Here is a 72089-nt window from a genome sequence, read left to right on the forward strand (position 1 = left end):
TTCAATTAAAGGTGTTAAAGTTACATGTTATGCTGCCAGTAACACAACCGGGAGATGTGACTTTGATATAAAAATCCACTAAAAATAGTACAGTTTATGTGTAAACCATTTCTTACAGGGGAAATTCGAAAAAGGAAGATGTGCTGTTGCTTCAGTAAAAACAAAACCAAAACAACAATACACTGCTGTGAATAGTTTAGCTGAGAAAGCCTGTCCCTTTTAGCCTGTTCCAGGGATCAGTTACTAAATCAATGCTCAGAGGCAGTCCTACCCAGTCTAGTCCAGTCTAGGAGGCATTTTATGCAAACACCTATTAACTTATTTGGCTGAAGCTGAAGCTGAAGCTGCAATACTTTGGCCACCTGATGCAAAGAACTGACTCATTGGAAAAGACCCTGATGCTGGGAAAGACTGAGGCAGGAGGAGAAGGAGACGACAGAGGATGAGATGGTTGGATGGCATCACCTACTTGATGGACATGAGTTTGAGCAAGCTCCAGGAGTTGGTGATGGACAGGAAAGCCTGGTGTGCAGCAGTCCACGGGGTCTCCAAGAGTCAGACACGAATGAGCGACTGAGCTGAACTGAATGGTTATCAGTTACATGTCCTGTTTATCTTGAGGGTCCTGCTAGTATATCCACAGCTGACATGTAGCAACATGACCTGGCATCTTTCCAGTTTCTCTGGGTCTGTCTTCATCAAACTTCCTCAATCTTAAGCTTTGCTTTCTCTGAAACTGAAGGCTCAGATTTCGCTTTAGCATCTGCATGGGTGGAAGCACCGTATGGGTCCCTGGATGTTGGTCATTAGGAACAGTGAGAGGCAGAAGCAGTGAGTGGATAATAAAACTGTTTTGCCAATACTTCCCCTGAATAGTTAACAAACCAAAAATTCACCTGAACTCTTCCCAGAATGAAATTTATCTTTTAGTGCTTATTTCAAATAAGACTTCAATGACTCTTCATATAGGGCCTTCCGTCTCTGAGCTTTTACTTGTTTTTTTTTTTTATTTTTTTTTCATTTATTTTTATTAGTTGGAGGCTAATTACTTTACAGTATTGTAGTGGTTTTTGAGCTTTTACTTGTAAACAGTGATTCTGTTCCCTGCCACATGGCGAACAACCTGGAGTATTGTATTCTGTGGTTATCTTAGCAATAGCTGACATAAAATGAACAATTTAAACAATAAGAAAATCAGGTCCAGCATTGAAGAGTGATTATTATTTTTTAACAGACTTTCAATTTTAGAGTGATATCATAATTAGAGAAAAGTGAAGATAGTAGAGATAGTTCCCATAAACTCCACAATCATGTCTCCTCTTATTAGCGTCTTATGTTTTGATGGTACGTTTGTCATAATGAACTGAAATCAATGTTTTTAAACTCTATAGTTAATTCATATTTCCTTTGTTTTTACTGATCATCTCTTTTCTGTTTCAGAAATGTACTGGATCTTCCAAAAGTCTATATTAAATTTAGTTGTCACGTCTGCTTAGGCTCCTCTTGGCTTTCACAGGGACATTCCCCTGTTTAACTAAGGGGAATGTCCCCTTCCTTAGAGAATTTGGTTTAGAAAACATGCAACTGTAAACATTTCTCTGCACCTTGAAAATGTAATATAAGTTTTCTCCTAGCTTTTTACCACTTTTATAACCCTGTGAAATTTTTCTCAAGGAGCTGGGAGCCATTGCTGAAATATAAACATGGAAGGAGTTAGTGTCCCTACCTCCCAGTCTCTGTAGTAGGCTGGAACCTGACTTGAACTTCATAAGTGCCAACTAGCAAATACAGATGACCCACTAATAGAGAAAAATACTTGCAAACTCTAAAAAGTCAGTACACTTGACATACCTCATTGACAACTTTTCTCCCCTCACATCTTCCAGTAACTTTTCAACTAGTTCATCCCAGCTCTTAAAAACTCTCTTGCCTTTTTTTCCCCGCCATGGAGTTGAGTTCAGTATTTCGACCCTATTGCAATAGTCTAAACAAAGTCTTCTTCCTTGTGTGTTTAGCTTTGGTGCAGTTTTTGCTTTGATGACAAAAATTTTCCCTTAAAAAAATTTTTTTTTGATGACCTTGGCACTTTTAAGAAGTTGCAGTCAGGTATCTTGCAGAATGTTTCTCAGTTAGGATTTATCTGATGTTCTTCTCATGATCAGATTAGAGTTGTGGGTTTTGGGGAGCAGAGCATAAAGTGCCATTTTTTATCACATCATATCAAGGATACATAATATCAATATGTTTTATCACTACTGATATTGACCTTGATCACTTGGCCAAGGTTGCTTTTATCAGGTCCCCCTCTTCTGACTTTCTGTACTATATTTATCATGTGTAGCACATGATGAAGTTATGCTTTTGAAGGTGGAGGGTTTATATATATGGTGTGAAATACTTTTGCAGAAAAGATTTTGTTTCTTCTCCACTTTTTGCCTTGTTCAATCATTTATGTCAATATCAATGCATGGGTATTTTTTTAACTTCAAGTTATAACTCAATGCTACTTTATTTTGTTGCTTTGCTATTAGGAGTGCTTTCAGTTGACCATCTTTATTATTTATTTGTTTATTCATTCTCTCTTTTATTTTAGTACTGCTTTACTTTCTGGCACTACAAGATGCCCCAGACTCATCTTGTAAACCTTCTGCCTCAGTCCTGGATTCAGCCATTTTTTCGAGGAGTCTTGGTTCCTTTCATTGGAGAATGATACTAGAAATCAGTAGCTGGGCGCTACATGTGCTAGTTGTTATTGGGATATCCTTACTTTCAGGATTTCTCAGCTCATAGAGCAAGAAAAACATGTGTCAATAACATTTCTATCTTTAATCTGTACCTACATTAAGACAAAACAAATCCATGATAAGCAAAATCAATCTTCCCTCATAGCTAAGTCAGTAAAGAATCTGCTTGCAATGCAGGAGGCCCAGGTTCGATCCCTGGGTGGGGAAAATCCCCTGGGGAAGGAAACGGCAACCCACTCCAGTATTCTTGCCTGGAGAATCCCAGGGACAGAGGAGCCTGGCAGGCTCCAGCCCATGCGGTCGCAAAAGTCAGACACAACTTAGCAACTAAACCACCACCAACCTAAATCAGTTCATATCGAGTCTGCAGCTCTCATCCATTAACACATGGATTATTCTAACTTCTTCCCATGGCTTGTTTATAAACTTCCACTCCAACATCGAGAAACCTGGCTCCCACCATCTGTCTCCCTCTTACTTAATTTTTCAGTTCCATTATAGTTGTAGTGATAGCAGAATTGTTAACCTGTGGGAAACAATTTTTGATGGGAAATAACTTTATCAACAGGAGCATAGTGCTTATGAACAGTTCTTTTGCCTTTAGTTTTACACCATCCATTCATTTCCAAAGTTATTTGGGTCAGCTCTGCTCACCCCTCCCCATTTCAGTGAGTTTTTCCACACATCTGTAATACAGTTAGATTCATTTAAAAAAATATTTTTTACTTGAAGAATAATTGCTTTATAGAATTTTATTGTTTTCTGTCAAACAACAAACAGGGGCTCTGTATCAGTCTAAAGGCATGGGATGGGGAGGAAAATGGGAGGGAGGTTCAAAAGGGAGGGGATATATGCATACCTATGTCAGCAAATTTGGAAAACTCAGCAATGGCCACAGGACTGGAAAAGGTCAGTTTTCATTCCAATCCCAAAGAAAGGCAATCCCAAAGAATGCTCAAACTACCGCACAATTGCACTCATCTCACACGCTAGTAAAGTAATGCTCAAAATTCTCCAAGCCAGGCTTCAGCAATATGTGAACCATGAACTTCCAGATGTTCAAGCTGGTTTTAGAAAAGGCAGAGGAACCAGAGATCAAATTGCCAACATTCACTGGATCATTGAAAAAGCAAGAGGGTTCCAGAAAAACATTTATTTCTGCTTTTTTGACTATGCCAAAGCCTTTGACTGTGTGGATCACAGTAAGCTGTGGAAAATTCTTCAATAGATGGGAATACCAGACCACCTGACCTGCCTATTGAGAAACCTGTATGCAGGTCAGGAAGCAACAGTTAGAACTGGACATGGAACAACAGACGGGTTCCAAATAGGAAAAGGAGTACGTCAAGGCTGTATGTTGTCACCCTGCTTATTTAACTTATATGCAGAGTACATCATGAGAAATGCTGTGCTGGATGAAGCACAAGCTGGAATCAAGATTGCCAGGAGAAATACCAATAACCTCAGATATGCAGATGACACCACCCTCATGGCAGAGAGTGAAGAGGAACTAAAAAGCCTCTTGATGAAAGTGAAAGAGGAGAGTGAAAAAGTTGGCTTAAAGCTTAACATTCAGAAAACTAAGATCATGGCATCTGGTCCCATCACTTCATGGGAAATAGATGGGGAGACAGTGGAAACCGTGTCAGACTTTGTTTTTCTGGGCTCCAAAATCACTGCAGATGGTGACTGCAGCCATGAAATTAAAAGATGCTTACTCCTTGGGAGGAAAGTTATGACCAACTAGACAGCATATTAAAAAGCAGAGACATTACTTTGCCAACAAAGGTCTGTCTGGTCAAGGCTATGGTTTTTTCCAGGGGTCATGTATAGATGTGAGAGTTGGACTGTGAAGAAAGCTGAGTGCCGAAAAATTAATGCTTTTGAACTGTGGTGTTGGAGAAGACTCTTCAGAGTCCCTTGGACTGCAAGGAGATCCAACCAGTCCATCCTAAAGGAGATCAGTCCTGGGTATTCATTGGAAGGACTGATGCTGAAGCTGAAACTCCAGTACTTTGGCCACCTCATGCAAAGTGTTGACTCATTGGAAAAGACCCTGATGCTGGGAGGGATTGGGGGCAGGAGGAGGAGGGGGCGACAGAGGATGAGATGGCTGAATGGCATCACCGACTTGATGGGAATGAGTTTGAATAAACTCCGGGAGTTGGTGATGGACAGGGAGGCCTGGTGTGCTGCGATTCATGGGGTCGCAAAGAGTTGGACACAACTGAACAACTGAACTGAACTGAAAATGAAGTCTGTCACTGTTTCTGCTGCTTTCCCATCTATTTGCCATGAAGTGATGGGACCAGATGCCTTAGTTTTCTGAATGTTGAGTTTTAAGCCAACTTTTTCACTCTCCTCATTCACTTTCATCTAGAGGCTTTTTAGTTCTTCTCTTTCTGCCATAAGGGTGGTGTCATCTGTATATCTGAGGTTATTGATATTTCTCCTGGCAATCTTGATTCCAACTTGTGATTCCTCCAGCCCAGCATTTCTCATGATGTACTCTGCATATAAGTTAAATAAGCAGGGTGACAACATACAGCCTTGACATACTCCTTTTCCTATTTGGAACCCGTCTGTTGTTCCATGTCCAGTTCTAACTGTTGCTTCCTGACCTGCATACAGGTTTCTCAAGAGGCAGGTCAGGTGGTCTGGTATTCCCATCTATTGAAGAATTTTCCACAGCTTACTGTGATCCACACAGTCAAAGGCTTTGGCATAGTCAATAAAGCAGAAATAGATGTTTTTCTGGAACCCTCTTGCTTTTTCAATGATCCAGTGAATGTTTGCAATTTGATCTCTGGTTCCTCTGCCTTTTCTAAATCCAGCTTGAACATCTGGAAGTTCATGGTTCACATATTGTTGAAGCCCAGCTTGGAGAATTTTGAGCATTACTTTACTAGCATGTGAGATAAGTGCAATTGTGTGGTAGTTTGAGGATTCTTCCTGAAGAACTAACATGTCTTTCAGGGCAAGTCTGCTGGTGATGAATTCTCTCAGTTTTTGTTTGATTATATGTCTTTGTTTCTCCTTCACTTCTGAAGGATAATTCTAGGTTGTTGTTTTTTTTAATCTTATTTTGAAAGTTAAATAGTTCATTTCACTCTCTCCTTATTTGCATGGTTTCTGAAGTGAAGTCCCTTGTAATTTCTATTCTTGTTCCTCTTTAGGTAAGTTATTTTTGTCTTCTAGTTTCTTTCAAGATGTTTTTATTCATTGTTAATTTTTCTTTGAACTATGAATTTGATGTCCCTAGGTGTGATACTTTTGGGTATTTATCCGGCTTGTTTTTCTTTGAGATTCCTGAATCTTGGTTTGGTTTCTCTTATTAATTTTGAAATGCTCTTGGCAATTAGTGCATCAAATATTTCTTCTGCTTTGTTCTCTCTTGTCTGGCATTTCAGTTCTCCATATATTACACCTTTTCAAATTATCTCTGGGTTCTTGGATATCTTGTTCTATTTATTTCATTATTTTTCTTTGCATTTCATTTAAGGAAGTTTCTATTAGTGTATATTTAAGTTGACTGATTCTTTCTGTGCCAAATCCACTGATAACTCAATTGAAGCCATTTTTTCATTTCTGTTATAGTATTGTTGATGTCTAGCCTTTATATTAATTTTTTTTTCTGAGAGCTTTCATCTCACTTCCTATATATTCACTCACTTCTGTATGTTTTCTACCTTTTCCACCGGTGTCTTTACCAGATTAATTACAGTTGTTCTAAATTCCCTGTCTAATAATTTTAAGATGTATATCATGTCTGAGTTTTTAACATGTTTATCATGTCTGAGTTACATTCTGATGATGATTGATTTGTCTCTTCACACTATTATTTTCTTGCTTTTTGGCATGCTTTGTAATTTTTTGTTGTGAGCTATATATCTTGTACTGGGAAGAGGGTCTTGTATAAATAGTTCTTTAGTGTGAGGATTTATGTTAACCTTTTAGAAGTTCAGCTACTTCTAGTGTTTCCTGTAGCTATAGAGGCCAAAGACTTCAAATTCCTTTAGTGACCTTGTTTTTCTCTCCCCTTTTGGGCTTCCCTAAGTACTCCTACCCAGAGAGAGTCTAGATCTTGCAACCCTTCCAGATACACTGTTACTATACTTGAGCTTTGTTGGTGTAGTGGCAAGTAGTGACCAGTGCAGAGAGAAGGCATTTTGTAATTTTCTGATTAAATCTTAATCCTTATATGGTCCTCTGACCTTTACAATTGGATCTCCAGTGTTACAGTTTTTCTCTTTGACCCTACACTCTCCACTGGATGCAGTGTTCCCAATCTATCTCCTTAAGGCAGTTAACTCTGTTGAGTCCGAGAAGGGGAGAACCCTTATGTGAGACAGGAAAACTAGAGCAGGATGGAGTGGGGAGAAAGTCCTTCCCTCAGACTCTCTACAAAATTCTTTGTCCTAGGAGAATGAACTTTTATTATGGAAAACACTCTGGATGTATTTCATAATGATTGTTTTTCCCTCCCTCCTGCTATAATTATGGTTTCTTTCTTGGATCTTCACATAAGGAACTGGTGGTGTTCTTGGAGTAAAAATCACCGAGAGTGTAGGGGCCTGCACTGAGAGTGTGGTACTCGGGAACTCAGTCTCAAGCCATTTATTAAAATTACCATTGACCTGTTTCTACCAGCTTATGCCTCCTGCAGTTTTGACATCATCTAAACATATCTCAGGTATGCATCTCTAGATGCACTGTTTCTCCAGATTTTGGTATGGCAGTAGGCCTGGCAGCCTCAGTTTTTTGATGGGTCTAAGAAAAGTTGATTTTTAGTTTGAACAGTTTTTTCTTGTTGTAATGATGGGAGTGACTTCTTCCAAGCTCTTTACCTGGTAGAGATAAAACTGGAAGTCCAAGGATTATTTTTTATGTAAATGTCTTGACCAATAAAATTCCAAACAAGACAGGTAATTTTCTACAATCACTCTGAGGAGCAGAATCAAAGAAAAACATCCTAACAGGGCAACAGGAAATATCTTGGAACAGTTGTTGTCAGTTGCTAAGTAGTCTCTGACTCTTTGCAGCCCTGTGCACACCAGGCTTCCCTGTCCTTCACCATCTCCTGCAGTTTGCTCAAACTCATGTCCATTGAGTTGATTATGACATCCAACCATGTTATCATCTGTCGTCCCTTTTTCCTCTTGCCTTCAGTCTTTCCCCAGCATCAGGGTCTTTTCCAGTGAGTCAGTTCTTTGCATCAGGTGGTCAAAGTATTGGAGTTTCATCATCAGTCTTTCCAACGAATATTCGGGGTTGATTTCATTTAGGATTGGCTGGTTTGATCTCCTTGCTGTCCAAGGGACTCTTAAGGGTCTTCTCTAGCACCACAGTTCAAAAACATCAATTCCTCAGGGCTCAGGCTTAAATCACTTATGAAAGGTGATGTAAAAACATCATAGCACAAGCAGGTACAGAACTGAGCATGAGGTCAAGTGTTATACTTTCTTGACCCCATTTTACTTCCTTTCTCTCCTTTTACTTTTAATGAAAACAAAATATGGCTGTATTTCTCACTAGGGAAGTTAGAAGTGGGAGCTCTTGGCTAAAAGATTCTCTAGTAGCTGTGGTAAATTTGACACATATAGCACCATTTCTTCTACCACATTATCTTTGTTTGTATTCTAATCCCAAATGACCCAGTGCTGCTCAACTATTCCAGAAAAGCACAATAGTGAAATCGTGAGCAAGGCCTTTATGTACTGGAATTTGATTGACATGACTGTGTGAGAATGGAGCTTAAACTTTAAAATAGGTTTTCAGTGATACACTCTTTGTGTCCTGCAAAGTCTCCAGGAACTGGTGTCCATGCTTAAGCATCCATTCTGGGAATTAAGTGTGAAAAGTGGAGAACAAGAACCAAGCAGATTCTCTCAAGGGCAAGGCAGTGCGTGTTAGTAATGCCATCCGGCTGCAGAGTCAGAAATGGGTAAGCAAGCCTGTGTGCTAAGTTGCTTCGGTCATGTCTGACTCCATGCAGCCCTATGGACTGTAGCCTGCCAGGCTCCTCTGTCCATGGGGTTCTCTAGGCAAGAATACTGGAGTGGGTTGCCATGCCCTCCTCCAGGGGATCTTCCAGACCCAGGGATCTCACCCGCGTCTCATGTCTCCTGCATTGGCAGGCTGGTTCTTTACCCCAGTGCCACCTGGGAAGCCCCATGGGTAAGCTGTGTTGTGCTAAGTCACTTCAGCCATGTCTGACTCTTTGTGTCCATATGGACCATGGGCTGCCAGGCTCCTCTGTCCTTGGGGTTCTGCAGGCAAGAATACTGGAGTGGGTTGTTATGCCCTCTTCCAGGGGATCGTCCCAACCCAGGGATCAAACCCGCATCTCCTATGCCTCTTGCCTTGGTGGGTGAGCACCACCTTGAAAAGAGACACACCAGGGTGCTTGCAGCCCTGTCACACCTGGTTTCCTGAGTTACCCAGGGCTCTCTAGTTAGGGAGGCTCAGCTTGCAGGTCTCAAGAGTGAGATGAGGAAGAGTGGATTCGACTCTGATGCTGCCCCAGCAGTGCGGGACAGCACGCAGCAGAGCGCTGGCAGCATGCAGCCCTGGAGCCTGTGGCAGGAGAGCCACTTATTTGACAAGGTTCACGAATCCAAAGTGATGTGCAGGACGTCTCCTGTCTCAGCAGCCACCAGCCCCAGTGTGGAGTGTCAGCAGAAAGAAAGGCAAATGAATTTCTTTATTTTCTATTGTTCTCTTGGAAGGCCATAATAACCAAAGTCGATTGTTCTGTTGTATTAATTATCCTAAATTATAAGTAAAGAATATTGTTAGTTGTATTAAAAATCTGTTCCCAAGTGGCAGGTAGGTGAAACAGGAGTGTGACAAATGACATCTTTGAACAAAGAAGGTTTGGAGAGAAAAGGCCTTGAGTCATACATTTTACAAAAATAGGTTTGAAAAAAAATGTTCATTTCAAGGCAGGTTCAATTATTAAAGAAGGAAGAAATATATATATGAAGAAAATAGTTTACTGAGAACAAAGTGGCATAAGCTAAAAATTATAGGCTGCTTTTCTATTGGATTTGAGAAAAATCCATGATACGGTGACTGAAATAAAAATATAGGAGGATGCTGGTGCTAAATAATTTAAAGAATAGAGGAGATATACATTTAGAAAATGGACTCTTGACCATCATTTGCTTTTCTTCCCCTCTAGTTCTTTGTACAAGATGACTCTGAAGGATACACTGCCCTTACAAAGACAATTACTGAATTACTACTGAGGGATAGGCACTGCGGAAAAGTTTTGTGAGTTAGTATAAAATGTTCACTTTGCCATAAACATGATCCTATTTAGATGTCATGGTTGCCAAAATTTGCAAATCAAAAAGCAGTTCAGGATTTAAATCTACTGCCAGGTGAGCCCCAGAGTTGTCCTGTGTAATAGGAAGGAAAAAGGGGTGGGAGGAGCCCTCATTTGTAGTTGTTACTGATTTCTGTGGTGTTAAATATTCCCACCTCGGCTCATTTTAAACTGCTAGTGTGAAATTGACTATCCATCAAAGTTCCTATAAATTTATAATCAGTGATTGCAAATTTATACAGGGTTGCTGCAGCACTCCACTGGCTCAGACATTGCTTTGAGCTGTTACGGCTAAGACATGCATTTTGGAGAGATTGGAAATTATGTTGAATATTAAAGGCTTCCCTAGTGGCTCAGCGGTAAAGAATCTGCCTGCAATGCGGGAGACCTGGATTCGATCCCAGGATCAGGAAGATCCCCTGGAGAAGGGAATGGCAAGCCACTCCAGTATTCTTGCCTGGAGAATTCCATGGACAGAGGAGCCTGACAGGTTGCAGTCCATGGGGTCGCAAAGAGTCAGACGTGACTGAGCGACTAACACACACACACACAGACACACACACAGACACACACACAGTGTGAAGCTAAGTTTTGGACTGGGGAGCAGTGAAGGCTTTTAATTCAGGCAGGAAGTTGATCATGAGCCCAGACCAGAACGGGCAGTGCCCCTGAATGAATAGAACAGAATGAGTGCCCTGGAAAAGGGGATCTGATGAAAGGATGTAGAGGTAGAAAGAAGACATTAAAATCCAAATACTGTCCTACATGATAAAAGGAAAATGTAGTGTTTTTGCTTGAAGTAATAGAAAACTCTTGAAGGTTTCTGTCGTTTAAGATGATATTAGGTAGTGAATTGCGGAGATTAGGCTAGAAGAGAGGGGACTGAAGGCATTAAAGAGCTGAAGCATGGAGCAGTTTTTGCCCCAGCACATTGTCAATGCCCCAGGAAGCACTTCTGAGAGAGAGATTTGCATGCAGGCCTTTTATTGGGGCAAGCTCTCAGAATTAATACCTGTTAAGGGAATGAAGGTGACGGCTTCGGCACAGGGAACTGTTGGACTGCAACACAGTCACAGCAAGGACCTCAGTTGGGAACTGAGGGGAACTCTAGCTGTGATGAGCCTTCAGAGATTTCTTGAATTGGGGTGAGGATGGTGGGTCTATTTATTGTGACAGCAACAGGTTATTAGACATGAGCTGCTCTCAGCACAAGATGTGACCTTAGGAGGCATCTTTCTTTAGCAAAGGACAAGTCCCAGAGAGGCACTGGCTGAAATGTGTAGGCAGCCAACCCTCCAGGCAACTGTGAGAATGAATGTTGCATTCTTGGAATGGGGAATCTGGGTGGCACATCAACGTACCACATCCCTTTTCTTAAATGCAGGGAAATTAATGAGACGCTATTAATAGTCTAGGGTGGCAGTGGAATTGGTAAGGAAGTGGTACCTGTGAGATGCAGTTCAAGGGGACACTTTGCATTGCAAAATCATTTTTCACTTTTATAAGTTCTAATTTATCCAGTCTCTTGTTGCTTACTCATTTTGTTGTTTTGGTTTTATTAAAGTTTCCTTTAAAATGTTTAGTTTTAAATATTATGCACATTAAATGGTATTTCAAATATCTAAGATACTTAGTACGTAAAATCGTTGTTTGTCGTTTCTCTAGAATCTCACTAATGATGGCTGGTCCCCTTGTGCGTTTGGTGATATTTGATGAGGAGGCCATGTTTATTTGATCACAATCAGGGGGAATCCTGGGGACCAAAACTGAGATACCGCTCTCCAGAGAGGATTTGCAATTGCTCCCAAAGCAGCCAGTTGCCCTAGCAACCTAAAGTCCCTTCCAGCATCCCTAGCTCAGGCCAGGTGTCTCAGAGTCAGCCATGCTTCTGCTTAGGTTTACTCTTAGGGCAGTGGTGCTTTCTGCTTTGTCCAATAGTCACTGCTCTCTGCTCCCCACTCCTCTCCCCTGGTTTCAGTTTATTGAGTTTTCGTTTTATTCTTTTTAGGGGGTGAAGACAGAGGCTTCTATCATTTTGGGAGAGTTCTCTGGTGCACTAAATAATGAGTTTTTATGGAGGAGGTACTTACTCTGTAGTTGGGAGAGTACACTGAAATATTTAGGTAATCGTTGGAGGCCAAAGTGACTGGAGACACGACATAGGAAGATGAAGACATGAAACAGGAGTTTCAAATTTCTGGATTATAAAACTGGAATAATGGATAGAAGTATGGAAGTCAGGAGAGAAAGTCTTATTTTCCTGATGGTTTGGGAAGAAGACAGTGTGTTCTAATATATGTCACTATATTCTGGGCGTAATATATAAAAGTTTAAATACTTGAGTGTAAATCAATATTAAATTTTTATACAAAAATATTTCAAATAAAAGCTAGCACAGCTTTCAGAGCTATTTAGTGACCTATAAGTAGTGCAAATATATTCAATTTTAGATTTCCCTTACTATTTGGTGTCAGAGGACCCTATATGGGTCATGTGACAGAAATCTGTGATATGTCAAGGAATTGTATGTTAAAAGTGTGATCAGCTGTGAATGATAGTATGCTAAGTTGCTTCAGTCTTTAGACCCTATGGACTGTAGCCTGCCAGGCTTCTCTGTCCATAGGATTCTCCAGGCAAGAATACTGGAGTGAGTTGCCATTTCCTTCTCCAGGGATCTTCCCAACCCAGGGATTGAACCTGTGTCTCTTATGTCTCCTGCACTGACAGGCAGGTTCTTTACCACTATTGCTACCTGGGAAGCCCGTGAATGATAGTAGCTTAAATTAATAGTCAACAGTAGCTATTTACATAAAAGATACTTTATCAATATAACTTCAAATAAGGCATATATCAGAAATATATTGCATCTTATACTAGGATATCCTCAAATAAACTGTTTTGACTGAATTTATATGAGGTAAAGTTTAATTTATAGACTAATTTTTTGCTTGATTAATACTGCACTATTGATTTTAGGAACTTTATTATATGTTATACTACATTATAGGACAAATTCTCCTACTCCCCCTTTGCTTTCATTTTTCAGATTCTTTTCTCTTGCTTATTTTTTTAATTATACAAAAACTTTAGAATCAGTCTGTTCATTTTGTTTTTAAAATCTTATATTTTTTGTTGTCATTGTGCTGAAGCTATGAATTAACCTAGTGATTTATGTCTTTACTATATTTGTCTATTTGAGGATATGTTTGACTTATTTATTGCTTACCCATTAGTTTTTGTCCTTAAGAATTGTTTACATTTTTGTACAGTAGGTCTTTTATGTTTCTTGCCCGTAAAATGTTGAATTATTGTGATGAGAGTGGGCATCGTGCTTTATTCCTGATTTGTAGAAAATGCATCTGAGGATCACCAGTGTGACTGAGCCAGAATGCAAGGCCTAAGTTCTTTCTGTTATGACATACTAACTGTCAACAAAGCTTTATTCTTAGGTGAAAATGTACATTTACATAATTTTATAAAACATGTATGTATAAAATATGTAATGAAATAATAATGCATGTGTGCACGCTAAGTCACTTCAGTCATGTCCAACTGTGTGCAACCCTATGGACTATAGCCCATCAGGCTCCTCTGTCCATGGGATTCTCCAGGCAAGAATACTGGAGTGGGTTGCCATGCCCTCCTCCAGGGGATCTTTCCACCCAGGGATCGGACCCATGTCTCTTATGTCCCCTTTGACAGGCAGGTTCTTTACCATTAGTGCCACCCGGGAAGCCCATAAAATATATAATGAAATAATAATAAAGGTCGTCAAATAAAAGTAATTCAGTGCAATTTAATATATACCTGTGATTATTAATATTGTCTTTTAAAATTTTATTGAGTCTGAGGTCAAACACATTGAATTTTGAAATGATCTTTATTTCCCCAAATTCACTTAAAATAGCACTTTCTTGTAATTTTACCCATAAATAGTTCCTTGGTATTTATAGATTGGAAGATTGTGACAGATTGTATTTTCCAAATGGTAGCAATAAAGCCTCCTTCTCATTTACAGTTCTACGATGTGACTTTGCCAATCCTTCAGCAAGAGGTGGCTAATTTGCTTCTCTTTGGGTCTGTGTGGGCTTATGTTTGTTTTGACCAGTAGAGTGCTATGGAAGTTACACTGACTTCCGAGGCTGTGTCATAAAGGCATCACACACAGCTTCTGTCTTATTCATTTGAACACTTGAGCTCAAAACCCTGAGCCAACATGTGAGAAGTCTAACAACCCAGAGGCTGCCATTCAGTGAGAAAACCAATCTACATGAAGAGGCCACATAGAGGTGTTCCAGCTGGCAGTCATGGTCTTTAAGTCACTCAACCCAGGCACCAGACATGCTAAGAAAACACGTCTTAAGATGACTCCAGTCCCCAGCCATCAAGTCATTTTCAAGCTTTGAATCTTTCCATCTAGACCCCAGAGATCATGGAGCCTATATAGAGCCATTCTCCACTGTGTCTTGCTTGAATTCCTGACTCACTGAGTCCATGAGCAGGACAATGTTGAACTTTATCTTAGCCCCCTGACCCTGGAAAATTGCATTAAGAAATCTCAACCTGTGTGTTCTGGGAAATGGTTTTATTCTGGATATTTCATTTTTTGTTGTTTGTTTTCTTTGCTTAATTTGCTTGCCTCCTGCTTTAAATAGATGCTCAATTGGTATATTTTCTCTCTGAATATCATCAATAGTCTTAAAAATCAAGTTACAATTTATATCATTGTTTTTTGCTATGTCTTATGACAAAGTCAGACACAGACCCTCCAAATTCCAATTCTTTGGCTCATAAATGATTGTTGTTTTTCAGTCACTGTCATGTTGAGACTCTCTGCGACCCTATGAACTGCAGCACACCAGGCTTCCCTGTCCTTCACTAGCTCTCAGAATTTGCTTAAACTCATGTCCATTGAGTCAATGATGCCATCCAGCCATTTCATCCTCTGTCACCCCTTTCTCCTCCTGCCCTCAGTCATTTCTGATGAGTCAGCTCTTTGCACCAGATGGCCAAATTATTGGAGCCTCAGCTTCAGTATAGTCCTTCCAGTGAATATTCAGGGTTGATTTCCTTTAGGATTGACTGGTTTGATCTCCTCATTGACCAAGGACCTCTCAAGAGTCGTCTTGAGCACCACAATTTGAAAGCATGAATCCTTTGTCTCTTAACTGATTGTTTGAAACCTTTATCTTTACTGACCATTATGGATAAAATGCCTGTTGACTTGGCTAAGAAAATCTCTTCCCTCTGTCTTTCACTGAGAGATGCTTGCAGAGTTTATGGTTTGGGGCTTCTCCCTTTTGCAATAATATTGTCCCTTGTATTATTTCAAGAGTCCTTTTAACAAAAATTTTCCTTATGAATGTAAAGATTTGCATTTTTCTTTGACAGCATACATAACAGAATGATTAGTTTAATTTACTATTAGGTTAACTGACTTTTTCCCTCAACATAATCAAAACCCTTTTTAGTCAGGAAAATATGTCATGTCAGTATTGATTCAAAAATTAAGCACTGTAGGCCAGATTATTTCACCACAAAACTATCAGAAGTGTTTACATTTATATATTTACTGGATAATAATTTAAATGACTTCTAATTTTTGTATTTACTTGAGTGAATGGAATATTTCATGAGTATAGATATTTTAATGATAATTTTCATATTAGTTGAGCATGATACTGATAAATTTTATTTTGAGCTATCCAAAATGTTATCTATTAGTAGGTATATGTGAGCGTGGGTGCTCCGTTGCTCAGTCATGTTCAACTCTTTTCAACCCCATGGACTGTAGCCCACCGGGCTCCTCTGCTCATGGAATTATCCAGGCAAGCATACTGGAGTGTGTTGCCATTTCCTACTCCAGGGGATCTTCCCAACCCAGGGATCAAACCTGCATCTCTTGAGTCTCATGCATTGGTATAACAAGATATAAATCGTGTAAGGACTGTGTTATTCAAACTTGATTTTTAAGACTATTGATGATCTTCAGCTACAGAATAAATATGCTAATTGAGCAACAGTTTTGTGCTCAGTCTTTTACATTCAATACCTCATTTCACCCACAAAGCAGCCCAATGTTTTAAATTACAGTTTTATTAATGATAAAATGGTCTTCCTCATGATAATAGAATTCCTTCTTTGAAATTTTACTTCTCTTTAAAAATAAAACTAATCTTTCACATAATATGCAAAGACAGAATCAATACTGTAGAAGAAGAAAAACATTTTCTTAGCATTTTCATGGCAAAGATAAGGGATGACTTTTTAAAATCTGATCACATTTTTTCTAGCTGACAACTAGAATTTTAGGGAAATACAAAGATTGTGGCCCACCCACAGGCTTAGTAAAAGGGCAGCAATAAGGATTTCCAATCTGGATGGTGCACTTACTAGCATGATGGAGTTTCACAAATTTCTTTTCTTCTCTGAGTTTCAGTTTGCGTCTCCTAAATCTAGACATAAGATGCAGATGCTAATATCTAATACATACAATTCCTGAATATTGTAAGGTTCAAATCAGAGAATGTGCTCAGTAGTGCTTAGATACCGGAGTGCTCTACAAAAGCAATGGATGTAAAATTAGAACTTGACAAGAGCAATGCATATAGAATCTAAGTGTGTTCACATATATTCTCTCACTTGACTTTTACTTCCAAACCATATTTGCTGAAACACTCCTTCTACCCAGAAAGTTCTCAGATATGAATACAGACATCTTAGCCCAACGTCAGGCTCTGCCTCGAATACCACCACTTACTGCAAACTTTTTCCTAATCCTAATAGTTGTACTCAATCCATCCTCTTAATACATTTCTATGGTCAGCTGCACTTTTAAAAATAATACTGTTTAGCAATTAGTTCTGCTGTTTACAAGTCATTTCCCACATCCAGGGTGAAAGGTCCTAGAGAGAAAGAACCGCTTCTTATTTCCTGAAGCTTCTATAATACATTGCCCTTATCCTTTGTGGAGAGCGGGGAGCTCAGTATATATTTATTTTTTCAATTGAATTCTATAAATCAGCTATTAATGACTTTTCTCTGAGATATTGTAAGAATAGCAACTGTAAACTTTGCACATAAAAATGTAGGGTAAATAATAAAATGAAGGTTAGTAAGGTTCTATGTCTGATTTATCACTATTGTGAAATAATCACAATTAATATGCTTATATCCATATTCCCTGGCATGTTGTTATAGTTTTTTATGTCCCTGTTAATGAAGTTTTATCTTCACAAAGTGATAAAAAATACACCCTGTGATCTCAGGGTATATTTTATTAATATTCCTCTTTAAAGAAGATCTAAATTAAATCGAGTTCTTGACATTAGTAGTATATTTCGCTCAGTTTCTATTATTAGTTACTTCAGGGTTATTCTCATCAAAAGTAGTGGTTAAATTCTTATTTTTCCTTGAAAGTCTTTGACAGTCCTTGGTGCCACTGGTGGATGCTTTATTGTCTGTTCCCAAGCAATGTTAACTCGATCAACATCTGGAGTGAATTACCTGAAGACAACCAGCTCTTTTGGTGTGATTCTCATTCTTTTAATCCTTTCTTTTCAGGTAGAAAACAACTTTGATGTGATTCTCATTCTTTTATTCCTTTCTTTTCAGGTAGAAAATGAAATACATTATAGTTTTAGTTGCTAATGAGTTGCTTATGATAGTAGAGCCTTTTTTTTTTTTTTTTTTTAGTTAATGGTACCTTTCTTCCATTGATGCCTGAACTCTCTTAATCTTACTTAACCTAACTGATTTATGCAGAATATGAAATTTATGTATCACATAAAATTTTTTATGAAACTAGTATATCTGTGATCCTCCAAAACTATGGTATGTGAAAAACTCTACAAACCCCTTTTATATGATAACCAGTTCAGTCCCTCAGTCATGTCCAACTCTTTGCGACCCCATGAAGTGCAGCACTAGGCTTCCCTGTCCATCACCAACTCCTGGAACTTGCTCAAACTCATGTACATTGAGTTAAATGCCATCCAACCATCTTATCCTCTGTCGTCCCCTTCTCTTCCTGCCTTCAATCTTTCCCAGCGTCAGGGTCTTTTCCAATGAGTCAACTCTTTGCATCAGGTGGCCAAAGTATTGGAGCTTCAGCATCAGTCCTTCCAGTGAATATTCAGGACTGATTTCCTTTAGGATGGACTGGTTGGATCTCCTTGAAGTCCAAGGGGCTCTCAAGAGTCTTCTCCAACACCACAGTTCAGAAGCATCAATTCTCTGGCACTCAGCTTTCTTCACAGTCCAACTCTCACATCCATACATGACCACTGGAAAAACCATAGCTTTGACTAGACAGACCTTTGTTGGCAAAGTAATGTCTCTGCTGTCTAGGTTGGTCATAACTTTTCTTCCAGGAGCAAACATCTTTTAATTTCATGGCTGCAGTCACCATCTGCAGTGATTTTGGAGCCCCCAAAAATAGTCTCTCACTGTTTCCATTGTTTCCCCATCTATTTGCATGAAGTGATGGGACTAGATGCCATGATCTTAGCTTTCTAAATGTTGAGTTTTAAGCCAGCTTTTTCACTCTCCTCTTTCACCTTCATCAAGAGCCTCTTTAGTTCTTCTTTGCTTTCTGCCATAAGGGTGGTGTCATATGCATATCTGAGATTATTGATATTTCTCCCGGGAATCTTGATTCCAGCTTGTGCTTCATCCAGCCTGGCATTTCGCATGATGTACTCTGCATAGAAGTTACAGCCTTGACATACTCCTTTCCCAACTTGGAACCCAGTCTGCTGTTCCATGTCTGGTTCCAACTGTTGCTTCTTGAGCTGCATGTAGATTCCTCAGGAGGCAGGTAATAGGAATGCTAAGAAGCAATCCAATATAAAAAGTGATTTTTCCTAAATATTGCATATAGACTTGGAACTAGTTGGTAAAGAAAAAAAGAGTTGGTTATATTATCATTCATTTTTTTTTTTCATTTTTACTGAAGTATAGTTGCTTTACAATGTTATGTTAGTTTCTGTCACACAGCAAAGTGGATCAGTTATATGTATACATATATCCCCTCTTTTTTGGATTTCCTTCCTATTCAGGTCACCACAGAGCACTGAGTAGAGTTCCTTGACCTGTAAGTAGGTTCTAATTTGTTATCTATTTTATATATATCAGTGTATATCTTATTATTCTGTATGAGTCCTTCTATGATAATAAAAGTAGAAGTTACCTTACAATATGAAGAGGCATGTGAAAACTCACTTTATAGAGCATAGTGACACTCTCTATTGTTAGGTAAGATAACTTAGAATTAGTCTCATTTAACAAATTTTGAGTACCCACCATACACCAGATATAGAAAACATAAAAGTTTTCTAGGGGTGCAACATGAAGCAAAACAGATATGGTCTTCATGGACCTTGCCCTTATAATGTAGTTGGACAGTTTTCTTCAGATAAAATTACTTAGTTTTGAAATTTAAGGTGAAATAAATTACTATTTTTCATCCTTTATACTAGCAAGTTCCATGTGGGCGAGAATCTTTGTTTTTTCATTCACCAACTTATTCCCAGTGCCTAGAACAGTGCCTGGCACATAGTAGATTTCCAATAAATATTTGTTGAATAATAAGTACTTGCAACAAAAGGAACCTTTGGTTAAATTTCTCTTGTATACTACACATTTACAAGACCCTGTCTGCTAGATGTCACTGGGTAGGCATAGGGGAGGTTGGTACAATTTTGTCACATTAGCAGTAGAAAGTCGTATATCCCTGACTCCTCCTCTTACTGTGTAAGCCGTACCCTTGAAATCTCATAAAAATTTCACTCTTTTTTTGGGGGGGAGGAAATTGCTTGTTATTGTTGTGCTTCATCTGTAATTGCCAAACACATCTGGTAGATTCTTCCCCTTTTTGACCGAGATCTACTCGCTGACTACTTCTGCCAATGAAGCTGCTGGAGGGTGTTTGTCACTGACATTCCTGCTGGACAATCCATCTCATCGGGATAATGCCTAGTATGCTGTCTCCTAATGCTTCTGAAATGCAAACCTGTTTTCTCCACTCTGTGCAGACTGTACCACAGAAACTCTTAAGTAGCGCTGCTCATTCTCCGGGTCTTTCAGGCTCTTTTTTTCAGAAGAAAACCTTCAGATTTTATAAACAGTGCTCTCTACGTAGAGCTCTGACATAAACTGCTAAGGAGAGGGAGGGCACAGATAGACCTTGCTGCTTTTCCCCATTCCAAACTGATGCTTGGACGTGCTGGATGCAGTGTGGCCCAAGCCTGGACCTGCAGAAGTAACTTGGTAGTAACAGGCTCAAAGTATACATTACAAAACTAGAACTCAACAGGGGACAGAACTGTTACCATCATGGGGGCAGCCGCTTCTAATCTAAATTCTCTCATTAAATTTGACATCTCCTTAAAAATTATTATTGCTAATTTCAGGAAACTGAGTGTCCAGGTCCTTAAATCAGCAAAGTGCCTAGACAGATAGAAAGAATGTCAACATAAAAATACATTTGAGATTTCTGGCTACGTGTTATTCTGCTAAAAGTCAGTTTGAATAAAACTGATGAGTTAATCAGGCATTTGTTTGTGTCTAGCATGGTTGACTATATAAGGAGAAGATAAAGTATTTTTAACTTGGGGATTATTTGATGGAGGGGTAAAAAATCCCAAATTGCAGGCAGATATTTGTAGCATGTATAGCTGTGTGTGTGGTATGATTTGGGGGCTTTTAATAAGATCTTGTGTACCCTACAGTGCTTCCTCGTCCTGCATCCTATACGTGACATTGTTTTAGGAGTAAAACATTTTTCAGTTTCAGTTAATTCAGTGTAAGCTGGTTACAAAGGAATAGAGGAGATTTTCATGGGTTTGGGCACAGAGATGCTTGGAGCCATTATCAACACACTGGTTTTCTGCAGAGGCAGGGGTGAGAGGAAGGGTGAAGTTAGGGTGGGTTGAAGGCAAGCCACAGTTACTGCACAAATTTAGTAAAAATAATTTCAATGAGGATTATATCTGAACTGTACAAACATTAAAACAAGAATTAGTATCATGAAATGGAGATCTCAAACTAAATTCAAAAGATCCAGGTTTTAGTTCTGACCTTGATCCTTGCTGACTGTGTGATTCTGGGCAAGTTGTTGAAACTCACTGGGCTTTCTCATTCTAATATCTCCTGGTCCAGTTCTAAAATCTTGTGATTCAAATGGCTGCCTTGTGTGGATGGATCTTAAAAAAAAAGAGCAGTGTAGGTTTGTAGACTTTGTGGGAAAGGTAGGTATTATGGATTGTATGTTTGTGTCCCCGTGAATTCTTACATTGAAACCTGATACCCAGTGGGATGGCATTTAGAGATGAGGCTTTTGGCGGGTGATTAGGTCATTAGAGTGGAACTTTATAAAAAATATTTTGGAGAACTCCCTTACCCCTTATTCTGTGTGAAGACACAGCGAGAAGATAGCTGTTTATGAACCAGGAAGAGGGCTCTCGCCAGACATTTCAGGCACTGAATCTGCCAGCACCTTGTCTTTGACATTCTAGCCTCCAACACCGAGAGAAATATGTTTCTGTTGTTTATTTGCCACACAGTCTGTGATAATCTGTTATATCTGCCAGATCAGAGAAGTCAGTAAATCTAGAGCTGGATCATCAACAAATCCAGTAAAAGGGTTCTGTTCTTAGTTTCTAGTTTGGGGGGAATCCCTGCAGTACCAGGCAATTCTTGGGTATCAGTGGGGCATCCTTCAATTCAGTTCAGTTCAATTCAATTCAATTCTGACACTGTCTACCCAGAGAGAGTACCAGCTTCCACAGGCTAAGGGCTCAGTCCTACAAGACTGCATCCCCTACCCACACTTCAGATGCCCTTTGCAAACGCAGGTTGTCACCTGGGCTTCTACCTCACCAGCTGTAGATTGGAGGTTCCAATGGCCCTCCTCCAACTTAAGAGTGCCAGTCACAAGTCCAGGTTGTCACCTGGGCTACTGAACAAGGTGCAGATGCATTCAGTTGTGTCTGACTCTTTGTGACCCCATGGACTGTAACCCACTAGGCTCCTCTAGTCAATGGGATTTTCCAGGCAAGAATACTGGAGTGGGTTGCCACTTCCTCCTCCAGGGGATCTTCCTGCCCCAGGGATCAAACCTGTGTCTTCTGCACTGGCAGGTGGATTCGGTACTACCGAGCCACCTGGCAAATTGGAGGTTCTGACAATCCCTTTCTTGGGTTCTGTTAATTTGCTACAGCAGCTCACAGAACTGAGAAACATTTTGCTTAATAAATTACTGGTTTGTTATAACATATGGCTCAGAAACAGTCAGATGGAAAAGATGCATAGGGCAAGCATGTGAGTTGGGGCTCTGAGCCTCCACGCCCCTCTGAGAACCCTATTCTCCAGAAATCTGCACCTATTCACCAACCTGGAAGTTCTCCCAACCCTGTCCTTTTGGGGTTTAATGGAATAAGCATAATTGATTAAATCATTGGCCATTGGTGATAGAATTCCAACCTCAAGCCCCTCTCCCTTCCTCAGAAGTCAAGGGTTGGGGGTGGGGGGGCGGACTGAGAGCTCTAACCCTCTAAATAATACCCAGTTGGCTCCATTGGCAATCAGCTCCTTTCCTTAGGGTCTAAAAGTCATCTCATTAACAAAACAAAAGCTTCCTTTATAGCTCTCTTCTGTTCTGAAATCCCAAGAAATTTAAGAGCTCTGTGTCAGAAATAGGACAAACGGAGACCAAATAGACTTTTCTTATTGTAAATCACAAGGATCACATATAGGAACTAGACTATTGGAGAAAGAGAAGGAGAAGGGATTTAGTAAGGAGGACACCAAGGCTGGAACAAAACACAGATTGTAGATCTCAAGGAAAGTGATCTGACTGAAAAAAGGTCAGGATGGTTGTAATAACACTGTATTATTAACAACGTTATACTGCAGTTTCCAGAATGATCTTTATGATTCCAATCACAATTACTCTTTTGCAATGGTGTCATGAAATGTTAAATTACCTACTCTCTTTCCTATCGTTCCTACCCTGTCAATGCCCTAATTTCCTTCAAATGCCCACTTTGTGAATTTGTTTCAGTCACTAAAATCATGATTAAATTGTTCTAGTATCAGTGACTGAGGTGTCCTTTTTCTGTGCAAAGCCAAGGAACATTTTGATGGCATTCTTACTTTTTGTAGCAGGGACTCTTAGTTTGGGATTGGATTTAAGGGCTCACAGTGCCTGTATTTTCTACTCCTTTCCATCAGACTGGGCTGAAGTTTTCTCACCTCTGCTCTCATATTAACCTGTGCATTCCTATACTGCTTCACTGATGTTTAAATATCTACATACATGTTATTCTTCTCACCAAACTCTGAATTTCTTCAGGACAGATTTCTGTTTTTCATCTGTAGGTCTAACATAGCACACAACATATGGTAAATGTACACCTGTTGTTAAGCTATACATCCCATGTTTTACAGTAGAAATGATGTTGGGACCTGAAGGAACTTTTGGACTCAAGTATATTGTAACACAGTCCCGCCCTCAATTTTTTCCCCCTAATATTCTTTAGACTTTAGCTACATTTATTAGCAACTGAAAAAATGTGAAGCTCTATTAGCAAAGGGAAAATATTCAGACCTAAAAGACCTCAAATAGAAGATCAATAGGCTGTGAAAGCAATTATCTAATTCATCTGGGTCACCCTCACCTTTATTGCTAGAAGAACTGGCTTTATTTCAATTCAGTCATAAAACCAGTGGGTTATTAGCAAGAAAACAGGCAAGCAGTTTTGCTACTATAGCTACAGTTAAGAACAATTATGGTATTAAGTTCATGGATACTGAAGAGATTAATAGACTTTTCAAGGAGTTTTATGGACGATTATATATGAATGATAACTGTACTATATGTTAAGGGGAAAGCTCATATTTCTGCATTTCGTTAAATGTGAACAAATTTTGGAAGGAAAAGAAACCTTCTTGAATAAAGCTATTCTTCCTACTTAAAACTGCCAAAGTCCTAGAAAAGTCTAGGTAAGGTCAGGATGCAGCCAGTTCCATTAAAATGCTTTGCATTAAAGGTTTCATTAATCTTTTATAGATTGTATGGTAATAGGACTATTTTATCTCAAATGATCCTGGCCTGGATTTTGCTTGACACGTGTTTTATTAAGTGCTCTTATCTGTCATCTTAATAATCCAGTGCTGGTATTTATTAAAAAGTTTTGTTAAATCACATTTTTCTATGCACTTTTTTCTTTTGAAGAAGTTGAAAGAATTTTATTGTTATCTTATTAATATATACTGTCTTTCTCTGTTTGAGATGTCTAGACAGTGATTCTCTTTCCAGTATCCTATTATGTCCTTCTATTGTGCATCTCCTCTGGTTGTTACGTTTCTCCCAAGACAGTGTCTAGTAAAGGCAAAATGACTTTTTTTCTGTTGGGTTTAGGGAACTATTCAACACCGCTTCCTCATTTAAGGGAAGGATGAAGGAAGTATACAAATCCACAGAGAGTTGCTTAGAAAAGAAATGTACTTTAAATTATTTTAAAGAATAATAAGCATTTTCATGCATTCCAAGGATAGGCTTTAAGTTATTCTAATACAAATTGAGCTTTTATTTTGAATGGCACATTTTGTAAGAGGTAAATATAGTAAAGGTATGAGTTTCATGGGTGGGCTGGTTTGGGGATTTTTGAGAGATTGTTCAACTCTTCAGAATGTAGAATTCTTAGCCTTTTAGGGAGTGATTAAGTCACAAGGAACTGATTCATTTTTTATGTATAAGAGATGGATCTTATAAAGCATTGTGACAATTTATTAATTTGTAATATGTAGTATAACATTACTGTGCAGAAGAGGAAGGAATATATAACAGAGCATACTATCTAGAATAGTGCATGAAATTATACACACACACACACACACTCCCTTAGCTGAATCCTTGGCATTTAAAAAATACGTAAGAAATGTTAGCTGCATCTGAAGTAGCAAGATACCTGGGGAAAAGACTCTAATAACCAGAGGTTGTTTTTGAAGTTAGTAGCTATTCTGAGGAATCCATGAAGGGCTTTGCTTTATTACATGGCTCAAGTCTCCAGAATATGAAGGATAGTTAAAAACCCTGCTGATACAGTAACTTTCAGATTCCAAAATATTTCCATGTATGTTAATACTGTTCTGATAAAAATTATGTTAATTGACTACTCAATCCCTTTTGAACTGTGTTATGGAAGCATTAGTTAAATTATTCTTCCCAGTTCTCAATATTGCAACATAGTGAAAACATTTATCCAGTTTTCCTCCTTTTTATTTTTTTTTAAATCTTCTGGACACTGTAAGTTTTATTCTCATCAGTAAATTATTGTCAATTTCAAATAATGTATTACTTTTGGGAACTTTCCTACTGATGGCAAAGCATATCTGGGGAGCATGTATTCTTAGGTGCTTTGGTCATGTAGGAGAGTCACTTAATCAGTTGACCCCATTCCTTCTCCTGGCTTTCTTTTTAGATTTGGGATGCAAGTTTGCTTTTGGTTCAGAACTCTTTTTGTGTTTTCAGCAAACATTGTTCACTACTTACTTTGCCCCCTGACAACCTTAAAGCGTCTGAAACGAAACACTCCCTATGGGCATGGCCGTGTCCAGTCACTGAGCCAGAGATGAGCAACAATGCCTGACTTTACATTAGGAGCTCCATCTTCATTAGTCAGAGGAATTCGTTTCTAAGCCACTGTTCCTTGTTCTCAGAAAATGGGCAGGATCTCCCTATTTAGTCTCCTCTCACCATATGGCAGATTACGTGCTCTGGCTTCTCATTCTGTTTGGAATTGGGGCTTCATCCTAGTTCTCCAGCTCTTGATATCAACTTTATTTCAAGGGACTGAACCTGAAATTTGCCTAACCTATACCTTGTATACCTACATGGTGCTGAGAACTGACGCTCTGGTTTCATGGCAGATCTGACAGTCAAGGACGCCATTCCACGTCAGGCTAAGGGTTATCAAAGCAACCTTTAAACATATCAGTATAAACGGCTGCTTCTTTCTAAAGAGGGCCTTCTAGTTTAATGTCCTAAATCCTGCCTGATCTGGTATTAAGGGGAAATTTAGCTTTTATATTGCTAGTACTTTGGAGAAGCTCTGCCATAGAGCAGGCACTGCTAGGACATCTCTGCTCTTCATCTTTTCTGGTCAACCCTGTGATTGTGCATGCGTGCTAAGTCACTTCAGTCATGTCCAACTCTTTGCGACCCAATGGACCATAGCCCGTCAGGCTCCTCTGTCCATGGGATTCTCCAGGCAAACACTGCAGTGGGCTGCCATGCCCTCCTCCAGGGAATTTTCCCAATGCAGGGATCGAACCCATGTTTCCTAGTCTCCTGCATTGCTAGGCAGGTTCTTTACCACTAGCGCCACCTGGGAGGCTAGATGACTCTGGTAGAGTACTGCAGGTATATCTAGGTCTCAGTTTTTAAAAAGTGGTTAATTGCTCATTTATTCTAAAGCTTCCAAATGAAATAAAACTGTTGTGTAGAATGAGCTAATGGTACAAAGAAAAAGAACCATAAAATTTAGTGTGCCTAATAATTACCAGGGGTACTTTCTCATAAACCAAATTCCATGATCCAGCCCAGAGATTCTGAGTCAGCAGCTTGGAGCTTGACCTGAGAATCTGCCTATTTCATAAATACTTTTGAAGATCTGATGCCAGAGATTCCAGAACCCCATTTACAAAACTGTGCCAAAGAGTGTGTGGATGGCAGAGAAAGATAGAGCAAGACAATCTGTGCTCTGGGACAGGCTGTTTGTAAAGGAGAGTGGTTTTTGAGGTTGATTTTTCTGGTCAGTTCCCATGTTTTATGGTCTGAGTCTGAGGGAAAGTGGGAATGAGAGATGGAGCAGAAACAGTGGTTTTCACACTCAACATTTGGAGAAAATTTTGCCCTGCAGCTTAACATTCAAACTAACTATGACAGAGTGTGACACAAAGTCATTTGAGGGGTGAGGAGGAAGCTGTTCTCCCCATACTGGCATCAGCAGGCCAGCTTCTCGGCCTCAAGGCAGTGGTACCATGTGACTTTGGCAGCAGCAGGAGAGGGTACTAAGTGGCCCCACTGAGGCACGTTCTCTTAGTGCTGTGGTCATTGTGATTGTCAGAGAAGAAAGGGAAGAATATGCCTTTTGGCATATTGAGGCCATGGCATATGGCCTCAATGCCATGTTGAGGATGGGAATGCTTTCAGAAGCATTGTGAAGACTTCCTTAACAGGGAAAGATTTTTTTTAAAATTTAGGTTCCTGCAACTAAATGAATTAGAGTTAGAAGGATGTTTTGCACACCTTAGGATATAGAGTTTTATGTTTCCTAATATATGCCACTTGTACAAAGGCATGTTTTTCAACAAATTCAAACTAGGGCAGTGTACATTAGAAACTGTAAGGATGTGAGCATTTAAAAAACACAGTTGTGTTTAAAACACATTTGTGGGAACATTTTCTATATACTAAGTGGTTTTCTTGTCTAATTTAGGTGACTTCTGCAGATATGTTGTGATAGATCTGGTGTGTTAGAAAAATTCAAATTTCTTTATACCTTTACCTAATTCATTCAGGTATTTATATGATTATAGTATTGAAAGGGCCTGTATAGGATTGAAGATATCTATGAAACCATAATTCGAAAACATACATGCACCCCAGTGTTCACTGCAGCACTGTTCAGAACGGGCAAGACATGGCTAAATGAATGGATAAAGAAGATGTGGTACATGTATACAACGGAATATTACTCAGCCATTAAAAAAGAAATTGGAATGGACCTAACAGAAGCAGAAGATATTAAGAAGAGGTGGCAAGAATACACAGAAGAACTATACAAAAAACATCTTCATGACCCAGATAACTCACCTAGAGCCACACATCCTGGAATGCAAAGTCAAGTGGGCCTTAGGAAGCATCACTATGAACAAAGCTAGAGGGGGTGATAGAATTCCAGTTGAGCTATTGCAAATCCTAAAAGATGATGCTGTAAAAGTGTTGCACTCAATATGCCTGAAAATTTAGAAGACTCAGCAGTGGCCACAGGACTGGAAAAGGTCCATTTTCATTCCAGTTCCAAAGAAAGGCAATGCCAAAGAATGCTCAAACTGCTGAACAATTGCACTCATCTCACATGCTAGCAAAGTAATGCTCAAAATTCTCCAAGCCAGGCTTCAACAGTATGTGAACCATGAACTTTCAGATATTAAAGCTGGATTTAGAAAAGGCAGAGGAACCAGAGGTCAAATTGCTAACATCCATTGGATCATCAAAAAAGCAAGAGAAAACCAGAAAAACATCCACTTCTGCTTTATGTATTATGCCAAAACCTTTGACTATATTCAGTTCAGTTCAGTCACTCAGTTGTGTCCAACTCTTTTGACCCCATGAACCGCAGTACCACAGGCCTCCCTGTCCATCACCAACTCCTGGAGTCCACCAAAACCCATGTCCATTGAGTCAGTGATGCCATCCAACCATTTCATCCTCTGTCATCCCCTTCTCCTCCTGCCCTCAGTCTTTCCCAGCATCAGGGTCTTTTCCAATGAGCCAGCTCTTTGCATCAGATGGCCAAAGTACTGAAGTTTCAGCTTCAACATCAGTCCTTCCAATAAAAACCCAGGACTGATCTCCTTTAGGATGGACTGGTTGGATCTCCTTGCAGTCCAAGGGACTCTCAAGAGTCTTCTTCAACACCACAGTTCAAAAGCATCAATTCTTCTGTGCTCAGCTTTCTTTATAGTCCAACTCTCACATCCATACATGACCACTGGAAAAACCATCGTCTTGACTAGACAGACCTATGTAGACAAAGTAATGTCTCTTCTTTTTAATATGCTATTTAGGTTGGTCATAACTAGATCACAACAAACTGTGGAAAATTGTTCAAGGGATGGGAATACCAGACCATCTTCCCTGCATCCTGAGAAATGTGTATGCAGGTCAAGAAGCAACAGTTAGAACCAGACATGGAACAACAGGCTGTTTCCAAATTGGGAAAGGAGTACTTTAAGGCTGTATGTTGTCCCCCTGCTTTTAAAACTTCTATGCAGAGTACATCATGTGAAATACCAGGCTGGGTGAAGCACAAGCTGGAATTAATATTGCTGGGAAAGCTGTAAATAATCACAGATATGCAGATGACACCACATTTATGGCAGAAGGTGAAGATGAACTAAAGAGCCTCTTGATGAAAGTGAAAGGGGAGAGTGAAAAGCTGGCTTAAAGAAAACTAAGATCATGGCATCTGGTCCCATCACTTCATGGCAAATAGTTGGGGAAACAGTGACAGACTTTATTTTTCTGGGCTCCAAAATCACTGCAGATGGTGACTGCAGCCATGAAATTAAAAGATACTTGCTCCTTGGAAGAAAAGTTGTGACCAACCTAGACAGCATATTAAAAAGCAGAGACATTCCATTGCTGACAAAGGTCCGTCTAGTCAAAGCTTTGGTTTTTCCGGTGGTCATGTATGGATGCGAAAGTTGGACTATAAAGAAAGCTGAGTGCCGAAGAACTGATGCTTTTGAACTGTGGAGATTGGAGAAGACTTTTGAGAGTCCCTTGGACTGCAAGGAGATCCAACCAGTCCATCCTAAAGGAAATCAGTCCTGAATGTTCATTGGAAGGACTGATGCTGAAGCTGAAGCTCCAATACTTTGACCACCTGATGCGAAGAGCTGACTCATTGGAAAAGACCCTGGTTGATGCTAGGCAAGATTGAAGGCAGGAGAAGAAGGGGATGACAGAGGATGAGGTGGTTGGATGGCATCACTGACTCAATGGACTTGAGTTTGAGTAAGTCTGGGAGTTGGTGATGGACAGGGAGCCCTGGTGTGCTGCAGTCAGGTCACAGAGTCAGACATGACTAATTGACTGAACTGAATGATAAAAAAGAACAAAATAATGCCATTTGCAGCAAATGGATAGACCTAGAGATTGTCACACTGTATGAAGTAATCCAACCAGACAGGGAATGACAAATATGATATGATATTGCTCATATGTTGAATCTTAAAAAAAAATGATACAAATGAACTTCTTTACAAAAGAGAAATAGAGTCACAGATGTTGAAAGCAAATTTAAGATTAACAAGGAAGATAAAAGTGGAGGGATAAATTGGGAGATTAAGATTGACATATACACACTTCTCTAAATATAGCAGATAACTAATGAGAACCTACTGTAGCACAGTGAACTCTATTCAATACTCTGTAATGACTTATAAGGGAAAAGAATCTAAAAAATGAGTATATATGTATATGCATAACTAATTCACTTTACTGTACAGCAGAAAGCTAATACAACATGGTAAGTCAACTCTACTCCAGTAAAACTTAATTAAAAAAAAGCTGGCATATTACAATTTTATTTTGTTGTAAATAACTGGATGAGATCTGTGTGTAGACATGGCTTTACTGCACTCCTTTTTTGCACTCTGGTACTACATGTGTTTTGTTAGAATGTGGTGAAAATGCTGTTTCCATACTACTTCCCTATAGTGGTGTTTCTCCAAGTTAACTCTGTGGACATCATGATTTGTTTGGAAGCTTGTAAAGCGTGTGACTTCCTAGGCCCTACTCCAAACTCTGAATGAGAATCTCTGCTAGTAAGTAAGAATTTGTATTTTTAATATGCTCCTAATTGACTCATGTACACAAAAGTTGAGAATAAATATCTCAAAGACTTTGACAATAAAATGAAATAATAAAAATTCCTAGTGCTTATGTATTTATATGTTGCTCAAAATTCTTTCATGTGTGTTAATGCACAGTTTATTGGTGAGGTAGGTAATGATTTTCTCCATTTTACTGTTGATGAAATTTAGTTTCATTTTGATGGATGGGTCTGGTCCAAGATGGTAAGCAAAATGTGTCTCAGTTTTTTTCTGGGTTTTAGGGGAAAATAATTTCTTTATTCATTGCCTTGTTATTTATATTATTTATCCATCCATCCATCCACACACCTATCCATTTGTTCAACAAATATTCACTGAAGATGTATTACGTGCCAGGTAATGTGTCAAGTGCTACAGACAGAAAAATAAGCAAGTCTCAGATTTCATCTGGCAGGAGTTTATAGTGTAGAAAGTGATGGGGGTAAAATAAAAAAATTAAAAAACCTCACAGAAATAGGTATAGGCTATTTTCCTTGTTAAGAGTGGGTTTTCTGGGCATCATTATATAGTGAAATGGAGTATATTCTTCCCTCTTACACTCCCCACCCCTCCTCACCCCTCTGTGTGCAAACACTGGGGACTTCCCTTTTCATACCATCATCATGGCTTTAGGTATTTAATCCCATTCTCCATCACTGAGGTTTGCGAGTATTTACTGGACTTTGGTTTTTCAGATGTGGCTAAGGCGTAGATAAAGCTTATTGTTGCTGGATAGTCAGCACACAATTTACTATTGGTTGTTCTTCCTGAGTGATAGTGACAAGGGCTATAATTATTGCTTCCGAGCCCACGTGATGTATAGTAGCTACTTAAATGCCTACTAGGTTTTCTACGAGTCTTGAATCAACTGCCATGTGCTGGAAGCAGCTGGCACGTTCACCAGGAGAGGGTCTGCAGTCTCTCCACGTCAACCCTTCTGTCCGCTTCACGTGCTCTCTGTTCCTCTCTGATTCTAGTGGAATCACTAGCTCCTCTAGAGTCAGGGAATCTGGGTCCTTTTTTATTTCTCCCTATTTTTATGCTAAGTCAATCCAGGGAGTTGCTGATGTTTGCAGATGGGCAAGAATGTCATTTTTCTTGTGTATTCTTTTTTTGTGTGTATATACATTCTTAAAGTAGCAAGTATAAATTAGTTGATTTTAAATGTATAGTTTAACATTATTAGCTAAATTAGGACAGTAATATTTGTGCTATTTATTTTTAAACCTAAAATACGTATGGTACAAATTTCCCCCTGATTGGTTTTTGTTTGTTTTTTGGTTAAGAAAAGATATATCTATTCTGGATATGGTAGAAATATTAGCACAGATATTGATGTTGGAAGTAATTTGAAAGAAATGAAGACCCACATGGATTTGTACTTCTTTTGTGTGCAAGTGTGGTCTTTCACAGAGTTGAGGTTTGTAACTAAATTTAGTTGTGAAGTGCTAAATCACTGAATGTTCTTTGCACAGTTGTCCTGGCTAATGAACAAATAAGGTCTCTGGAACTGAAATGGCATTTACATATAAAGCATAAATAAGTTGAAAACCAGAAGAAATTCTTAAGAGAAGAACTTTGAATTAAAAAACCAACAGAATCAGGTGTTCCGTATGTCACATAAGTGATTTACGGGTTTCTTATAAAGTAGCCCTTTGTGTTTAGAAGACTAAGATACTACAGTCAGTCACTGAGACATTATTAAAGGATATTTACTTATACATATTGGTGAATCTGCGGCAAAGAAAGTACATCAAGTACTACTTTCTCATGACATATTAGCTTGATGTACTCAGAAACTGGCTAATGGAACAGAAAGCCAAGTCAGAGAACAAATAAAGAGGGCACATATGCTTCTTGAAACTTGATTATTACACAGATATTACTAACATGGTAATTATTTTACTATATGTGTGATGTAAATATTATAGTGACAAGAAAGAATTCTTTTTTTCTAGTATATTGTTGATAAACACTACTTGCTCTGAGACGTAGAAAATGAAACCAGATTGCAAATATACAAATACATTTTGAAATTTAAGTGTGGTGGAGGAATAATCTGATGGTCCAGCTGGAATGACAAGAAAATATCCTGGAGTAGTCATTCACATTAAGGAGCTTTGCAGGAACGGAAGTCACCATTATGCTTCCTTCATCCAAAAATGTCTTGCTGTGAAAAAGAAGCTATAACTGCACTAAACAGTATGTTTAGTGACACAATAAAGATTGTGGATTTATAAAGGTTATTGCATGAAATTTGATATTCTCTATTGCTACATCAGATGAAAGTTGAAGATGGCTTGCTGAGGTATGATAATTTTCAGGGGAAAAATATTTCAAGAATGTATAATTACAACAAACGTCCAGTGATTTTATAAAGTGAGAGAATAATTTGGTCTCAGTTTTTTAAGAATGTGAATTGGACGTCTGAACTTATTTATCTTACACATTTGATATTTTTAATGTGAACAAGCAAATAAGGCAACATTGTTTTTTGTGTGTCAGATAAGATAGAAACATGAAAATGGAAATTTACAGGCTTTGAAGAACACAGTTTCTATAGATTGTTATGACATATGCCATGATAAACAGCAACTTTAAATGGTATAGATAGTGATCTTGATATTACTCACTTATGAAAAAATTATAACTGAACCATACAAATTTTATCAGTTTGAATTTCACTTTTCATCAGAAGAGCCACATATAAACATAAATCTGGAATCCACTTCATTGAATGATAACTCAAATTGAACCATATCTTTATATGCTAGATCGTTGGAACTACCTGTACATGAAAGATTGGTGATGAATTTTATAAATACATCACTTACATTAATTTGAATAAAAGCTTAAAATATCCTGATTTTCAGAATTCAAAATTGGTTTTAAAATCTCTCTACATTTTCATCAACATGCCTTTATAAGGCTGGTTTCTCTACTATGAGAGTTATTAAGACAAATCATAGAAACCATTAGAGATAAATTACCCTCTACAATAGCACTGATGCTAGTCCAACTTGGGTTAGAGAAGTAAACATTCAAGAATCAAGTCCATTTGTCAAATTTGAAACTTTAAAGATTGATGTGCAGAATGTTCATTCAAATTCTTCATATAGACTTTTAATAGGGGAAATCACTGTTTCTTTTTTTTTTTTGAATACAGCTTTTTGAATAGTTATATCTGTGAGGTGCAAAATTTTCTGAATTTATAGTGATTTTCTACATTGTTTACTTATATAATTATTTTCAGTCAGTATGTCAATTTTCTTTTCCCTCTATTATTTTTGTTCTGATTATATTTTTTGAATATAACATTGTTCTGTTGACTTTAATAATAAAAATATATTTATATTTTGCATATCTTTAAATGTTATTTTCTAATTATTTATATTTTGTTTATAAAACTAAGATTATGGCATCCAGTTCCAACACTTCATGGCAAATAGATGGGGAAACAGTGGAAAGAATGAGAGACTTTATTTCTTTGGGCAGTGATTTTCAAAATCACTGCAGGTGGTGATTGTAGCCATGAAATTAAAAGACGCTTACTCCTTGGAAGGGAAGTTATGACCGACCTAGACAACGTATTAAAAAGCAGAGACATTAGTTTGTCAACAAAGGTCCGTCTGGTCAAGGCTATGGTTTTTCCAGTGGTCATATATGGATGTGAGAGTTGGACTGTAAAGAAAGCTGAGCCCCGAAGAATTGATGCTTTTGAACTGTGGTGCTGGAGAAGACTCTTGAGAGTCCCTTGGACTGCAAGGAGATCCAACCAGTCCATCCTAAAGGAGATCAGTCCTGGGTGTTCATCAGCCATCTGATGCGAAGAGCTGACTCATTTGAAAAGACCCTGATGCTGGGAAAGATTGAGGGCAGGAGGAGAAGGGGATGACAGAGGATGAGATGGTTGGATGGCATCACTGACTCAATGGACATGAGTTTGGGTAAACTCGGGGAGTTGGTGATGGACAGGGAGGCCTGTGGTGCTGCAGTTCATGGGGTTACAAAGAGTTGGACGTGATTGAGTGACTAAATTGAACTGAATTGATTTATAAAACTGTAGATATGTGACTGATTATAATACATTGAAAATAAAGTAGATCCTTCACGTTAGTTATAGAAGCACTGATCTAGAATATAAAGGGAGCAAAGAAAAGTAGCAATAAATAAAAGATAATAGGAAAATTGGGAAAAATTACAAACAGGCAATTTGCAGGAGAAGAGAGAAAAATTCTAACTTACATTTGAAGAGATACTTCAATTCATTAAAAATCAGAGAAATTAAAATAGTGATGGAATGTGCTTTTTATCTATTATGTAGGCCAAAGTCAGAAATGTGGAGTATACCAATTCCTGACAAGGATATGAGGATACAGGAATCTTTATAGTCTGCTGGTGGGAGTGTGGAATGGTCTAGTTGTTCTGGAAAGCAATTTGGCACCACTTAGTTAAACAGAGTTATTTACATATGTATAGACCCAGTAATTCTGTTCCTGGCTAAAAACCCAAAGAAATTACCACACTGTTTCATAAGGGAATGTATCAGATGCCTGCTTGGTGCTGTCTCAGAACCTTTTATCCTCATGGGCTCTAGGTCCCCTAGTCACTCTATGGCCCAGCGAAGTCCCTGGCAACCTACCCTATACAGAATTTGTAACCACTATGAAAAGTGAAGTCACTCAGTCGTGTCCGACTCTTTGCGACCCCATGGACTGTTGCCTACCAGGCTCCTCTGTCCATGGGATTCTCCAGGCAAGAATACAGGAGTGGGTTACCATTTCCTTCTCCAGGGGATCTTCCCAACCCAGGGACTGAACCCGGGTCTCCCGCATTGGAGGCAGACGCTTTAACCTCTGAGCCACCAGGGAAGCCCAACTGCTGTAGGAGCAACTAATTCTACAGATTGCTCAATTCAGCCATGGGAATCCACCTGGATTTCCGAGTCCTCCTACCACTGTAGGACACAGAGGGAGGTCCCTTCCTAATTAATAACTGAGTGGATGGGTTACTTTTTGTCTCCAGTGCTCACTCTCTTTCCCCTTTTTCCTATAGGCAATTTTTCCTGTGTCTTTAATATGCATTTATTTTTTGTGTTTATGTTCCTGCATACTGTATATTGTTTTATATACCTTAAATTAAGTGACAAATTACAAATCCAGGGATCTTCAAGGCATGGTCCTGAGTCTCAGGAAACTTCTTAGTCTGGAATAGAAAGCCTGAATATTTCGTTGTTTGAGAAGTTACTTCCTCCATGTGTGCGTGCATGCTAAGTGGCTTCAGTCATGTCCTACTCTTTGTGACCTCATGGACTGTAGTCCGCCAGCCTTCTCTGTCCATGGGTTTCTCCAAGCAAGAATACTAGAGTCGGTTGCCATGTCCTCCTCCAAGGGATCTTCCCAACCCAGGGATTGAACCCGTGTCTCTTATGTCTCTTGCATTGGCTGGTAGGTTCTTACCACTAGTTCCACTTGGGAAGCCCCTGTTTCCTCCATAGAGCTTCCCAAATTGTCTTCTAGTCTCTGATTTTAACTAAGCAACTTAATTCTTTGTAACTTAATTTCTGGCTTTTCCCCCTAATTCATCAATGGACCTCTTTTTCTTAATCTCTCCTTTAATGTTTATTCCAATTTCTGAAACTAGGTACTGATTCTGACAAAACACTGTTATTCTCAAGTATCTTTGTGATATTTAGCATGTATCAAATAACAACTGTCCTACAATAAAACAATAGTATATTCAATGCATATATAACTGGAGAGAGGGCTATGTATGATATTATGTAATCATTGTAGATGTGGAAAATACATGGAACAATAATATGATTGGAAAAGTAAAATATCCTTACTAATCTTTCTAAGTCAAATAGGAATTATCTTCTTAGCTGTTCCTACAAAGGCATTTGTACTCTGTGCTACTCATCTTCTAGTCTTTTTTTTTTTTAATCTTCTAGTCTTTTTATTTTTCTTTTCTATTTCCTCTTACTTTGGTGGAATATGGCTCAGAAAGCACAAAAGAGAATTAATGGTCTTTTGAGTTTCTTCTCTAAGATTCTGTGAGTCTGTGACTGCTCTGGCTCAGTGAATGACTATTGGAATAAAAGTTGGGCTAGCAGGAAAAAAAAAAAACCCAGAAAAAAAAAAAAAAAAACAAACCAGATAAAGAAAGCTCTTTCACGCTTAACTGACTATTCTCCAAGTCACCAGAAACTGTAGTAAATAATTTTGGGGAAAAAGACAAAACACAAGAAACTTGTACTGTGCAACTTTCAATTAAAAGTATTGTTCAGGATTTTTTTTCTCTTAGTATTTAGCTAACAAAATTAGTGGACAGATTACTAAATACCTTGCCTGCATCTCCTGTTTTACACTTCCTTGATTTTCCTTGTTTCAGTGCAAATTTTTCATTTTCATCAAATGAGTCCTTGAAATGGGATTGCTGGTATGTTTGCCTGGACTCTATCTGATGAAAAAGATTTCAAAGCTCTGTACTAGCATGTTGCATTACATAAAAGTCACTTGCATTCAGATTAAGTAATATTTATTGATTGATATACTCTTAAAATGGAATTAAATCCCTTTGTTTCATACCTGTTTCTCTGCCAGCTTTTCCTTTTCTTTTTTGTTTTCAAAAATTGAGCACTTCTTCCCTAAGTAGACTCTGATAACCTGTCAATGTGAAGAAACAGTCCATAGCCCGGTGATGGAAGGTTTAGTCTTATCCCAGCCTATTGGGAAATACCCTCTGACCTGTCACTCTTCTCTGTAAAACTAAGACTAATTTAAAGATAAATCGTATGGAGCTACTGTGAAGCAGAAGCAAAGATAAAGTTAATGGGAATGTGATTCGATTTATAAAAATCTGATTTACGCACAACTTTTCAGCAGCACATTTATAACATCAAATGAAGAACATCTGTACAAAAGGAAACAACAAATTCCTTGAGCCTTCATTATGAAAAGAAATCAAATTGTGAGGAAAGACAAGATATATAGGCAATTACTCAATATCAACATGGCTGACAAGTTCAACTATAGCTGGTTAGAAAAAAATAATTAAATTCCTTGAACCATAAGCTTGTTCACTCTTTTATCTCTACTGTCTGGGGGGAATAGAACAGCGACTGTATATTGTGAAGGAAGGGCAGGCTTTTGTTACTAGGACCTTCACATCTTTCGGAAGAGCTGTGATGGTGAGAATTGGACTTGACTATTGGATAATACTAGCCTCTTAGCAGAGACATTTATTTTTCACTAGGCATCCATGTTCTCTCTCACAGTCTTCACTTTTTCCAGTTACTTGCAACCATGTGACTTTCTAGTCAACAGGTTGAGGTGGAAGTGACCTTGTCACTTCTGGGTCAAGGCATTTTTGGACAGGCATAAGTTTTCTACTTTTCTGCCACTGTGAACACCAAAGTGGAACCTTCAAATCTTAACCTGCTGAGATCCCTGAATAGTATATGGAACAGAAGGCTTCACTGACCTATGCTGAACTATAGATGAATCAGAAATAAACTTTTTGTTGTATTATGCCACTTAAGTTTGGGGGGGCCAGTTTGTTACGCATCATGAATTAGTGTATATTGATGAACCAACTGCATAGGTGTTGCTAATTCAGACTTCATACTAATTTTATTGCTCTGTAATCATCTTTTGAAGTATTTAATGTTTTTAAACAAATATTTTAGGGAAAGAGTATAGAAAACAAACTGTCATAATTTCTAACTTTTAATTCAGTTTTATTTTAAAGTTTTTGTTTTTGTCCTGGGAGCTGTTTAATGGGATCATATTTAGTACCACTAGTACTCTTGCCTGGAAAATCCCGTGGACAGAGGAGCTGCAGTCCATGGGGTCGCGAAGAGTTAGACACGACTGAGCGACTTCACTTTCACTTTTCACTTTCATGCATTGGAGAAAGAAATGGCAACCCACTCCAGTGTTCTTGCCTGGAGAATCCCAGGGGCAGAGGAGCCTGGTGGGCTGGCGTCTATGGGGTCGCACAGAGATGGACACGACTGAACCGACTTAGCAGCAGCAGCAGATACAGGTAAAAATATGAACACTGGGTTCACAGGTTTCCAGTAATTTCATCAGTTTAACATTTTATTTCTTTAGGTGGAAACATCTTTCAATAAGTCCATATGCTCCAGGTTTGATATTAAATTTGTGGAAAAAATAGGAACAATTTTTTTTAGAAAGCTCTGACAGTTTATAAATAGATACTGGGTTGTTAACTTCAAGCCAAATGAGAGAATATATAGCCTTGCTAAATTTATATTTCAAGTGTTCTAGTAAACATACCTGTTGTTTAGATATGCATTTTTATCCTAATGTTGACAGAGATTAAAATTTAGGAAGTGATTTTTAGCATGAAATTCAGTGTAAAAGGCAAAACTTTGATGCAATAATTTCAAATGTGGATGCGACATACTTGAATTTGGTAATGTTAGGTTGAAAACTGTACATTTGTTAGCAAGTACTTATTTACATCCTTAAAATAGTAATTGTTTGAATCGATCATTATAAAATTATCATAAAGCCCAAAGTCAAGGCTTTATGTGCAGCAGTTCTTTAAACTCTACAACAAAGCTATGAAAAACTTATCATCATTATCCTTAGGCTTAAATGAAGAACTTGAAGCAACAAAAGGTAGTAAATTGCCTGAGGCCACATGACTAGGAAGTGGCAATCCAAATCTAGTTTGGATCCAGGATATTCAGTTCCAGAGTCCTCTCTATTAATCCCTGTGTTTGTGTATTAGTTGCTTAGTCGTGTATGACTCTTTGCGACCCTATGGACTGTAACTCACCAGGCTCCCATGTCCATGGAATTCTCCAGGCAAGAATACTGGAGTGAGTTGCCATTCTCTTCTCTAGAGGATCTTCTGGACCCAGGGATTGAACCCAGGTCTGCTGGATTGCAGGCAGACTCTTCACTTTACTGAATCTATTACTACTTCTCAGGTATTGCACTACACAAGTCATGGACAATATTTCGATTACTTCACTGCACTTATGAGGTATAATATCAATATCCTAATTTTCACAAGTAAAAGACTGAAGAAAAGAAACATTAAGGTAAATCAAGTATACTGCAATAAAAATTGGTTAAATTTAATTAATTTTATTAAAGAAGAAATCTTAAGGAACTGGATCTTAATCATAGAACAGCAAATATGATGGTAGGAGTTGACTTCAAACTATGCTCAGAGAGGAATGAGCTTGATTTTCAAATGATAGTGCAGATAAAAACTCTGTGTTCAGACACATAGCATGATGTAGCACAGGGTTCTGTGTAAACGATAAGTTTGACAGTGACTTGGTGGCCCTCTGAATACAACAGTGTAGTACCCATTAATATATTTAGTAGCACTGTCCAATTTCGAAACAAAAACAAAAAAAACTATACTCCCAGTTAAATTTAAATTTTAGATGAATATATTTTTTAGTATGACAGTCCTATACAATATTTTGGACATACCTATATTGAAAAACAATTTGTTATTTATCTGAAATTCAAATTTAACTGGGCCTCTTCCATCTCATCTGGCAATCCTATTTTCTAGAAGTTTCCTTACTTGTACTTTGATTTTGTGATTATTTACCACATTCAAGGCACAGGTCCCTTTTGTTATGTCTTTGGAGTAAAAGTAGTATAAAAATCTATAGTCATTTTTGCTATTTATTTACCTACAACAAATGAAATAGGATGAGATAGTTTTTAGTTTTTCTTTAAGTATACGGGATATATAAACATGGGCACTCTATATAAATTACTTTTTGCATTATTCTGTAGTTACAATGTATCAACTCCTGGATCTACTTAAAAAATGTAGACATAGATGCTCGTAGAACAAAGCCTCATGTATTTATTAGTATTTCACACACATGTACTTTAAAGATGATAATGAACCTTCTTGAAGTCAATACATTTATCAACAGATATCGTTAGACTACGTTTTTGATGATATGACTGCTATTTTGAGAGCATCACTGAGCAATTTCATTAAGTTTTTTCTGAGACTGTCTTTTGGTTGAATATAATTTTTCTTGGAAATCTTGACTGCCATTATTATATATCTTCTTGCCTTCATTTCTAACAAATTACAATGTAGTTAGAATACAAAAACACTTTAGAATAAAAGTTTGATGAAAAACAGTAAATGATCACTATCTCAGATTTTTTTTTTTTTCCTTTTTCATTTAAAAACCTGTCTCTTCTCCATTTGTGGAGTTAGGGGCTGTAGGACACTAATTGCTGTGTCATAAGACCAAAAGGCCAATATACCTGACAAAGAAACAGTAAGATTGCAGACTTATGGTTGGTTTGAAAAAAAGTTTCTAAGATGTACTTAATTCCTCTCTGTTAATTACTGAAATCAGCTGACTGTCCTTGTGACAAGAGTGACCAATTTCCAGTTATCATCTGTTATGGCTCATCTTCTCTGAAGTTCCTTGTTAATGTATGAAAATAACTGGTAAGATTTTTCAAATTCGGTGGAATGATTAAACTCATTGCTTAGATTGAGACAAAGTTTGTAAAAAGGAATACATAACACTATGTAAATATGAATTTTATAATAATGAAATTACACAAGGAGAAGAGAAAGGCTTTCCTGGTGGCTCAGTGGTGAAGAATCCACCTCCACTGCAGGGGACACAGGTTTGATCCTTGGGTCAGGAAGATCCCCTCGAGGAGAGCATGGCAACCCACTCCAGTATTCTTGCCAGGACAATCCCGGACAGAGGAGCCTGGAGGGCTACAGTCCATGGGGTCACAAAGAGTTGGACACGACTGAAGTGACTAAGCATGCACACACAGAAGGAAAAGAGAAAAGAACCCTGATATTTTCATTGTAGAATTAATAAAAGGGAAGAGTGAAGCAAGTGTTTTAATCCCAAGGAGTTGCATCTCACTCCTTACATCATCTGCTTTCCAACAAGTGATCTTGGTTTGGAAAAAGCTAATAGTGCAATTTCTTCTTATCTACACTAATATCAAAAATCCATAAATTTATAATCTGGTGATCCTCCTCCCTGTCTTTTTTTCTGGAGCTTCCTTGATGGACTATGGGATTTACTGGGCTGAAATCAAAACTCAGGAATGTTAATTATTTACCTAAGAACCTATCTGAAAATAAAATTTTTCTTATAAATTACAGAATAAGATGTGTCTACACACATTTTTGTTTATCTTGAATATTTCAGTATTATACTTTGCACATTGTGAGTATTTCCTTTTAACAGTGACTGGGTTTGTTAAGAAAAATTCAAATGATGCTGTTTGGCATTCTCAATTAACAGAAGAAGGTCCCAGAAGAGTGTTTGAGAACACCTCTCCACAAAAAGGGAGGAATCCCTGTTAAATACAACAGTTAATCATCTTCAGTAGTAAAGAGATTCCTAGGCACTTTCCTTCATGGCTTTTGGGGAAATTGGTCTGGAAGGAGGTTAAATTGCATCACTGTATGTTTATATCATTATCTTCATCATCTGTATCTAGATTTTGCCATACATCTGTATCGAGATATTGCCATACTTTTTTTACAGAAACCCTTTTTTTTTTTTTTAATATGCATTTATTTTTGGCTGTTCTGGGTCTCCATTGCTGTAGGAGCTTTTCTCTAGCTGCAACGAGTGGGTCTACTCTCTAGTGTGGTGCGTGGGCTTCTCATTGCAGTGGCTTCTCTTATCGCGGAGCACAGGCCCCGGGCCGGGCAGGCTTCAGTAGCACTGGCTCCCGGGCTTGAGCACAGACTCAGTAGTTGTGGCATATGGGCTTAGTTGCTCCAAGGCATGTGGGATCCTCCCAGATCAGGGCTTGTGTGTCTGCTGTGTTGCCGGGTGGATGCCTTACCACTGAGCCACCAGGGAAGCCCTTACTTAAACCTTTTAGTCTCTGCAAGGAATCTTCACCTTTAGGAAAGGAGGATGAGTCATCCTCATTACTATTTAGAAGAACTTCTTTTCTACTTATGTGACCTAGTTAGTGGGCTTCCTCCTGGCACATCAGAGACTGACAGAATTTGGGAAGTTCACTTCCAAATGCATGGACTCAGAGTAAACTTTCCAAGTCAGGGTACATTGGTACCTGGGGAAACATTGCATGAAATCATGTGCACTGGGTAGCTTTTATGGAGCTCATTATCAAATGGGAACATTAGGCAGGAATCTGGCAGAGAAAATGTAATCAGGATTTATAATTAAGTGAGAAGAGAATTTATAAACTTGATTATAATTGTAGGGTTTCTAGGCCTTTTTCCAAATATCCGCCACATGCACTGTGACTATAAAATAAGAATTTGTATACTAAGAATTATTTATTATGATTTCAGTTTGGAAAACGTTGACAGGTTAGTCTCAAGCTGAAAATATTGCAATCCTTCTAAAGAAAGTTTGGTTACAGGATATTTTTGGTAGATCCAGTCTGGAAGTATTTCCAATAATTACATAACTCAAAATAACTTCTCAAACAAAAATTCATTGTTTTTCTTCAAGAATGTTAGTACTGTTCTCTTCAAATGGAAGAATTTTTGAAAGAGAAAAAGAGTTTGCTTATTTTACAGCACATCTTATCCTGCTAGGACTAAAGGCAGCTCCAGCTCCGTCTTTCATTTGTGTTACTGTTGATCTTAGGAGTTTGGAAATAATAATAGAATTTTCTGGAACTAGCAGCCAGGGTGTTGTGGGCTTGGGCATTGTGGGCTACTGAGAAAGACAGATAAGCATGGCCCTGACTAGCTGCTGTTGCAGCAAGGGCTTGTAATGAGGTGACTCGTTCCTCAAGACTGATAGTCTACCCTGTGCAGCATTAGCCCACTTGGTGGAAGAACAGCATACTGGTTCTGAGTTGGCTTTTATACCTAGCCTGACTTGGATGTGGACCCTGGGTATAATATTGACTAACTGTGAAGTATGAGTGCTACTCAAGACTCAGTTTCCTCATCTGTAAAACGAGGCTAATAAAGCCAAATTTAATAAACTTTTATGAGGTTTAAAATTAATGTGTAAACATATATCCCTGATATATAGTGGATGCTTAGATAATGAGCATTTATTTAAGTACCTATTTTCATTGTTATTCTTTCACTGCAAAGTTCTTGATTGAGTTTCTAGGCATCTATATATCCATGTATTCTTTTAAAAGATATTACATTTCCTCTCTGATTACATATACTGTGCACCTACTTGTTAGGATATACAGGTAGGGACTAGTGTTTTCTAATAAGAGAACAATTAAGTATAGACATTAATTATGGCTCTATTTTTAGGTTAAATATAGGAAACACCTTTAAAACTTTAGATCCTTGATTTTAATTGCAAATAAAATCGGAGTTATTGATCACCTCAAAGCACTCTGTCTTCAGGGACCTTAAAATCTGTTTAGTGAGGCAGAAGACATGAACTCATGAAAAGTTAAAATGGACAGAAGACATTACTAATGGCCAAAGGAATGAGTGGGAGTGAGCGAGCTTCATGGCCACAGGCAGAGCCTTGGGCTAGAGGAACCTGGGGACCCTCAACAACAGCTCTGAGCTTGGAGCTCTGCTGAGGTATGTGGGTAAACGTGGAAATCAGGCATCAGGGAGCTCTCAGACAACTTCTTACCCAGCCAGAAAACTAAGTAGAACATTCATCCTATCAGCCAGCAATGATCATGAAAATCTAGATACACTTAATGGAAATTAGCTAAAAATATATCGGCCTTCTTTACAAAAGCAATGTGGATTCATACATTTAAAAAGATTTTTTATGGCCTGTATTAGAAATGTGATACTGAAATAGAATAGTTTTTGAAAAGTAATCTGGCCCTTCTGCTGCAGCTTGCAGTGCAGAGACAGTAGGAATCCCTGGGCAAGACTGGTTGAGCCATGATCACAGAGGGAGGCACGGGCAGTCTTGGAGAGCACTGTGGGTTTTGCTGTCTGTCATATGTTACTGGGGGCTTCCGAGATGGTGCTAGTGGTAAAGAACCCGCCTGCCAATTCAGGAGACATAAGAGACATGGATTCGATCCCTGGGTTGGGAAGATTCCCCCTTCTCCCCTGGAGAAGGAAATGGCAACCCACTCCAGTGTTCTTTCCTGAAGAATCCCATGGACAGAGGAGCTTCATGGACTACAGTCCATGGGGTCGCAAGAGTCAGATACGACTTAGCGACTGAACAACAAATTATTTTGTTTAATCTTGAGAAACCTCTATGAGGTGGATAGTTTTTCTGACCAAAATTAAATGACTAAGTAATTGAGGCCCAGAGCCTTTAATTAATCTCTCTGTAGAAATATAACTAGGACATGCCAAAGGAAGATGGGAACTAAGTTGGTCAACTAAAGAGCACTGGACTTAACCAGGTAAACCCTGCCTCCCTGAACAGATAAAGGGATTTTATTAGTGAATCTACAGATGCAGAGGACGGTCTAGTCCTATGACTGCAACTTCTTTGAAATGAAACCAGGTAAAAGTCGAAACATAAAAAGGGTAATTTTAAAAATTGCTACATATATATGTATATATGATACACATGCATCTATAATGTATGTTTGTGTGCATATGAGTTCATGTATGTAAGTATATGTGTATTTGTGTAAATACCCTCCCCCCAAAATTTTAGACCAAAGACTCCCCTCTAGGTAGCATTAAATTTAGAGGAACAATGAAATAGGAAAACTGGAGGTAGAAATATTTGCATATTATTTTGCCTCAGTTGCTAACATTTTAGTTGAATTTTTAGAGAAACAATTACAGCATGATATGCTTGGAATTACTCTTTTCTCTATGTCTTTCTGTGTAGCAGAGCAGAAAATGTGAGAAGGTTTATTCTGAACCCCAACTGAGGAACCAGTATGATTCATGTAGTCAACTCTTTTCCTCTTCTTGGAACTTTTTTTTAGGTTCTGGAATGCTGTATTTTCTGTGTTCTCTGTTCTACACCACTTCCTTCTTTGTCTCTCTGTGCTCTCTCTTTGAGTGGGCTTGTGAATCCTGTAGCTGTCAATGTCACCTTCAAAAACTGTATTTCCAGTCAATGTGTTTACCACACCTCAAAAAAGTAAGAATATCTCACTATATATTTGACATCTCTTTAACACAGACAATGGGAACTTCTGTTTTTCTCCTGAGACCTGCTTCTCCATTGTCTTTTCCGCCTCATTAAATGGCACCACAATGTACCCAGTTAGTTGCTCAAGGAACAGACCTAGGAATGATTCTCAATTCTCCTCTTTTCCTTCCAGCCCAGCCTGAAATCCTCAGTAGGTTCTGTTGTCTTTCTCTCAAAGCATATCCCTTTTGTCCTTTAACTTCATTTTCAACACTACTTCCTTGATCTAGGCCACCATCATCTCCTGCAGAGAATAGCCTCTTAAATACTTTCTCTACCTCTATTTTTCTTCATTATCATTTACTAAAGTACCAAGAATAATCTTTTAAAATGAATAATAGACTCATGTCACTTCCCTGTTAAAACATCCCAAACGCTCTCATTAGTCTTAGAATAAAGTCCAAATGTATTGCCTTGCTTGGCTTAGAACACCCTGTATAAATCTGCTCCCTGCCTATGGTTTACCTCATTACATATTAATAACCTCCCTCTGCCCACCCCGTCCCCCCATCTTGGCCACTGTGTTTTTGCCACACTGGTCTTCTTTCTGTTCCTGTCCATGTCTCCGCCTGACTTAGGGCCTTGATACTAGCTGTTCCTTATGCCTGAATGCCCGTTTGATGACCTTTGCTTGCCATTCAGATGTTATATCAAATGTCTTTGGTTCTGAGAAAACTTCTCTGACCACTCAAACTTCACTGACCACCCAAACTAAAGTACACACCCAGTAACTAACTCCTTCTCACACCATCCTGCTTAAAGTCTCTCCATAACACTTAGCATGTTCTGACGGTTTCTTATTTACATTATTGTCTAATATTTGTTTGTTCATTGTTTTCTCCACAAGAATATAAACTTCTTGAGATCACAGACCTTATCTATCTTGTTTACTGCAGTACTCAGAGGCCTAGTTATTGCTTGTCAGAGTAGACCCTTGGTACATATATGTTAAATATTGATAGAATGAAGGCTTGTGTGTTGAATTCAAGATTTTTAAAATGGATTCTCTGTAGTTCTTAGCTGGCTCCCACCTTTTAAACCATGAGTCTTGGTTTACAAAGAAGTAGATGGAGGTGGGTGTGTTTTGGCAGGTTCTAAGCAACCCCCTGAGTGATGCCACAGCCTGGGAGCTAACAGGCAGTTTGCCTTCTGCCTGCTTGAAAGACTCCATAGAGTTCTTGACTGATCCACCCATAATTCTTGGCATCTGGAGTGCAGAATGAGAAAGTAATGATAAAAAATTGATATTCACCAACCATTATGTACTAATATAATATCAAAAGGAAATTAGGCTGGTAAACACTCTGATTCAAAAAACCTCATAATTTAGCCCTCTAGGAGTTCAAGCAGGCAAATGAACATAAACTTAGTTACCAATATATTAATAGTCTATAGTCCCAGTTTTCTAGTTGTAAGAGTTGCTTAATCAGTAATACCTAAAATACATCCTCAGTTGACTAGAATGAAGCTTTGTATGGCTTTGAATTTGATGTGGCTTTGGCTACGTACTAGTAGTCCTGTGATTGCTGCTGCTGCTAGGTCGCTTCAGTGGTGTCCGACTCTCTGCAACCCCATAGGTGGCAGCCCACCAGGCTCCGCCATCCCTGGGATTCTCTAGGCAAGAACACTGGAGTGGGTTGCTATTTCCTTCTCCAGTCCTGTGATTAGGTTATCAAAAAAAAAAAAAAAAAAAAGTTAACTTGCAGGTGTATAATTCAGTTCAGTTCAGTTCAGTTGCTCAGTCGTGTCCGACTCTTTGCGACCCCATGAATCGCAGCACGCCAGGCCTCCGTGTCCATCACCAACTCCCGGAGTTTACTCAAACTCAAGCCCATCGAGTCGGTGATGCCATCCAGCCATATCATCCTCTGTTGTCCCCTTCTCCTCCTGCTCCCAATCCATCCCAGCATCAGGGTCTTTTCCAATGAGTCAACTCTTCGCATCAGGTGGCCAAAGTACTGGAGTTTCAGCTTCAACATCAGTCCTTCCAATGAACACCCAGGACTGATCTCCTTTAGGATGGACTGGTTGGATCTCCTTGTTGTCCAAGGGACTCTCAAGAGTCTTCTCCAACACCATAGTACAAAAGCATCAATTTTTCAGCGTTTCAGCTTTCTTTATAGTCCAACTCTCACATCCATACATGACTACTGGAAAAACCATAACCTTGACTAGACGGACCTTTGTTGGCAAAGTAATGTCTCTGCTTTTTAATATGCTATCTAGGTTGGTCATAACTTTCCTTCCAAGGAATAAGCATCTTTTAATTTCATGGCTGCAATCACCATTTGCAGTGATTTTGGAGCCCCAAAAAATAAAGTCTGACACGGTTTCCACTGTCTTCCCATCTATTTGCCATGAAGTGATGGGACCAGATGCCATGATCTTAGTTTTCTGAATGTTGAGCTTTAAGCCAACTTTTTCACTCTCCTCTTTCACTTTCATCAAGAGGCTTTTTAGTTCCTCTTCACTTTCTGCCATAAGGGTGGTGTCATCTGCATATCTGAGGTTATTGATATTTCTCCCAGAAATCTTGATTCCAGCTTGTGCTTCATCCAGCCCAGCGTTTCTCATGATGTACTCTGCATATAAGTTAAATAAGCAGGGTGACAATATACAGACTTGACATACTCCTTTTCCTATTTGGAACCAGTCTGTTGTTCCATGTCCAGTTCTAACTGTTGCTTCCTGACCTGCATACAGGTTTCTCAAGAGGCAGGTCAGGTGGTCTGGTATTCCCATCACTTTCAGAATTTTCCACAGTTTATTGTGATCCACACAGTCAAAAGCTTTGGCATAGTCAATAACGCAGAAATAGATTTTTTTCTGAAACTCTCTCACTTTTTCGATGATCCAGTGGATGTTAGCAATTTGATCTCTAGTTACTCTGCCTTTTCTAAAACCAGCTTGAACATCTGGAAGTTCACGGTTCACGTACTGCTGAAGCCCAGCTTGGAGAATTTTGAGCATTACTTTACTAGTGTGTGAGATGAGTGCAATTGTGCTGTAGTTTGAGCATTCTTTGGCATCGCCTTTCTTAGGGATTGGAATGAAAGTGGATCTTTTCCAGTCCTGTGGCCACTGCTGAGTTTTCCCAATTTGCTGGCATATTGAGTATAGCACTTCACAGCATCATCTTTCAGGATGTGAAATAGCTCAACTGGAATTCCATCACTTACACCAGCTTTGTTTGTAGTGATGCTTTCTAAGCCCCACTTGACTTCACATTCCAGGATGTCTGGCTCTAGGTGAGTGATCACACCATTGTGATTATCTGGGTCTTGAAGATCTTTTTTGTACAGTTCTTCTGTGTATTCTTGCCACCTCTTCTTAATATCTTCTGCTTCTGTTAGGTCCATACCATTTCTGTCCTTTATCGAACACATTTTTGTGTGAAATGTTCCCTTGGTATCTCTACTTTTCTTGAAGAGATCTCTAGTCTTTCCCATTCTGTTGTTTTCCTCTATTTCTTTGCATTGATTGCTGAGGAATGCTTTCTTATCTCTCCTGGCTATTCTTTGGAACTCTGCATTCAAATGGGAATATCTTTCCTTTTCTCCTTTGCTTCTCTTCTTTTCACAGCTATTTGTAAGGCCTTCTAGTGGATCTTAATCTTGAGGGATTTTCTAGGAGGGACTTATGGGATCCCAAGAGCCCTTCAATAGCTGGGAGGGATTGCACAAGGGAAGTCAGAGAGATTCAAAGTATGAATAGGGCTGACACCCCATTGCTAGGTTTGAAGAGGAAGTGAGGGGACCTGTGAAGAGTGTGGGTGGCCTCTGTGAACAGAGAGCAGTCCTCAACTTGTAGCCAGTGAGGTAATGTGGACCTAAGTCCTGTTAGCTGCAAGAAATTGATTGAATCACCTGTCCCCCCATCTGCACTTTGGAGGGTGGCCTATTGCTTGCCAGCAGTTACAGGCCGGCTCTGGCCTGGCCGAATCAGTGAACTGTTCTCTTATTTGGTGTGTTGGATCACACTTACTCTACCCCTTCCAAGTTTTCTTCCCTGAGTATTCTCCCTCAGCCCTAGGCAACATATAAAGTGGCCTTATATCTTATAGTTACTTTTAAAAAAAATCATAGTTAGTCATTCTTTATATTAAACTTCCACTGTTTAACCTACAATGTAATTTCTATTTCCTGATGGAATTTAGATTGATACTGCTGACTGTGATGAAATCGCTCTTCTTAGGGCATATAAGCCCTGTTTTTGAATACATGATTTAATCAAATCCATATTTAAAGTTCCTATGGGTCACTATCCACTTTCCTATCTTGGAACAAGAGTTCAAATTATACAGATTTTATTACAGGGAAGGAGATATTCTTGTATTTGGATTTTTTTCAGAAGATAGTTTTTCTAATTTAATAGAAATAACATTAGCCTTATTACCTATACAGAAAAAATTTCCATGACTATCTGTGCAGGGCAGGGCACATTTTCAGAACAAATACATAAATAATTGCTGATATTTAAAAAGAAGCTTAGATTACTTAGTGGACATAATTTCCAGGTTCTATTTATCTTATAACAAAGTAATTCCTCCTTTAGAGTACTAAGTTATGATTATTTTAAGTAACATGACTCTTATTACATTTTACTTCTTCAAATTTTAAAACTTATTAACTATTTAAGTTTTTGATTGGTGTCCTGCTTTTAATGTGTAAAGTAAGAATGGTCAGGGTCAGTCCTTCTTATGCTATTTTGTGGTCCATATTGAAAATGCTTTGCTCCACTTGCATGTATCTATCTGGTACATGGAGCTGGTTGTCTGGCTGTGGAGGAAAAGGCAGATGCAGTGGCTACAGTGGGAGAAGGTGGGCTGAAACCCATTCCAACTTCACTGACACATATATTGTTCCTAAGACATGATCCACAAGTGTGTATGAAGTGAACTGCTCATCAAAAGAGCACATGCAAATCAGTGAGATTTTAGAATAAGTCAACACTTCCATCTGTAATTATTATGAAGAGGACACAGTGCCCTGTGGTAACTCTTGCAGCTTCTTTTCCTTCTTTCTCATCTGCTGTCCACGTGTGCCACTTCTGCTTTCAGACTCTCACTCCCACCGTCTCCCTCCAAATGCCCCGGCTTTTATCAGTGTTTGCCTCTTGTTCTCTCCTCTGTCTTCCTTCCTTATTCTTTATCCAAGCAAGGCTCACTGTAATGGAAGATAGAGAAGGAGATTTGAAGGAAATTTGAAGCTGGCCAAGTTGGAATCCTCTTTAGTGGTAGAAGTTTGACTTAAGGCTTAGAGATCTCATTTGTTCTTATTTTCAAATCCCATCAATACCAACAGTACCAACTCCAGTGACAGACAACTGAAAAGTAATTTCCAGGGTCTATATTTGGTCAGAGTTCTAGAGCAGGGAGGCATAGTGTCTCTGAACTAGTTAATCTGTGGTCACAAGTGGTGTTACCTGTGAAAGAGATTTTGAAATGGAGATTTATGAGCAGGACTTTTTTTAGGAATTGCTATTGAGTTGTGGGAGAGAGTGAAAAAAAAAAACAGGGTTTGTTAGGAACGAGTTGAACTTTGATCAGGTGTGTTAGCTGACTCTTTGAGGAGCGCTAGGGCTGGGATGGCCCTTTAGAGCTGTCTTGGGTAGGGATGAGGGAACATGGTCTCCGTGTTCCCACAGTGATGTGTGGATGTGCACTGACCCCGGGAGGAACTATAACTTTGAGCAAGGCAGTTTTCTTCAGCTGAGGCAGTCCTCAAAGAGGGCTAGTTTTTGGAGATGGAAAGTTTTTCTCCTTTCAGCATTCTCAACAGCTGAGTGACTAGACCCTTCATTCCTTAAGAGAATTCCAGGCAGTATATCCATGCATCCACCACACATGACCATATGATGGCATTTGTCAATGAGACACGTGCTTGGTCAAACGTGTCCTTAACTACTACTTGTAGGAAATCTTAATAGAGATTTATCATGGACCTCTCTGGAAAAATCAGATTTTATTTCTAGTGGTCAGGGAAATGTATAAAACAGCTTATCTTGGCTGACACCATTGTAGAACAGGAGAGGCTACTTCAAGGTTGGAGTGGGGAAATTAACATGATAAAGACATAAATGAGCACAGGTGGGATCTGGGGTCCATGTACTCCTTGGCCATTAGAAACTACTGCTTGTGCAACTGGCAGTGTGACAGAAGAAAGAGGGCAGTGATCCTAAATTTGGGTGATTTTCTTTCTTTCATGGCTTCTCAGGTGACTACTATACCTCCATAGCAATTTCTTACCACAAATAAGCAAGGATTGGTGGGTCAGATGGTGCTTGTGTCCCATCACCATTAGCTGCAGAATTGAGCACTCTGGAGAGTGAATAATAAATATATCCCTCTTTGTTCCCACTTACACCCTGAGAGTTTTCTTTGAAGTTTAGAGTGCCTTTCATGTGTGGAAAATGTGCAGTAATAGTCTGAAGGTCTGAATCTTTCTAGCAGAGCTATCAAAAGGCACATCATAATCAGTGGTTCTGTTGACTGACTTCTGTGTTTAATTATGAGTTCCATGTGGGTGGAAACCATGTCTCTATTGTTCTCTATCACTCCTGACCAGCATCCCGAGAGGGAAGCAGATTCTCACCAATGTTGTTGAATGATTAGATGACTAAATAAATTCTATACTGTTATTATGATCTGGCTACTCAGTGCTTTTTTCTCTGAGAATTTAAAATTATTTTACTAACTGGTTGCTAGTTTCCTATACAACAGATACAGCTACGTTGGATCTTAGTATCAAAACATAGGAGGAGTGTCTACTGTGTATCTAATTAGTTGGGAACAGAGCATCTTTCCTTAAAGACCATCTGCATTTTTTAAGAGCAGAGGGAGCTTGTGTGGCTGAAGGCTCCAGATTCTAATTCAATTATGTTGCAGACGAAAGGGAGCTGCAATTGGAATCTAATCAGGCCATCAATACTGGTAACAGTAGTAATCAGTCAGAGCAACCACATCAGCCTAAAAGCAGAGCACCTAGTTGACCTTTATTTATCCAGAATGTGATCGTGTTGCAGCGGCATATGTGTACAGAAGATCTGTGTGGTTGTGATAGAAAGAAGAGGATACAGTAGAAATTGCAGATATGAATGTGAAAATGGAAAGACCAAATTCTACTGGAAAAGACAACAATGAATATAAAGTATGGTTAAAAGAACAGGTGGCATAATAACATGGGGATGGCATAATAACTCCTGAAGTAAGAGTGAGGATAATGTGGTGACTGTGACTTCTCAAGGGAGGACTAATAGCTCTATAGATGAGCCTGTAGACACATAACCATAGCATATAGAGAAGTTCTATCTGCCAGGAAGATAGTTCTTATATTTCTAAGGGACTTCTGATGGTTTGCTCTCCCACTTTACACTATAGTGGTGCAAGCCTTTTGGTATTTACCTATATATATTTAACTGATGTGCTTATCTTTGCAAACCCCATGGACTATAGCCCATTAGGCTTCTCTGTCCACGGAATTTTCTAGGCAAGAATACTGGAGTGGGTGGCCAGTCCCTTCTCTAGGGGATCCTTCCAACCCAGGGATTCAACCCAGGTCTCTTGTATTGCAGGCAGATTCTTTACCATCTGAGCCACCAGGAAAGCCATTTAAATGATGTGCTTGTGTTGCTGGCTCCCAGTGTACTGTGCTCAGTCGCTCAGTTGTGTCCGACTCTTTGTGACCCCATGGACTGTAGCCCCCAGGCTCCTCTGCTCATGGGGATTCTCCAGGCAAGAATACTGGAGTGGGTTGCCATGTCCTCCTCCAGGGGATCTTCCCATCTCAGGGATTGAACCAGTTCTTTTATGTCTCCTGCATCAGCAGGCAGGTTCTTTACCATGAGCGCCACCTGGGAAGCCCCTCCTAAAGCATGAAAGTCAAGGTGAAGTCGCTCAGTCTGGTCCGACTCTTGCGACCCCATGGACTGTAGCCTACCAGGCTTCTCTGTCCATGGGATTTTCCAGGCAAGAATACTGGAGTGGGTTGCCATTCCCTTCACCAGGAGATCTTCCCGACCCAGGGATTGAACCTGGGTCTCCCGCATTGTAGGCAGACGCTTTACCGTCTGAGCTACCAGGGAAGTGGAGTTATTTCCTCAGGGCAAGAATTCTTAAAGAGAATTTTCTTCAGGCTTTCTCTGGAGTCTAGAGAATATTGTGAGCACACTGTCAAAAATTGTATTTTCCCATGGTCATAGTTTAATAGCCAAAATTTAGACCAAATAGTGCTCAAATTGGCTCTGATAACAAGGGCAGATTGGTCCCAGCAGGGATTGTCCCCCTGGGGAAGTGGAGGTCTTAGTTTGATCAGCCCCAGGCTGCTGATTCCCTGGACATAAGGGAACTTCAGTCCATTTTTTATCCTATGTCAATAAAGATCTAGTATTTTTAGGCCATTTCTCTTATCCTTTGATCACAGCTGCAGGTTGACCAGTCATTAAAAAATTTTTCCAAGGAGATCCCAGGTGGGATGTGGAAACTTAGAGGAAGTGCTTCCCATGTTAGCTTGAGCAGTTTGGACCCTACCCCCATTTAAAAAAAGTTTTCGTTTTTGTCTACCCATTTTCAGCTGTAGAAGATGAAAATTTAACCCTCTTTCTTTGCTCAGCTCCATCACACACGTGAATAGGTTGCATTACAAACATGGTGATTTTGCTTAGATTGATACACAATCTAAATATTTTCACTCTGTAACAAGATTCACAATGAAGCCATGCAGTACGCTGTGATGTTTTCCTTTCCTGTCTGTATTTTGTCCCTCACTCCATGGCTTGTTCTTATTTTTGTCATGGTTTCCTTTTATCTGCCAATTTCTTTGCCTCAGTTGTTAAAATCTACTCTCAACATGTTCAAAAACATTAGATTACCCTATCAATTTCATTTCCTTGAAGATATTTCACCTGAAACCTGTAATGTTCTCTTGGCTGACTGATGCTTTCTCAGTCTGCTTCACGGAGTCATCTCATAATCTCTCTGTATTTTGCATTTCTCTTTGTTTTAGTCCCCATATCCTAGATCCCGTATCTTTCTCTTCCTGTGTTTACTCCCTCATTTTGGTAGATCACATTCTTTACAGCTACCTGAGAATGGATACATGGCAGGTAGGTGATTTTTTTTTTTTTTTAGGACTCCAGTGTTTGAAAATGTGTTTATTTTACTTTTGCTTTTAATTAAAATTTGGCTGGATCTGTATATTAGAGACAATTTTTTCTTCAGATTGTTTTTGAGGAGTCTGATGATATTCCTCTTCTATCCCCTGCCCCAGCTTTATTGAGATATAATTGACATATAGCATTGTGTAAGTTCAGAGTATGCATAGTGTTGATTTAAAACATGAATATATTGCAAAATGATTACCACCATAGGGTTAGCTAACACCTGTATCATGTCACATAATTATACCTTTCTTTGGTGAGAATATGTAAGATCTACTCTCTCAGCAACTTTCAAGTATATAATACAATGTTAATTACAACCATCATTAATTAGGTCCTCACTGATTCTTGATCCTTTATATAAAATCTGTTTTGTTTTCTCTGGAAGCCTATATTATCTTTTCCCTGAAGTTATGAAATGTGATGGTGTGCACTGGTGTGAGTCCATTTTAGTCCATTGTGCTGGATTCTTCTCAGGCGTCTCCAGTAAGGCAACTCTGAGCTCATTTCTGGGAAAATTCTTAAATAGTTATTTGAAATATTCATTCCTTTTAATTTTCTGTTTTTTCCTTTCAGAACTCTTTTTATTATTTTTCTCTATTTCTGTCTTTTGGCAACATATTCTTTATCTTCCAAACATTCTGTTGAGTTTTTTTTTCACTTTTGCTGTCACATTTTGAATGCCAAGAGCTCCTTTGTTCTCTGAATACCCACTTCCCTTTTAAAAAATAGCATCCTCTTCCTTCTGTACAAAAATGCCTTTTCTTCTTTCTTTCTGGCTAATCTTGATAGTATTTGTTTGAATTTTTCTTCTCTCCATGGTTTCTTTTCTCTCCATGTTTCTTTCTTCTGTTCTTTTTTTTTTTCTTTCAGTTACCACTTTTCACACTAGATTATTCTCAGGTATGTTGTGATAGCTGCCTCATATTTAAAGATGAATACTGACAAGCTGCTTGGAGCTCTGTGCTTCTGGATGGGCTTCCTGAAATGTGATATAAACTCTTATTGTGATCTTATTGTGGCTTGGCCTTGGGTAACTTGGTAATTCTGTATGTCTATTTCTTTAGGTGTTTTCTCTTGGGCTGGTGAGATTTCCAAGAGAAATTTCCTCCAGTTTCTTGAGAGGGTTTATGTCTGATTGCTGGCATCCTGGGAGGTTAAAGGTGGAAGAAAGCTGAAGATCTGAACATCAGTGTGTCTACACTGTGTGTGGGTGTTTGTGTATGCTCAGTCGTGTCTGACTCTTTATAACCCCCTGGACTGGAGCTGACCAGGCTTATCTGTCCATGGAATTTTCCAGGCAAGAATACTGGAGTGGGTTGCCATTTCCTTCTGCAGGGGATCTTCCAGACCCAGGGACTGAACTTGCCACTGCTGTGTCTCTTGCATTGGCAGGTGGATTCTTTACCAATATACAATTGAACTCCCTCCCCCAGGCCCCAGTTAGGGTTCTGCAATCCTAAGACCTTCATATACCCAATGGAATATTACTCAGCCATTAAAAAGAATACATTTGAAGCAGTTCTAATGAGATGGATAAAACTGGAGCCCGTTATACGGAGTGAAGTAAGCCAGAAAGATAAACACCAATACAGTATACTAACACATATATATGGAATTTAGAAAGATGGTAATGATAACCCTATATGCAAGACAGAAAAAGAGACACAGATGTATAGAATAGACTTTTGGACTCTATGGGAGAAGGCGAGGGTGGGATGATCTGAGAGAACAGCATCGAAATATGTATATTATCAAGTGTGAAACAGATCACCAGCCCAGGTTGGATGCATGAGACAAGTGCTCGGGCCTGGTGCACTGGGAAGACCCAGAGGGATCGGGTAGAGAGGGAGGTGGGAGGGGGGATCGGGATGGGGAATACATGTAAATCCATGGCTGATTCATGTCAATGGATGCCAAAAACCACTATAATATTGTAAAGTAATTAGCCTCCAACTAATAAAAATAATTGGGGAAAAAAAAGAAAAAAAAAAAAAAGAAAACAAAATTCTTGTCTTCTGTCAGGGTGAGAGAGGGGTACTGGTTTGTGTGTAAGCCTTGTTTTTTACACTTTTGACCAAACTTTGCTTTTAGCTCCATCTTCACCTCAACTTTCTGATACACTCAGAGCAACCAATTCCTGAGACTTTGTGGGTTCTCCAATGTTAATTTTTCTCCTCGGCATTCCCAATGTGGAATTAAAAAAAAAAAAAGATCTCAACTTTATAATGTCAGTTTCCACTCATCTATCTTCTTTTCAGTTTCTGGACCTCTCCTTTTCTCTTTATTCTTTTATGGGTTTATGCCTTTGCAAAAATTGACTTAACAGTCATTTTAGAGCTAAATCTCTGTGCTCAACACTCAATACACATTTACCCCCAATTTTTCAACTGTGTTACTACATACTGTTACAAGCCGTTTCTATATAATTAAGCCAGTTTTGTTCCAAATTTATAATCCAAGATTATACTGATATTAGACATCACTGAAGAAAATGAATAGAATTTTCTTTCATTGGTTTCTGCTACTCTACAAACAAGGAAAAATGGGTACAAATGACTTTATGCTTCTCCTATAACATACTATACTTGTATTTCTTCTGCTAATATTTTAACTCTTTTGTAGTAGAATAGGGTATCTGAGTCTCAGTTTCCATCCACATAAGGACCAAGATCATCCTGGTTGGGATTTGCGTCTGAGGAGTATACACTCGACACTGAGTCTTAGTGGCTGAAAATTAAGGCAAAGCATTTGACTTTAGGCAGCTGAAATCAGAAGAAAAAAGAGTGTTAGCTAAAGTTTTTGTTACATGTTGACGGTCAAATTCAAGGAAACCAAAAGCAAATTTTAAATCTACAGGTAGAACATTAGTCTGGGATTATATCTGGAAAGCTTTAAATCATACAAGAAATTTAAATTTTAAATAGAGATGAAAGAACTTTCTTTTAGTAGAGTCAAATTCAATGAAATTTAAAATATGGAACTAAATGTTTATGGTTTATTCAGAAACCCTGGATTGAAAATGAGGGACAGCTGAGTATCAGAAGCCCGGTCTATCTAAAGCTTTATGGAGCAAGGAGATTGCTATATGAATTTGTAGGCTCTGAGACTTGCTTGATCTCGGTCACTGGCAAGTTGTGTAAAGAGGGTATGTCTACTTTAAAGGCACAGATGAAAGTTTATCACATTTGAAATTCTCTCAATACTGATCTGAATGAGAACAAATTCATGATATCTTTTAGGGCAAAGCTTAAGATGTGTTCAGTCCTTTGCATCACAGGCAGTGAAGATAGAAGAGAAACCTAAGGCTGATAGAGGAGTGGGAGTAATCTATCATAGTTCTGAAGTCTGGCCTCTGAGAGACTAATGAGCTGTATCATTCGTTGATTTATTTACTCATTTTTTTCTTTTGAGAAGTGCTTATTTAATAGCTTGCATTTGCCAGGCACTGTCCTTGGTACTGAAGAGAAGTGTTTATTCATCCCTTCATTCTTTCACAACATTACTTACTGAACATCTCACAGTGTACCAGGCACTGTGTTAGGGGTTAGTGTGTGTGTATACATACATACATACATACATGCATACATACATATGTATATATATACACACACACACAACTTTGGTTACTGCCGCCAAAGACCTTGTATCTAGGAACAGAAGCAGGCACATAAATAAGCAGTTATAACATAGGATATGAAGTGCTACAATAGAGGGTAGTACAGGCTGCATATGAACACTTAGAAATGATACTTAAATTAAACCTGGGCAATGAGGGGAGATTTCCTGGAGTGAATGGAATTTAAGCTGTGCCCTGAAGGGTGAAGAGCTCCTCCGGCAAGGGTACAATGTTCAATGAATACCTGCTTCTTCCTGGCTGGAACTTATATGCCCTTCTGACTGGTGGCTTTTCTATCTTGGATGGATAGAACCTCAAAGAAAGGAAACTGATATTATCTAAAATATATTTAAGTTTGTACCTTTCAGACTTTAAACAGAACACAAGACTTCTAGGTTTCTTGGGTAGTGCAGTACAAATAAATCTGTTTTATGTCTGTCTTAAACAGTACTAGTTATTATAATTAATGAAAACTCTAAATGTTTAAGTAGACATTTGATGAGATTTTTTTGGAAAACAACTACAACAGAGGCAAATGGCATCTCTGTGTGTGTGTTAGTTGCTCAATCATGTCCAACTCTTTGTGACTCCATGGGCTATTAGCCTGCCAGGCTCCTCTGTCCATAGAATTCTCCAGGCAAGAACACTGGAGTGGGTTTCCATTTCCTTCTCCAGAGGATCTTCACAACCCAGGGATTGAACCCAGGTCTCCTGCATTGCAGGCAGATTCTTTACCATCTGAGATAGCAAGAAAGCCCTAAATGGCATGTAACTGACATTAAATTGCAAGATCTGTTGGGAAACTGTAATTTCAATCTGGTCTATGCCATAGTGATGTCAAGGGAGTTGTTTGGGGGGAATTTGACAACCCTTCCTCTCCCCATATCCGTGAATTCTCAAATGAACATTAGTAGCAATGCACTTACTCTAATAAGCCCTGCTTCGAGTCAGGTTTCCATTTTGGATAGCTGCACAGAAACTCTTTGTATGTAGAAATCTAGAGCCACTGACATGTCCACATGACATAAAACTTATATAAAAAAAATTTATCTCAGCAGAAGCTGCAGCATTTTCTGATGGAAAGGATTCAAAAAATACTTACCTACCAAAGCAAGTTTTAATGGATAAATCCAGTTTGAGTTTGAGTTTGAAAACAGATGATTCTAGAGAGCTTGCTTACTGCTTTGAAGTTATATTTATTGCCATTTTATTGTTTTTGCCTTAACCCCGTATTTTGTGTGAGATCATTATCTTGCCAAACAAGTTTTGCTGACCATGGTACTTTTTAGCAATACAACTTTCAGAACAGGGACAATTACTGAATTCCTGACCTGGTCCAGATGAGCTTGGGAAATATGTAGGGTCAGAACTGCAAGTTTTGAGTAGAGTTTTAGAATAATGGCATGTTTTGTATTTTGTTGACACAATAGCTGACTCCCAGCCCTCCTCTTTAGAGTTACCCTAGAGAGTTGGACTGTAAAGAAGACTGAACACTAAAGAATTGATGCTTTCAAATTGTGGTGCTGGAGAAGACTCTTGAGAGTCCTTTGGACTGCAAGGAGATCAAGCTAGTCAACTCTAAAGGAAATCAACCCTGAATACTCATTGGAAGGACTTGATGCTGAAGCTGAAGTTCCAATATTGACCACCTGATGTGAAGAGCCAATTCACTGGAAAAGACTGATGCTGAGAAAGGTTGAATGCAAAAGGAGAAGGGGAGGCATAGGATAAGACAATTGGATGGCAAAGTTGACTCAATGGACATGAGTTTGAGCAAACTCCGGGAGATAGTGGAGGACAGAGGTCCCTGGTATGCTGTAGTCCATGGGGTCACAAAGAGTCAGAAATGACAGTGAATGAACAACAATGACAAAACAATTCTATCTTTTGTCAAAGATTTAGTAAACAGTGTCGAATAATATAAGTGAAGGACAAATGAAGGATTGAGTTTACCTAGCACCCAATACTGGAGAAGGCAATGGCACCCAACTCCAGTACTCTCGCCTGGAAAATCCCATGGACGGAAGAGCCTGGGAGGCTACAGTCCATGGGGTCGCTAAGAGTTGGACACAACTGAGCGGCTTCACTTTCGCTTTTCACTTTGATGCATTGGAGAAGGAAATGGCAACCCACTCCAGTGTTCTTGCCTAGAGAATCCCAGGGATGGGGAGCCTGGTGGGCTGCCGTCTATCGGGTTGCACAGAGTCGGACACAACTGAAGTGACTTAGCAGCAGCAGCAGCAGTACCCAATATAGGAATAACTTGAGAAACTTTCTTAAATGTTGTAGTTCTCCTATAGGATCTTGGAGGTTTCATCATTTACTAGGCATCCTCTTTTCTCTCAGTCACTGGTCACACCCTGACTTCTCCCTGCATCCCAGAGTTCTGAATGTACAGTTATTCCTCTCTCTGTTTTCTTAATTATGAATAACCTCTTTCTTCTTTGCTATGAAAACCAGACACAGGCAGGAGAGGTATGCTTTTATCCTGGAGTGCAGAAAAGCCTCTTTTTCATAAAACTCTTTCCCTGTGGATAAATTAAGTCAAACCAGACACTAAGAATGGCTCTTGAGGAGTGGTCTGTAGGTAGAAGTTGACTAGGAAGAAATCTGGAGAGAGATTGACAGGCAAGCAGTGTGATTGCAGTGCTTACCTGAGTGGAAGTTGTTACTTTTGTGGAGCATTCAGAGCAGTAGAGAATCTGCTCTTAGCAAAAGGGTCTCTGTCTGTTGGTCCAGTCAAACTTCATGCAATCTTTTTTGCATGTTTTACATTTAAACAGAATTATCATACGACCCTTTGAGCTGCATAATTCCTAAGGAACGGAGTCAGAATTTCTGCACCTCATTCCAAGTGATCACGTTTGAACTCACTCTGAAACATCAGGAAATTAGAGAAGCTGGAACAGAGAGCAGAGACGGTGCCCATTTAGGAAGGTGGGCTTTATCTCCACCTGGAAGGAAGTGACCTTACCTTCCAGAACCAAGAAAGAGAGTGGGCATGTTAAATAACATTTCAAGAGAAAATTAGTTCATTTGCCTTAAAATAGTCTAAATTTGGCCTTTTCACATGACTTTCCTTTTTGATTGTTCTGCTTTGATTATTATTTATTGAATTACTTTGAGCAATTTCCATTTATCTACTCACTATGCTTTTTTGCTGCATTACTTAAATAGCTCTGAAATTATAACATGCTGAAAAAAAATGGCAATTTCAATCTGCCCATATAATGAACATAAATTCCAAGGACAATAAATTGTGATAATCATTTGAAAATTCAGGAATATGGAAATTCAACAGCAGGGACTTTTCTGTGATGTAGACTGCTTTGCATTATACATTTTAGTGCTAACATCAATTTGGAGATGAATTTATCTATAAGAAAATATAGCATTTGCATGCTTTTACTATCCTTAAGCTTGTGATATTAATTTGTATGAAAAAGGAATAGTTTTATATTCATAAGGAATGAGCAGAGAGGGAAATACCAATAAGCAATGTGAGTCAGGTTACTAATTATTTATTAGATTTTGTGTTCAGTAAGGCTCACCTAATGACCTGTTAGATTTCAAAATTATTAAAGAAATTGTACCTGACCTTTCCTTTTTCCTTGTTAGCTTTTAAGCAGTCCAGGAAATCTACAAATGTTGAGATTCTGGCAATATTGCCATTTTATTATTCTATTATTTGCTTTCTCTGAATATCTTGATTATTATAAGTGCCTAACAATCTCATATTACTTGTAACCTGGAAATCAGTTCTAAGTTTCAGAGCCCAGAATTCACAGGCTATCAGCTAGTATCTATGGAAATATATTTCTTCACTGCTTCTTCAGTTTCCACATTTTCTGTTAGAGGAGATGTGCTTACTCAAATATCTGCTTTGCTAAAGGACATGCAGCCATTCTGATTTCTGAAAATTCATATGTTTTTCACGTGTTCATTGAGGGTGTGAACTGAGGGGACACTGTGAGTGAAGTGATGATGGCTCAAAAGTGATACATTAAATAAATCCTCATTACTTTTCATATTTAATATTGACAGAATTTTTTTTTTTGCTCCATGACCCATAATGAGAAAAAAACAAGTATTTCATTCATGTGTTTCAGTAGCCTTTCACTACATGGTTAGTGGAAATCTTAATTGACTTGAAATCTGCAGATCTGGGTCACAGTCCTGACAGCGTCATTTTGGAGCAAATCACTGACTCTGTGAAGCCGGGTTATCTCATTTTCAGATCAGAAGTAAAACATGCAAACCTTGCAGAATTTTAGCGAAATGCTGAAAAAATAATTACCATAAAATAATTTTGAATGTATTTTTAAGTCTACTGTGATCCATAAAAAGTGCTGTGTACTTATTTACTGTGTAAATATTTCCATGAACAAATTTACTTGACTAGAGCTAGTCATTAAGAAGGCACTATATTAGGCACATGATTTGCATTATTTGTCTGAAAAGTTTTTGACTGTACATGTTATACTTGTAAATTAATCCAAACAGAAATATGTAGAGTGATTAGTGAAGGCTCTTTTCAGGTTTATGACTATTCTATTTTCTTTATGACTTGAACTCCGTAATGGTTTTTCATTGAGGTTAACATAAATATTGTTAAGGTTCACAGATCTTCACTGTGTAACTTATAGTTTTATAGGTATACACATACCCCCCAGGTGGCCCAGTGGTCAAGAATCCACCTGCCAATGCAGGAGACACAAGAGATGTGGGTTCAATTCCTAGGTCAGGAAGATCCCTGAAGACGGAAATGGCAACTCACTCCGGTATTCTTGCCTGGAAAATCCTATGGACAGAGGAGTCTTGTGGGTTACAGTCCATGAGATCGCAAAGAGTCGGACACGGCTGACCGACTGAGCACATGCACATGTTAACACCAAAGGATCACTTTTACAGAGGTCTCCCTTATATTATCTCTTAGTTGATGTTCTCACCTTTCAACAATATATTATATGCTGACTCCTTTTCATCGTTGATCAGTTTTGTCTGTTCTTGAGTCACAAATGGATTGTATATACTTCTGTATCTGGCTTTTTATGACTCATCACTAAATCACAGAGATTTACCCACAGTGCCACATTTAGCATTAGTTGATGATTTTAAAAACACTACTGAGTATTCCATTGCGCAAATATACGAGGATTTATTGATCCTCTCTCCTGTTGATAGCTGTCTAGGTTGCTTCCAGGTTTGGCTATTAGGAATACAGCTATTGTAGAGATCTTGGTACTTGCCCTTTGGTGGATGTATGAACTTACATGTCTAGAGAGAATTACATCTTTTACTCTAAATAAATATTTGTCAATTTCATCTTAAATTCGATTTAATACTGTTACCCTAGCCTACTTCTCATTCTATTGTTTTTCTTCTTCTGAAACTTCTATTATAATGAGATTGAAATCTTACCTTTATTCCCACATCATTTTCTTTTTTTCTTTTTTTAACTTTTTAACATGGGACCATTTATTTCAAACTTAAGTGGCTGTGACCCAAAATAAGAAATATAATGTACATTATAAGCTAATGCATACATGTTATGAAAGTCTTAGGAAACGATATATACCCTTACCAAGTATAAAATATATTTTTTAAATTTTGTATTTTCTATTTTAGTCTAGTCAAAGCTATTCATTTTTATGAGTGTTTTTAATTTTATTTTTTATTTATTTTGACATTAAATTCTTATTGTTGTCTATTTTAAATATTGCTATATATACTTGACAGTCTCAAACTCCTAATCTATCCCTTTCCCACACATGAATTCATTCTCTAATAGTCTGTTTCTGTTTTGTAAATAAGTTCATTTGTATCTTTTTTTAAAGATTCTGCATATAAGTGATATTATATGCTATTTATCTTTCTCTGTCTAATTTACTTCACTTAGTGTAATAATCTCCAGGTCCATCCATGTTGTTACGAATGGTATTATTTCATTCCTTTTAATGGTTGAGTAATATTTCATTGTATATACATATACATATATATGTATATATAAGAGTCGGACACGACTGAGCGATCTCACTTTCACTTTCATGCATTGGAGAAGGAAATGGCAACCCACTCCAATGTTCTTGCCTGGAGAATCCCATTGACGGAGGAGCCTGGTGGGCTATAGTCAGTCCGTGGGGTCGCAAAGAGTCAGACATGACTGAGTGACTTCATTTTCACTTTCATATATATATACAGACACCCCCCCCCCACCCCCCGCATCTTCTTTATCCTTTTATCTGTTGATGGACACTTAGGTTACTTCCAATCTTAAGCTTTTCTTTTTTTTTTTTTTTTGTCCAATTGTAGTGCCTTCTAGAAGAATTCCTTGTCTTACTGTGTAAAGTCTGATATTTAGTATATGCTAAGTCTCTTCAGTCGTATCCAGCTCTGTGCGATCCTATGGACTGTAGCCCGCCAGGCTGCTCTGTCAGTGGGGTTCTCCAGGCAAGAATACAGGAGTGGGTTGCTATGCCCTCTTCCAGGGAGTATATGTCTACTTAATTCTCAGTTCAATAATTGTATTTTGAATTTTCAAGTACTCGACTATTCCTTTTTTCACTGCAGGTTGTTCTTTCATTAATTTTAAAAATATGTTTGCAGTATTCTCTTGAATATCTCTAAAACTGTTCGTTTTCTTGTCTTTTTTTCTTTCCTCTATTAGTATTTGTTGGTAATTTCTTTTTCCAACAGGGTTATTTGCCTGTTTCATGTTGTTATTTCTCTTCAAATGTCTATTGATTCTTGGTGATTTCTATGGAATGCAGTGTCCTCAGCACTGTATGAGTGTGTGTGTTGGGAGATGAAGGGGGTTCATGAAAATTCCTCGACTTCTGAGTAAGAATTTGTCTTTGGTGAGAGTAATAGGCCCCCTGGGAGCACTTTCTCTCTCTCTCTCTTTTTTTTCCTCCTCTACTGCCTACATTATAGTGTGTGCATGTTCAGTAACTCGGTCACATCCAACTCTTTGTGACCCCATGGACTGTAGCCTACTAGGCTCCTCTCTCCCTGGGATTCTCCAGGCAAGAGTACTGGGAGTGGGTTGCCATTCCCTTCTCCAGGAGATCTTCCCCACCCAGGGATCGAGCCCAAGTTTTCTGTGTCTCCTGTATTGGCAGCTGGATTCTTTACCACTGGAGTTACCTCTGAAACTCCAATATTTGGCCACCTGATGTGAAGAACTGACTCATTGGAAAAGACCCTGACGCTGGGAAAGATTGAAGGTGGGAGGAAAACGGGACAACAGAGGATGAGATGGTTGGATGGCATCACCGACTTGATGGACATGAGTCTGAGTAAGCTCCGGGAGTTGGTGGTGGACAGGGAGGCCTGGTGTGCTACAGTCCGTGGGGTCACAAAGAATCGGACACGACTGAGCGACTGAACTGAACTGAACTTCTTTACCACTGAGCCACATGGGAAGCCTACACTGTAGTGTAGTATCTGTCTAATATTAGATTTTCTAATTTCTATTCTCATGATTCTCATGATTATATCCTCATGATTCTATTCTCATGATTATATCCTCAGAGTAGGAGCAAAAGTCAACTGCTCTGTTCTTCAACTAATTACCTGGTGAGCAGCCCCCTGACCGCTCTTTCTTAGAGTTTTAATCTTGCATGAGGCCATTCTTGGGTTCTGCTCTCAGCATTCACTCTTCAGCGGCACCCTTATTTTTCTTTATGGTTTTGCTTTCCTGTGTAGTTTTGCTCTCTTGGCTCTCTTTGGTTTCTTTGTCCTGCTGTCATCTGTCTTGTATTTTCTGGAAAGTCAACTTTTCCGATCAACTGATGATGCCAATTCAGACTTTCAGCATTGCTACAAATTTATTTTTATTTGTGTTGTATTATTTTCCTAGAATTTGGGGTTGAGAAGGCAAATGTTTGAGTCTAGTTGGTCATCTTGAACCAGATATCTGTGTGTTATTCTCAATAGTTCTACAACTTGTATAACAGGAGAGAGATTAAATAACATGTTAAAGTTTATATTGCTGACATGTGGAAAGTCTGACTGATTTCAAAATCCAAGTTATTTCCAGTACCCCTGCCTTTTAAAATAATTGGGAGCCAAATGCCCAAAGGATCGGGTCAATGTGCTATTTATTTAGCATTTTAAAATTTTATTTTTCTCATTTCAGTAGCTCTGTGTTTAATGCTGGGCTTACACTTGAATAAAATATAATTGCAGATAATGGATCTGACAGCATGAGTGGATTAGTGTATTCAACAGTTGTTTGGTCATTAGAAGGAAGACGCTAATGTAAAGCTCCACATTCGATTCTTTAAGCCCATTTCTCATTATTGTAATAATATAAATGGCTGATTCCCCTTTCAATATTATTTAAAAATATAACTCCACTTTTGGATAGAAGTAGAGGAGGAAAGTTATATGCTTAGACTCATAATAGTGTTTAAATATTAGAAATATATACAAAGTTGTTTATGTAGAATAACAGTATTTGTGACTATTTTTTTTCTTTTGAAAATTGCACAATGGGAATGCTAATTGGTAGTTTTATAATAAGCCTTGAATATTCCTTACAGTTTTATTTGAACAGAAGACCCTGTAGGTGAAAGAAATAATTATATCAAATATGTTTGTTTTATTATAGTTATTCAAATAATAAAACAATTTTATTTGTTAGAATATTGAAATTATGTTAGACATTCATTATCTGGTATACTGATGTTGTAATTAAAAAAAAGTAAAATTGGTTAACATAATTTCATTTGAACAAAGAACAGAGAAGCAAATAGGCATTTCATTAGTAAGCTGAAATCTGTATTTTCAAAGGACGTGAATTATAAGAGGGCAATGCCACTGTAGGGATTGGAGCTTTGTTAAGTCATATTTTTTATAATGTCAGTTTCTGGTGATTACTAATGGTGTGGTAATTATGGCGGGGACACTATTTGACAATGAGACATGGAGCACTGAATACTCTAGCTTTTTTCTTTATTATCAAGCTGGACTCTGAGTCAAGACTATTTTTTCCCCCAGAAATTTGATGTGATAGCATTATTGAAAAGGACAGTTTTCCATGATAATATGCACAGTTATTAATAAAACATCTCCTATTACACAATAATTGAATACATTTAATTAAAGTTGATGCAATGACAATAATAGAAAAAGGCAAGACTTTCCCCCAATGAGCCAGAAATGAGTGATGGTAATCAGTCTGAATTGTGCCAAAAAGGAAATAATCCAGGAGAGGAGCTTGATGGCCCTTATTCAGTAACTCTTGGTTTCCTTACAATGAAATTTTAGTAGGAAATGCTAAGTTATGCATCCTCCTCTTAATAAACAGTGACAGTAACTCAATATGTCATAATCCTCCCCGTTGTCTGACACATCTTGATGCAGATCAGCAAGTTCTGAGTTCCTTTCATCTCTACATTGGTTCATCCAGACAAATTCTGAAAATGTATTTCTGTTTCCTGACAAACCACTATGGACACTCTATCCTTCCACTTAGAAGAGACTATGTTCACTCTCAGGTCAAGAAAGTGTATCTGGAAACAATTAATCAGTGCACATTATTAAATTATCTGTTCCTAATGATTATTAGCTGGAAAATGATTGTGGTAATTATAAGCAGAGCAGATATATGAGCTCATAACAATTGTGTGGATTTAAATTTTCACTCATGATCTCTCTCATAAAAAATTCCAAATGATGATTGAGTATGTTTCATTTTCTATATTATTAGCATTTAGCAACTGTTTTGCATAGATATTGAGGAATCAAAATTGACTCACAGTTCAGGAAAGTTGAATTCTCCAAAGCACACAATGATGACCCATATAATGAATTCTTGGAGATTTGATGTTAAATGGGCATTGCTATTAACTCTGAAGCAAAGAAGATGAACTTAGAAAAAAAGGGAAATGCTGTGTTGAGAAACAGATAAAAAGTCAAGGAAAAAGTAGACACTTTCAAAAAGATAGCTTTTACAACTGAAATTATTCACATTTAACTTTTTCCCTTATTCTTTTCCACCATGTATTCACATGACAAGCCTCACAAACCACTGCAGAACTCCAATGGATATAATAGACAGCAGACTGTCACACTGTTACTCTTTGTCATATACTCCTGAGGGACATAATCATTTAAATAATAAGGAAGCATCATTTTATGAGACCATGATTGTGCTTTATTCCTGGGTGGGGAAAAAAAAAAAAAAACTGCTCTCCTGATTATGCTAGCCAGAGAACAGTTGTTTTCTTCATTTCATGGCTCTTATGAGTTTTTAGAAGGTATGGTCTTCAAATATATTCAGTAATACCCATTAGGCAGAAAATACTTCTAAAGTTTTTTTTTTACAGTTGGTAAGAATATTTTGTATGTACCCGGAAGCTTGTATGGCTCAGATCTCAATTATTTCAGTGTAACAGTTTAACCTTGGCCTATTACCATAGGTCATACAAGAGGAGAGTTTGGCAACATAAATGAGTGAAGGGCAGCATGGTATATTAATATTTATATCTACAGTATACTGGGATTGTCTAAGTTAAGTCTGGATGCAAAGATTAAGGCATTTTGCCTCATTATAAAATCAGCAGACTTGATTCTACTTGTTGAATATAAAAAGATACATCAAAGGTTAGTTTGGCTGAACATGAAAAAAAAAAATTGGACTTAAGAAATCTGGCTTTACCATCTGGCTTTGTCGATTACTAACCTCTTTCTTCAACAAATTATATAGCATCTGAACTTTAGTTTTATCCTCTTAGATGTCTCACTTCAAAACTGGTTTAGAATACTTGAAAAGTCATAATTTATAATATGAAGTGATTTAAACATAATAGAAAATAATCAAATTACTTTTATATATGGAAAACTTAAAAAGTTCGGGGGAACTTGGTGAGTTTTTGTACTATTTACTCCAAAAACAAGCCTTTGTGCTTCAAGGACTTCTGAACAGTCTCTGTCATCTACTGTCCCACAACCGTCCACATATTCAGACACAATGGGAAGGACTGGTGTCAGATTTGGGGCTTTTTGCCTTCCTATAGTGTCTTTCTTCACTAATGCTCAGACTAGGCATCACTGACAAATCAAACTCACCCTACATAATACCAAGCCACTAGCAGTGGCAGAAAACTATGATTGTTGTTTGACTTAAAATCAGAAACTCTTTGAATTTTGAAACACAATTAAGACAATTCTGTTCAATATAGTTCTTCAATTAAAGATTCTTGGACCTTTCCCATGGAAATACAGGAATTTCAGAAGTTTTCCTGAATAGCCAAGCATTTTATAAACCCTTACAAATGTTTTCTGTCCAAATTGAATCAATATGAATTCTGGTTCCTCCCCCATACTTTTGTGCAAGATATAGTTTCTAACTAACACTTTGATGGAAACAATTCTGCAAAGAAAAATAAGTTCATTGGTCAAGGTTCTGTAATAGTTGCTGTCTAGAAGAGAAATAAGATTCCTTTTCTTTTCTATGCTGTTAACTCAAGCTGATGTCTTGTGACCAGTGTGAATTCCTCAGGCACTTTCCTACCTTCTCAGCCATCCACCTTCAGGCAGAAGCTACTGTGATTTGATCAGCTGGAGAGCTTGGTCAGGGAGATCTTGTAACATAATAGCTTTTAATGGAAGGAATACAACATAATTGGGAATCTGCAATGACAGGTGGCCCAGGGCATTAGCTTTCAATATTGCTCTTCCAGGCTTGTAGATAAACATGTAGCTGAGTGCACTGAACTAATCAAGACTGAAGAGCAGCATATGTGCCGTTATAATTAACTGAAGGAGGGTAGCACACTATTTCACATCTTCACTATAAAGCTATAAAGCTTTGCTTCTCATAGTGTGTGGTCCTTAGATCAGCAGTCTGCATCTCCTAAGAGCTTGTGGAAGATGTAGGCTCTCACGCCCAACTCCATATATATTGAATTAAAAACTGCACAGGCCCCAGGTGATCTGTATAAATATTAAAGTTTGAAATCACCACTCTAAATTTGTGGCACACGGACCATAGAAATTGGATTTCTAGCCTTCTTCAGCTGTCATTTTAATTTTGTTTCTGTTTTCTTCCTTAGCTTGAATTTTTTTCAATAATGATGACCATAGACTTCTAATACCTAGGTGTCTTTTATTTGCTGTTAAAGCTTATTATCTCCTAAAAGCCCTCATCAAGATTTTCATAACATTCCAGTCATACTGGGCCAGCTCTTCAACAATTCTTGGCCTTTAGTAAAATTAAAGCAATTAGCATCTCACATCTTGATATCGTGATCTTAATAATCTACTTTGACTTTTGGCGTTGACCTCTATAACTTAGATGATTGGGGACACTGGTATAGATCTTTCAAGAGGTCCTGCATATTTGAGGAGATATGTACTAATAGGGCTAGATTCCAACCCATCTCATCTGTTACATTGTTTATTATTGGCAATTGCACTTAAGTTACCACTCTGATCAAGCTACATATATCTTTCCTGCGTGCTATTGTGTACAGTCAAATATACAAGTCAGGAGATCAGGAAGAATTTCCTAATGTATTTAGCATACAGATTATGGTAGGAGAATGGAGGGCTGGGCTGTGAAATATCAACAATTTCAACTTTGGATGTTTCTTGATGCTTAAGTAATGAAAGAGAGCTAGAGAAGTAGCTGAGGGTTGGTGGTGATGATATTCTTCTTGCTTAGAGTGTCAGCTGATTGAAAGGGGGCAGCACCATTCAGAGATAGATGGAGTCCTTGTGACCTTATGGGAGAGAATCTAGAAGGTTCAGTGACTTAGTGAGTTGTCTTTGGTTAATGGTATTAATTTTCTTCAAGAAATCTCTAGTCTTTCCCATACTGTTGTTTTCCTCTATTTCTTCACATTGATCACTGAGAAAGGCTTTCTTATCTCTCCTTGCTATTCTTTGGAACTCTGCATTCAAATGGGAATATCTTTCCTTTTCTCTCTTGCTTTTCACTTCTCTTCTTTTCACAGCTATTTTTAAAGCCTCCTCAGACAGCCATTTTGCTTTTTTGCATTTCTTTTCCATGGGGATGGTCTTGATTCCTGTCTCCTGTACAATGTCACGAACCTCCATCATAGTTCATCAGGCACTCTGTCTATCAGATCTAGTCCCTTATATCTATTTCTCACTTCCACTGTATAGTCGTAAGGGATTTGATTTCAGTCATACCTGAATGGTCTAGTGGTTTTCCCTACTTTCTTCAATTTCAGTCTGAATTTGGCAATAAGGAGTTCATGATCTGAGCCACAGTCAGCTCCCAGTCTTGTTTTTGCTGACTGTATAGAGCTTCTCCATCTTTGGCTGCAAAGAATATAATCAATCTGATTTTGGTGTTGACTATCTATGATGTCCATGAGTAGAGCCTTCTCTTGTGTTGTTGGAAGAGGGTGTTTGATATGATCAGTGCGTTCTCTTGGCAAAACTCTATTAGCCTTTGCCCTGCTTCACTCTGTACTCCAAGGCCAAATTTGCCTG

This window comes from Cervus canadensis, chromosome 20 (genome assembly GCF_019320065.1).
Source record: "Cervus canadensis isolate Bull #8, Minnesota chromosome 20, ASM1932006v1, whole genome shotgun sequence".
Lineage (NCBI taxonomy): Eukaryota > Metazoa > Chordata > Mammalia > Artiodactyla > Cervidae > Cervus > Cervus canadensis.